The following is a 53,642-nucleotide window of genomic DNA, read 5'->3' on the forward strand; positions in this document are numbered from 1 at the left end:
CCCCCAGCTCACATGTGGCATTCCTTACGCCTTCTTAGCAGCGTCATCCTTTCCCCTCTCTCCTGCTCTCTGTCACACAGTGACCAGCCTCCTTCCCCAGCTGCAGACGTCCCCTCCTTAGTCACACAGTGCAGTTCAGAGAGCACCCTGCCCCCCACCCCAGGGGCCACTGCAGCCTCTCCTGCCGCCCACACAGCACCCTGCCCGAGAGGCAGCCTGGCCAACCATTTCTCATCTAGTTTCATACTGTGTCATTCGAGCTGCACCGTCAAACTCATTATTAGTTGCGAAGCCTTGTTTGGAAGTGTTGCAGAGTTTCCTTAACTGATCTGGATAAACATGTGTTTGTTAATACAAACCCCACCCTTGTGGACCATCCCATGAAGCTACGCGCCCCAGGGTGAAGCTAAGGAGGCTTTTGGCAGCACTGTGAGCAGCCACCAAGTGCGTCTTTCAGAAAACTCTGACCCAAGCTGGAGGAGGAAGAAAAATAAGCAGGAGCTTCGCGCCAGGAGGATTTGGGTGTTTGCATGATCAGAGCCGGTCTGCTCCCCTGAGACAGCCTTGGATTCCCTGGTGCCCAGCTCCACCCACCGCCCCAGAGCCATCTGCCTGCCTGTGCCACAGCGGCCCGGAGCCGCAGCACACTGGCTTGTGCAGCCCGGCCTGTCCTTCCCACTCTCTGCTTCTAAGTGGAGAGGCTGCATCCGCACCACCCGAAGCAATTGGCCTTTTGTGTTCTGGAGGTCTCCTCACTCTGAGGCAGAGCAATCACCAGTGGACAGTGTTGGCTGCAGGAACGAAGGGGAGTTGGGAGCCTGACCTTCCTACCCAAGTTCAGACTGAACCCAGGCCGGTGTAGACAGAGAGTCTCCGGCCCAGCCCCTGCATCCTCAGGGGAAGTGTCCCACCCAGGCTTTCTCAAGTTCATGTGGGACGCTGAACAGGTCCAAGCTTACTATCTCAGGGTGAAAGAGGTCGGCTGCAGGAGGCCCTGTGTCTAGAATGTGCAGAAATGTTATCATGGTCCTTGGTGGTTTTTCTGTCTCGATTCCTCTCCTCTTCTGGGAACAGCAACCAGATTTTCCTAAGAGAACCAGCCTCCCCTCTCTGGACCCAGGAGGTTTCCAGGGGGCTGGTCCCATTCCCTGGGTCCAGGCTTGGCTCCTTAGTTCATTGCATCACCCCAACCATGGAGATCAATTGGTTCTAGGCTGGTCCAGGGCAGGCTGTTTGGCTCACTGAGTCTCATCTCTGGAACCTTTTCTGAAACAACCAGGAAAGCTGTCCTCCTGGCTGCAGGAGCTGCTGAAAGAGTCTGTGTAAACCTAGAACTAAGGTGGACAGCTTGCCACCAACAGCACAAGAGGTAGAGAGAAACAGGGCCCTACAGGCATTGTTTGGACCTCTGGGCACGCCAGCCTCAGGGAGTGCCATTCTTCCTGCCCACAAGGTGCATGGGCCAGAGTGGGCCGGGCTTCCGGAGGGCTCGAGCCAGGGTCCCTGCACCCACCTGCACATCTACAGTCTCCTTCTGCTGCAACAGCGTCACTGTCTGTGCATGGCACCAGGGACAGCTGTCCTCGGCACCTCTGCACATCTCCGTCTTCTGTCTCTGGGGGTCCTGCTTTGGTCTGGAGGCAGCAGGATGTGATGGGCGAGCGTCCCCACTCAGCCACACAGGGTCAGGGGGCGCCAAACCAGCAGATCTGGGATGAGAGGAGGGAAGCTGGACCTAGGGACAGCCAGGGCTCAGATGCTGGGAGAGGAGACCAGAGATGGTCTGTGCAGTGAGAAGTGAGGTGGGACTGGGCTCAGGACACAGCCAGCCTCAGGGGGCAGCAGTTATGAAAGGGGAGGGAGCCAGAATCAGAAGCTGTGGGCTCACGAACAACCAGAGCGCAGGAGTGACCAAGGTGGCGAGGACTGGGAAGGAAGAATGGGGCACTGGGGAGGTCTGAGCTTCCTAGGACACACGAGCCTCCTCTTAAAGATCGTAAAAGAATTCCCTTCACTTCCATACAAGAGAAGCCAGAGACCCTGGTTCCGGTCCGAACTGCCACACATGACTTCTGGCAGGAAGATCAACCTCTGTGAGGCTGTTTTCTCGTCTTTGAAATGGGTCTTAAAATAAATGGGCCCCAAAGGATAATAAGCACATTAGATGGCGACAGTAGAAGGAGAAGTGTTTTGTAAATAGGCACTTAGCTCGTGTGGTTTAAAAAGCTCTTTCCTGTGTAACAAGGGGACAGTTAAAAGGACCCTTAGAGCCTTATCCCAAACTCACAGTGGTTATGAGGAAGGATGGAGAATTTTGAGTCCAAATAGCTTGAATTTCAGTCATGACTTTGACCTTTACTTTTAAGGAAACCTTGAACAAAACACTTTGATTTTTTTGAGTTTCTATTTCAATATTTTTCAAGTGAGAATAGAAATTCCAACTTTTCCTTAGATCTAGAGTGGATACCAAGTGGGGGCAAAAGAACACAGTAGAACACAGTGACAAAATAAGAATAATAATAGTAATATAATAATAATAGAGCTACCATTTAGTGAGCATTTACTCTGTGCCATGCATTATCTCATTTAAGTTCTAAAATGACTCTCTAAGACAGAAGTAACAGGAAGAACGATGACAATCGCTGACATTGGATGAACACTAACCATCACTGCTGGGGCTGGGCCCTGTCCCAAGGCTTCCCAGGCATCTCCTGTCTCTAGTCCTCACGAGAGCTGCAGGAGCAGCAGGTGCACCTCACAGCCCATTCTGCAGATGGGCAGGCTGAGTTCCCAGAGATCGATTACTCCAGGTTGTAGGACCTTGATGCCCATAGCTGGGGTTTATTCAGACGTAGAGTTGATTTTACAACTTATACATGTTGTGAGCATGCGCACACTACATATATCATATATCATATAATAGGTAAGCAATTCCAGTCCCATGAATGATTGGCAGGGAAAAGAATCCCACAGGACCCTATTAGTCACCTTGCCCACAGCGGTGACACAAATAGGACCCTCAGCATGGAGAGGACCCTGACTTGCCTTCCAAAATGAGGCTGTTTCTGCTCTCAGGCGTGGCTAAAGAGGTGGCCGAGGGCCAACTCACCTTGAGAAGAGGCCAAGCCAACTTTGGGAACAGAGAATGTTGGACCGGAAAGAACGACGCATTTCCCCTCAGCCCCTGCAGGGCTGGGGCCTCCCAGTAGCCTCAGCTGTTCCCCGTAGCCCACAGGCAGGCAGCCACTCTGTCCCGCCCCCAGCCTGGGCAGGCCCTGGGGGGGGAGCCTGCTGTCACCATCAGCTGGCCTGCAAACTTATCCCCTGGAGGCCCTGGGCTCACGCCTTCTTAAATGTGCACACACACACACACACACACACACAGTCTGTACTGGCACACTACATTTGCACCCAGGATTAAAAACCAGACAGCCTGGTTCTACACTTCCCTGGTTACAACAGTGGCTGGCACTTAATAAACACTAATAAATGTTTGCCATGGCCATTTTCTGTTGCAATCAATGCAAAAGGCAAAGAGGACTTGGAAGTTGTTGTGGTGCCTGACGAGGCCAGGTTAGAGGGTCCCAGAGGTCTGCAGTGACTCCAGTGGGAGGAGACAACGGCTCTGTCAGTGTGACGACTCCTGGGTGGAGTCCGCAGGGCTGTTTGGCCACAAGCCTCCCAGGTGAGACACTTGGGCTTCTAGGTATCTGGGGACCTCGGAGAGAAATGGGCAAGAATTAGAGCATCTCTCCTCCCAATCCTTTCGAGGAACCCAGGACACCATCGGGGAGGTCAGCAGTCAGACGGGAAGATTGCTGGCACTCAGAGAGGGGGTGAAGGGGAGTGGCTAGTGCCTGAGCGCCCTTCATTCACAAGATTAGAGCACTGCGCACACCATGCACTCGACGCACAGGGCGGAGCCCCCTCAGGAAGTTCCCTTGGTCTGACAGAGCCTGTCCTCCCCTCGTCACACCCCTGGTGAGGGGAGCGTCACCATCTTACAAGGTGGAAAGCGAGGCCCTCCATGAAGTGGTGACCTGTGGCCTCAGGAAAATCAAGCAGAAGCAATCAGTTGGTTAGCATGTCTGATAAATACATATGAAGAAAATGCTTTGACAGTAAAAATGCAGGACTCGGGGCTCTGGGATCCTTAGGGGTTGCAGGGATGGCCGATCGTGGGTTTCTGAGACCTCAGAGAAGCATATGGGTTCCGAAGGCAAGGAGGAAATGTCATGGCCCCCGAGTGCCTCCCCGTGGCCAGATCTCTCTGTCTCCACAGCCTCGCACTGCATTCAGCCCCAGCATGTTCCTTAAAGGATACATACTTCAGGGAGACAACAGCATATACGCGGGGCTTCCCCAGAAGCAGATCCTGAGTGAAGGATTGCAGTGGGAATAGTTAGGAGGTGATCCCAGGAAGCAATAGTAGGAGTGTGGGTAAGTGAGACTGAGCTGGAAGAAGCCAAGAGGCACAGATTACTGAGCAGGGTACTGCCCTGAGCACCGGGAGCCCAGTCCCATTGGAGAGCACTAGGGGGCAATATAGAACACACCTCAGAGTTGTCCCTTTATCCTTCGACTCCCGCCTGCCAAGAGTGGAGATCTGCTCTTAGGGGCTCATCTCCCCAGCACCCCACCGCCCAGCTCGGCGAGGCATTGTCAGCATGCCTAGGAACAAGGAGTGACGAAGGCAGAGTCTTTTATAGCTCTCATTGCTAAGTCATTATCAAGTCTACTCCCCCCACTAAACAAGACAGAGCTCTGGAGGCAGACGGCCCATGCCCAAATTCACGCTTCTTTCTAGGTGTGGGACCTTGATTTAACTTCTCTGGGCCTCAGTTCCCTTCTCCGTCCATAATATCTCCCCGGCAGGAGTCACGTCAGCTGACACACACAAAGAACTGAGCACAGCGCCTGGCGGTACTCCAGAAATGCCCACTGCGAGTCTTCGAGGCCAGTCGCTGACACGTTCACCCTTGCTTCCCCTGTGCCCAGCCTAGACAGTGCCCAGCACAGGGAAGGGGCTCAGGTCATGTCCACAATGAGTGAATGAGTGAGAGAGAGAGAGAGAGAGAGAAATTCAACAGCTAATGTGTTCACTTAGACCATTACTTCTAGTTTGGCGTCTCAAACCTGGCTTCTTCCTAAATATCACTTTTGTTTCCCGTGTTGTCCCTTTGGAAGTATAAGTTTTATCTGGAGTCTCTGAATAATAGAAGACAAACTAAATGCATCTCTGAAGAAATTTTCTGTAGGCACCCTGATTTTCCTGCAAGGGACCCCACAGCCCAGGGACTGCTGAGAATGAGACCTTCATAGAGTTCCAATTTCACCTCCAAGGAACTTACTTATTTATACAGGAGACACCGCACTGAAGTTTCATGTGCGTACACCTGCTGTCCTCTGGTGGACAGTGTCAAAACAGCAGGAAGCCTTGGAAACCAGGTTGTCTTTACCACTTGTAATAAGAAAAATATTTTGGTGGGCACTCTGTAGTGTGTGAGAGAATGAAGTTAACCACAATAAAGCTCAGGAAGATAGTGAAATGGACTAAGACCCGGGAAGGGTGCTGTGTGGGGATAGGAACAATAGGGGAAGGTCCATGAAGGGACATGTATAAAGGACACATGGACAAAGCCAAAGGGGGTGGGAAGCAGGGTGGGGAAATAGACAACTGTACTTGAACAACAATAAAAATAGTCAATAAATAGCCCTGGATGGTGTGGCTTAGTGGATTGAGTGCTGGCCTGTGAACCAAAGGGTCGCTGGCTCAATTCCCAGTCAGGGCACATGCCTGAGTTGCGGGCCAGGTCTCCAGTAGGGGGCATGTGAGAGGCAACCACACACTGATGTTGCTCTCCCCCTCTTTCTCCCTCCCTTCCCCTCTGTCTAAAAATAAATAAATAAAATCTTTAAAAATGTTTATAAAGAATCAGATTCTCTCTTTATAAATAAATAAATCCAAAAAAATAAGAAAAATAGTTAATCGATGCTTTTGTCTGCAAAGTGCTTTCACAGTCCATGTGTTACATGAGCCTTCAAACAACCCAGGCAAGGCAGGTAGGGCAGGAACTGTTCCCTAGGGCCAGGGCTGTCCTCACTGCACAGACGGAGAAACCCAGATTTAGAGAAGGTAAGCCCCCAGGGAGCCAAGAACTGAAACTTAAGGCTGAGAGTTCTGATTCCAAAGCTCAATTACTGTGACTCCAAATGTCAATTTCAGCTTCTGCTCGTGCATAAGAATGCACCCCAAATATCTAGGGTGGACCTGGAAATCTGCATTTCCAACATGCTCTGTAGGTGCCACCAGTGCAGTCAGGTCCCGATACTTGGACTGGCCTTTGGAAACCACCGCTGATGTCACACAGCCTCCGATTCTCTGCTTACACACCCTGTGTCTTAGTTTCCTGGGGCCGTGATAATACCACAGACTCAGTGGCTTATAAGCAGGAGGAATTTCTGTCTCTCAGTTCTGGAGGCTGGGAGTCCAAGATTAAGGCACCTGCAGATCTGGCGTCTGGTGCAGGCCCTCGTCCTGGTTCACAGATGGCCACCTTGTCACTGCACCCCCACACAGCAAGGGGGCTCGCCGGGACCCTCCTACAAGGGCGCCAGTCCCAGGTACAAGGGCTCTGCTCTCATGACCTAGCCCCCCACGATGGCCTCATCCCCTGATTCCAGCACAGTGGGGGTTAGGCCATCAACATAAATTTGGGGGGACACAAAGTTCCCCTCTACCCCCAATGCTGAGGGTCTAATATCTTCCACCCCACATTTGCCTCTCCCTAGGACCCCTCCCCTACCAACAGTGTAGATCCCTTGTACACTCACAAGCCGTGCACACCACACACACTACTCATTTAGACTCTTGCCATCCTAGCCGTCATTGCGCCCATCGGACAGAGGGACTCTGGGCAAGTTGCATTTGCACCAGGACGCGACCCCAGGCTGACCATGGAGGCCGTGTTGTGTGGCTTCACACCACGCTGCACTGTGTCCCTTACAGAATGTCCCTATCCTATGTCCCAGATCCCTGAAGTCCTGCCTGACTTTCCAATGTTGGGATGAAAACTAATTGTTACTAAAATGGCAGTAACTGACTTTGGCTTAAAAGTTTAGCTTAGTTCCTCATATCCACGATACATCTTTCTGAAACTTCAATTCTGTAAGCTGATGGGGAAAAAAGCAAGGAAGTGCCCCAAATTTAAAGATATAAAGACAGGTAGTAACATCCTCCTCCACCAGGGGCCAGGTCAGAGGGAGGGGACCCCAAATCTAGATGCTCCAGGGCCCTACTGCTCCAGACAAAATACAGGAAAAACACTAACTACTCAGAGCACCATACGCACATTCCCTGTGCTTGCACACACACACATACTCAGATATACACATGCACACCATGCACACATAAACACACATGTATACAGTGTGCATACATACCATGCACACACCATACACATACACACATATGCTCACGTGTGCACACATCACACACGTACACTTGTAACCATCACCACCAACTTGGGTCTCAGGCAGTCCCACCACGACAAAGCTGCCTGACTCTCAGGTGGGCTGGTGCATTTTCCCCCTCATCGATGCTCTCCCGCAGTCTCGGGGCAGAGACTCCAGCACTCGCTGGGACCCCTGCTAAGCCCAGCATGGCCCTGGCCACTGACAGAGACCCAGTGACAGCTGAGCAGTGGGGCTGGTGCTCTGCTTGCTAGGGCAATAGAGAAAAAGTGAGCCACTAGAGCCTGATGTTCTTCCAAAACAGAATCGAACTGGGACCGCAGCCACAGTCTGTGGTGGCCAGGGGTAAGGGCTGCCCCTCTGTGCTGTCTCTACCTGCTCCCCCCCCCCATGACTTCTGCTGGGTCTAGAACTGCACAGTCAGAGCCAGAACAGTCCTAGGAGAAGAGAGAGGCAGAAATAGTAGATTAGGTCATACCCTGCCTGCAGCGAAGGTTGTTACACAGATAACACTGCAGAGAAAACCACGCAACAGTTACCAACCGGCCAGAGGACCCAGGGTCCACCTGGGATTTTGCCAGGGCCCTGGGAACTAAGGGGCCTTGTTGCTAGGGGCTCACGGGGCCGCATCTGGAAGAGTGTCCCTTTGGACCCACTTTATTCCCACTTGGTTTTCTCATCGGCGCACTGGGCCTCAACCTTAGCATAGTCCCTTTTTATCCTGAAATGGCATGCATGTACTATACCAAATGACAAAGTATATCAGTTATACACCGCTTAAAAAAAAAAAAGCAACTGAATGCCCAAAGTGAAATGTAAAGGACAAACGAGAAGAAAGTAGTTTATTACCCACGTATTTCAATCTGCGGACACTGAGGCACGGCAGCACGAAGGGACCCCAGTGCAGCCCAGGCAGCTGCAGGTTTGGATGAAGGAGAAGCGAGAGGGTCAGAAGCCATTCCAAACAAGACACAGAGGGAAAGCAGGATGGAGGCTAGCCCTGAATATAAGTCAGTTCTGTAGTAACTGGAGAGGGTTTGCCCATGTCCGACAGCCATGTCGGCTTCCAGCCGCAAGTCCTGTGAGACCTGGAATGGTGCTTCATTGTGAGGACGTCCCCAGGCACTGCTGGACGTCGACTTTCCTGGACTCCACCCACCAAATGCCATAGCATCACTTCCAACCCGTCACTTCCAAACTTGTCCCCTCCGTTTGCACAAGGCCCCCGGGGGCAGAAGCATCCCCTTTGAGAACTGAGGAGGCCGGCCAAGTGGACGCCAGGGAAGGGAGGGTGGCCTCCCTTGTTGACCAGAGCAGGAACCCCCAGACTGGGGCACACAGAGTTCAGGAGGAAGAGGAAGTGGGAAGCCTTGGGCAACCCTCCCTGTGTCCTCTGCCACCACCGGTCTCTGTCCCCAGGGTCCAGAGGGCACCCCAACCCAAGGCTGTACCTTGTCCTGCCCTTGGTCTCCCCGCATGCAGAGCCTGTGGCATTGGCCGGGGGCAGCAACCACACCATTTGAGGGGCTCAGGCATCTCAGAGTCTCCAGGGACCAGTCCCTTCGCTTCTCAGTCAAGTTTCCCTGGTCTTCCTGCAGCCCCAGGGGAGCCAGACACACCCTGGGCCCTGCACCTCCTGTTAGCCAGCCCCCCACGCCCAGTGTGTAGGAACACGAACACCCTGAACAGAAGACTGATACCAGGAGTAGGAGGGGCAGGTGCTAATGCAAGTGCTCATTTGCATATCATTTGCCCACGATGCCCTGGGGAATGGCCTCCCCCAACCAGGTCTTGTCCTCCCACCCAGGAGAAACAGGGCTGGAGGCAGGACTTGGGAGTTAAGTGAGAGTACAGACCGGCCCTCTCGGGGTGCAGCAATCCCCTTGAGGGTCGCGGGGAGGCATAGTAAAATGACAGGGGCCTCTGGTTACCCACTGCCAGGTGCACAGTGACCCAGCCGGCCCCCGTACCACCCCTTCCAAAGCTGACTGGGCACCCACCCAGCCCGGCTGCACCAGGTGGGAGCTCCCGCACATGACTGGGTGCACTGGTCCTACTCGGTGGGCAGGTCCTCAGGTTGGCATGTGATGTAAGAACCTGCATATATTTAAAAATCACTCTCCCAAATCTCCCCCTGCATAGGCACCATGTTAGAGATCAGCACGCAGACCCTCATCCATCCAACACAGCAGGCTTTTCTCATCTCGGGAAACAGATCTCTGTTTCTCTGGTCACGACATGTGTGGGGGCACTCTCCCCTACAGCTGCCGTGTGCGAGGAAGCCCCGCTGCCTGGAGAGGCCACGTTAGGTGCCCCGGCCCTTGTGGAGGTCCCAGCCGACAGCCACCGTCAACCACCAGATCTCTGGGCAAACCAGCCTTCAGGTGTGATTTCAGCCCCACACACTTGAGCCCTCCCAGCCTTCGCATCCTCCAGGTGAGGCCCCGGACATCGCGGAGTGGAGACAGACCCTCCCCCTGGCCGGGTCTGAATTCCTGACCACAGAGCAGGAAGTCAGATTTCGGGACAGAAAGGTGCCTCACGCGGTATCTGGCGTGCCCTACGGGAGCCCATCCGTGCGCGTCTTTAAACATTTCAGTGATGCTCAGCTGCACAAAAGGCTCCCACTACAAGAGACCCCCGGAGCCGAGACTGACCCAGCGAAAAGCAAAATCAAACCACACGCTCAATGGAGGTATTAATCTTTGCTTTCTGCCCCTGCCATTTAAATGCTTTGTCCTAAAGGAATGTGTGAGGTTGAATTCTTGTAGGTTAAACACATGATGGATTCCTCCACAGGAGCTCCTGAAAGACTTGTGGCTTGACAGACGATAAGATGAATTCTCTGGAAGGACAGACACGCCAGGGTCGGTAAAAGACTGCCCACGCAGCCAGTGATGAGTGAGCCCAGAGACCTCGGTGGTCCTCCCTGCGGAATGTGAGTGGCGGGCTGAGGGGCTTGCCGAGCCAGGTCAGAGGACGGTGCAGCCGCAGCAACACCGCTCCGGGTAGTCCGCCACGAACACCCTGTGGTCCGTGCCGTAGATGTAGTAGACATTGGTCTTTCCTCGGTACCAGTAACGGACTTCTGTGAGGGGGACCAGCTCGATGGTCTGGCGCTGAGGAAACAATTGGCCAGGAAAAACTTCAGTGCTCTGTTCAAGCCACTCGCTTGCTCAAGAACTGTGGGCAGCTGCCCACTACCCGTGGCACGAAGTGCGTGCTCTGGAGCCGGCATTCTGGCTGCGACTGTGCCTTTTGTGTGCACCTCCCCTGCACTCCTCATACACCCCCAAGCTCCGGGGCAAAGCGAGGCACCGTCCGATCCCAGGTTTTAGGAAGGGGGGCACAGGCCTCCCCAGAGGTGTCATGGGACCTGTGGAGAGCCACCAGCCAAAGGGACACCTTCGAGAAACACTGACTTTCAGATGGGGTGGCAGGTAGAGAAAGGTAGAGGACAAAGTCATTTTTAACATTTTTATATCACAACCACCATGGAAAAATTAGAATTAGAGAGTGGATTATACAATTCGAATTACATTTTAAGGTAAAACATTGATACCAAAGAAATTCTAAAGTTTGGTAGGCTGTTTCAGGCTATTTTCTCAGACCCCTCCCTCTCCATACCCCATGGTTTTGCATCGACCCTCCTGTAAGAAGTTTTTCTCAAATATCTTCCCCTTTTGCAAATGGGGAAACTGAGGCCAGTGGGCTCGTGGAATTTCCGGTTTGGATGATCATCTACATCAGGCTCCATCTCCTCGCCTTTGCTGGACCTGTTTGAAGCTGAAACCTCCTCCCAGCACCCACCTCCCACCTCGGCCTAGGAGCCTGGGACACTCCTCCATCCTACAGAGCAGTCCCAGGGTCCCGAGTTCTCAGGCCCCTTCTCTGAGCAATGACTCAACAGCCTTCCAGAATCAAGGGGCCCAGAACGGAACCAGCGGCCCCACCTTGGCAGAGAACACTGGCCTCCTACTGACAATCCCCATCAGCTTTTGGTGCTGTTATTTTTTGTTTTATTATTAACAATGACACATTTGACAGAGGAAAGTCACCCCTAATCACCGAAGCGAAGCTTTCTCAGGTACTTCCAATGGGCCAGGCTCTATGTCAACACCCCTGAGTTCCTCTGCACTGGCTGCTCCCCTGTCTCAGGCTCAGGCTTGGGGACCCCAAACACAGAGTGGTGGCATGGCTGGCCAGGATCGGACCCTCTCAGTTGCTGAAAATTCCTCTCGATAGGAAAAGAGCCCCAGTTCTGTCACTGTAGGTGATGGTCAGGGGCCCCGGGGAAAGGACAAAACAGGCTCGGGGTCGGGGGTGGATTTTGAGAAGCAGGTCCCTACTGTACTGGGGGAAGCGGAGGGGTAGCATGACGTTGTGCCTTTTTCACAAAGCTTTCTGTGGAATCTCACACTTCCTTTATCTGGGCCTCAGTTTCCTCACCTGTGAAATGGGGATAAAACTTCTAAGTCACAGAGTTGTTGAGACAATAAAATGACATGGCGAGACTGGGTTTTCTCCATATGCCAGAAACTGGCCTTCAAGTGATAATTTTGGAAATTAAAGGCAGAAGACCTCTCCTGACATTTTAGTACAAAGGGCCCAACATGAGAATTGCTAGGCAAGAACTGAGGGGAGCCCACGTCCCTGCTCGGAGGACCTGGATGGTGGCGTCAGAACCACTCTAGTTTCCAGATGTTTCTACTCGGACCCAACAGAGCACAGTAATACCACCCACCACTGCCAGCCTCCAGTTGCTTTGGATTCAAATGGTCTCTGAGTCTGAGGCCACACAGATGCATCAGGACATCGATCGCCATCATTGATTATCTTGTAACTGGCCGTTTATCTGTTTGGACACCTGGGACGCGCCCCGGGGATGAGCTGACCCCAGGTCTGAGAGGCTGGGTCTGATGCCTGGACTGCGTTCTGCTCACTAACTTCTCAGTCCTGAACAAAATAGCAGCATGAATCTTTGTCTACAGATCCAGGACCAAAGGGCAGTTTAGGGAAAAGATTCACAGACATGGCCTCTTCTCCCATTATCTTCCCTTTTAAAGAGAAATGTAGCCCCACCTGGTTTTCCCGTCCCTGCTGGGCTGGCTCACAGTGGCCCGTGGGCCCGAGACGGGGCTGTGCTGTGGGGAGGCCCCAGGAGGCCAGGCTCCCCCTGGCCGGCCACCTGGCTCCAGATCTCAGCAGTCACTTCCCCTCTTCGGGCCTCAGTTTCCCCAGCTACCAAATGAAGGGTCCAAAAAGAATTCAAATTGTCTGTCTCAGAGGCAAAAGTGTACCGGCATAAACACTACTGTCCACAGGCTGCTGAATCCTGTCCTTACACTCTCCCCGGTTCCAGAGAAGATACCTCAGCTGGGGGCCCTTCACTGTGACCCACCCCACAGGAGACTAGTGCTGAAGAGTGAGCTTCCTGAGACACCATTCTGGGGCCTTTCGTGGACACTGTTCTCATCCCATGTGGGTTCCTCAATTCTACACCCGCAAACCCTCCCCAGCCTGCCTCTTCATGCTCTCCTGCTCATAGCTCCACCTTCCTCTTCTGCGTCCTCTCCTTGAGATAAAGGACCCACCTTCCTCCCAGGGCAGAAAGTGCCTGGGAGGCTGCACCAGTGAGTGGATGGTGCTGGAGAGTGAAGGCCCAGCCCCTTGTCTCCAGGACACCCTGAGGTGTGGTTATGCTCAGAGCTCCCTGGAGATGGGAGATCCAGCAGGGGCTGGGCCACTGCCAGTACCACGCTCTCGTGTAGCCTCTCCCTCCTTCCTCTGCAGCTCCACGGGTTGTCCTGGGAACCCTTCCTTCATGAATGACAGGCCCACAAACCCTCATCTGGGACCTGCTTCTCCAGAGCCCATCCTAAGGCAAGGTCTAACCCTGCTCATTTCATAGACGGGGATGCTGAGGCCTACGGGGCGGAAGAAAGGGGCTCGCAGCCACGAGTGTGGGCCTGGGCTGGCGAGCAGGCCCTGACCTGGTAGGCAAATTGTCCCTGCAGGGTCTGACCCAGTGAAAACAGCCCCAAAGCTCCCTGCTGGCTGATACCCCTTCGAGCCTACACTGACTTCCAAAGTGTCATTCGTGTCTCTTGAATACAGTGAATAGCATTTGGCTTGATGTTAGAAAACTCAGGTTCTACTCTGGGGCTCGTCCACTAAGAAGCTGCGTGACCTTGAGTAGATTACTTTGCTCCCTGGGCTTCCTCGGAAAGGTCATAGGTTTGGACCAGACCAGGGACAGCCTGTGATGGCCCACAGGCACAGCAGGCCCGTTGACACATGCGGGGTCCTTTACATTTAAAAAAATTTTGTTGTCAGTATTGAAAAGTTAGAAGGTTTCATATAGAAATCTGTACTTTAGAAGGTCTGCAGTCTTTGCCTCTGTGCATGCACAAAGCTGTGGTAGCTGCCCTTTTGGACAGGGGGCTCTCCCGTCCACATCACCACCTGGCTCTGGTAGGCCTTTGAACTTGCAGCAACCCAATGCTGTGATTTCTGAGGTCCATTCCGGCTCAAGGTGGTCATTTATCCATTCAAATTAGGTGCATCCTTCTCTCTTCTGCACATAGGGGAGATGTGCAGAAAGAGAAGGGGAAATACTCATTGCAAAGGGACACTTTGATCACCAGGTTTCACGTGCTTAAAGAAAACTGTCTCCAATCACCACAGCATGGTACTGGCAGAAAAACAGACACACAGACCAGTGGAACAGAACTGAAACAAAGGAGCCAAAAGCATACAATGGAGAAAAGAAAACCACTTCAATAAATTGTACTGGGAAAACTGGAGAGCCATATGCAAAAGAATGAAATTAGACTGAACTTGACCCCAAAAGCAACGGTAGTAAAAGTCAAAATAAATGAGTGAGACCATATCAAACTGGAAAGCACATGCACAGGAAAAGAACCATCAACACAACATAAAGGCAACCAACCACATGGGAGAAGATGTTTGCAAACAACACCCAAAATACAGAAGGAATTTATACAACTCAATAACAGAAAAAAACATCCAGTTAAAAAATGGTCAAGGACCTGACCAGCCACTTGTCCCAATCGGGCGGGCAAATGGCCAACAGACACATGAAACACGCTGCACTTCACCAGCTACCAGGGAAACGCACAGCAAAACCAGAGGAGACACCAGCTCACACCTGTTACAATGGCTATTCTAACAGTAAGACACAGAAACAACCAGTGTTTTTTGAGAGATGGTTGGATAAAGACATGGCACTTATACACAGTGAAATCCTACTCACCCATAAGAAAAGATGGAATATTGCCATCCGCAAAAACATGGATGAATCTTGAGAGTATCATGCCAAGAGAAATAGATGGAAAAAGTCAGGAACCACATGATTTCACTCATATGTAGTCTGTAAGACCGGAAGCAACAAATGAGCAAACAAAAACTCACAAACAACAGCAATGGTGCTTTTCAGAGGGGAAGCGGGTAGGTGGAGGCTGAAGGTGGTAAAGGGGAGATAAATGGTGATGGAAGGACTAGCCTTTGGGTGGTAAGCACGAAATGCAGTATACAGATGATGTATTATAGAATTGGACACGTGAAGCCTATATAATCTTAACCTGTGTCATTCCAGTAAATTTAATAAAAATTTAAAAATCAAAAAGAACATTTTCTCATCCTTACAAAGCCCCCTAAGGCCAGTTTAGCATTTCTTTTTCCACAGGTGAGAAGCTGCACTTCAAAGAGGAGAAGGCAGGTGGACATGACCAGGTTAGGATGCAGGAGAACCAGGATCTGAGCCCAACTCTGCAAGACTCGGGCGCCAGGTGAGGCCCCCCCGCACGGAGCTGGCGCTGGGCCTTCCCTGTCCAGACTCCTCCTTCCAGCAGCTTGCAGCCGGCTGCTGCGAATGCCCCTCCCGAGACGCGGACGGGCACCACTGCCACCTAGTGGCCACCGGGATACAGCACCAAAGCAACCCTGGTCCTGGCTGCCACCCCTGCTCACGGGAGGCTTGGGGAAGACATGCCTGAGGCTTGGGAAGTGCCCGAAGGGGCAGGACGATGGGTTCACACCCTGCTTATGACCCAGGATCTCTAGATTTCCCCTCTCCTCTCTGAATACCAGAGAGGGCGAGGGATGAGGGGGTGCAGTTTCTGATCCAAATCACTCTGAGACAGATCCCTGCTTGAAACCCAGCAATAGCGTCTCCTTGTTCTCAGGATAAAAGTCAAAACCTGGCATCATGGACCCTGTGGCCCGCCCTGCCCGCTGCCTCAGGCCGCCACAGTGGCTGCCACATTGGCCTCAGGTCAGCCCCCAGGACTCCCTGTGTTCCTCAGGCTGGGGCTCCTCCCGGCCACCCTCCCTCTGGCTGACTCTTCCTCACCCTTCCTTCCCTTCTCAGGAAGGGCCCCCAAGAGAGGGAACAGCCCATTTCCTCCCTTATGTGACAGGAGGGACATTGCCCTCAGCCTTTGGAGCTCTCACCTCCCAACAACCCCAGGCCCTGGGTGGCTCACCTGCTGAAGGACACGGGCTCTGGAGGCCAGGGTAGCGCTGTGCTGGGCAATGCCCCGCTCCGACGCCAGGGAGATCTCCCGCAGGGGGAAGTCGATGAGGGGATACACCTGGGGAGAGAGACGCACCCTCCTCGCTGCCAAGTGCCGGCACCTGGAGCGTTGGCAATCTACTTCAGGCAGATGGGAGAGCGAGCCCAGGCTGGGAAGGGCCCGAGACCACGCAGCGAGCACGTGGGGAGTGCTTGGGTGCCACAGACCCTTGATCACCCACATTTTGTTGGGAATTCCACCAAAAGGGGGCTGCAGACCCAGCGGCCCTCCACCCGCAGCCCTCAAGTCCCCCAGCAAGACTCTGAGGCCGCCCGACTGGGGTGCGGTGCAGGGCTTCCTAGAGGGTGACCTCTGCCCTCAGCCTTCAGGAAGCCGCACTGACTGGGGCAAAGGAAAGAGGCTGAGGAACATCGCTCAGCCCCCAAAAAAGAAGGAAGACCTGACACTTCAGCCTTGAGGATATTGTGCTAGGTAAACTAAGTCAGACAGAGAAAGACAAATACCCTATGTTCTCACTTGTATGTGGAATCTAAAAAAACAAAGCAACCAAGCTCCTGAATACAGAGAACAGATTGAGGGTTGCCAGAGGCGGGGGTGAGGGGTGAATGAAATGCAGGGGGGCGAGTGTCAAAAGGTCCAAACTTCCAGTGATAAAGTAAGTCCTAGAGATATGATTCACAACACGGTGACTGCAATAGAGAACAGTGTGCGGAAAGTTGCTACGAGAACAGTTCTTAAAAGTTCTCATGACCAGGAAAAAGTATTATATAACCATGTGTGGTGACTAAGTGTGGTGATGGTGTTAAGTAGACTTCTTGCAGTGATCACCTCACAGTGTATACATGTGTCAAATTATTGTGTCGTACACATACACAAAACTAACATTGGTATATGTCAATCATATCTCAATTTTTTAAAACACATATTACAAAGTGAAAGAAGCTGATCTGAGGTCACATACTGTAAGGAAAAAAGAAGGAAGGGAGGGAGAAAGGAGGGAAGGAAGGAGGGGGGAAAAAAGGAGACTGAGCACTTGACCCTCTCGGAGAAAACAGCATGAAGACCCTTAACGGCCAAGTTCCCTGCCAAGGCCGACAGCCGGATTGGCAAATCTTTTCCGTAAAGGGCCACACAGTGAACATTTCAGGCTTTGTGGGCCATAGGGTCTCTGTGTCAACTACTCAATTCTGTCCTTGCAGCACAAAGCCAGCCACAGACAATACATAAACAAACAGGCATGGCTATGTCCCAATAAAACTTTATTTACAAAAGCATGCCGAGGGCAGAAGTTTGCCAACCCCTGGCAAACAGGCCCCTCCCAATTGGCACGTCTCGCATCTCAGCTCCTCGCTCAGCCAGGCCGCTGCCTTCCGGCCCCACCGCTCTCCACTCTTCCTCAAGCCTCTGCCCTGTGCTCCCTCTGCGGGCGCCCTTGCTCCAGAGACCACGCGACCACCATGCACTGCCCTCTGCCCTGCGTTCAGGTCTTTGCCCACCATCCCCTCCCTGAGCCCCAGCTGAAACAACACCCCGGGCCCTTCCTGTCTCCTTGCCCTGGTTGGACCCTTGCTGCCATCAGACATTGTGGTGAAATGTTGTCTTCTCCTTCGCCAGACTGAGATCTATGAGGCGGGGATCTCGCTGGGCAGAGCCCAAAGCCCAGAATGGTGCCTGATACAGGAGGAGGGGTCTCCACATTTGTAGAAGGGAGGGAGGATGGGGGGGAGAAAGGAGGAGAAAAGGAGGAAGGGTCCAGTATGTGAAATTCAAAGGAGACTGGCCCCATGGAGTCCCAGCTGCCTCTGTGCTGTCTGGCAGCTCCGCTCCCTCCCAGCCTGTCTGTCTAAACGAGTGCAGCCCCACCGAAAGCCAGAAGAGCCAGAAGAGGAACCTCGCTTCCACGGGGTGCCCTGCAGAGCCCTCCTTACCATCGTATTCTCATCCTTAAAGAGGTTTTCTCCTTTGGCTTTAGCTAGGAGCTCCATGGGACAGTTCAGCCGGTGCTCGGACACAAACTCAAACAGGCTGTTCTTCCTGGAGGTGAAGGGATGAGGGATGCTTAGGAACGTGGGTTTGGAATCAGACAGACCCGGGCTGCAGGGCTTGCGTTACTACTGGCAGAGCCTGGGGAAAGTTCTTTAGCCTCTCTGGGCCTCAGCACATTCAGCTGTAAACTGGGAAACCAGTCAAGCACTGACAGCTCTGTCCCATTACCGCAGTCCATCCTTCCCTGTGAAGTGCCAGCAAAGCACTCAATAGGAGGAACCCTTAAGGCCTGGGACCGTCACTGATATGGGAATTTAGGACACAGAAAGGAATGCCCAGGAGTTGAGTGGTTGCTGCACTAGAAAGTAGCGATGTCAGAATGTGAACTCAGGTCTGTTCTGAGGCCCACCAGCATCCTGTCACCCCACACTCCTCTTCCCAGGGGTCCCCCCCTTTCCAAGTGATTCTAATCCCTTTTCTCCCAGCAGGTCCCGGTACTGAGAGAGCCCCAACCAAGTGGAGTTTCTCTGCAGAAACCGGTCCAGGCCACGTCCCCCAGCTCCCACTGCTGGGCCACCGCGTGGAGGGACTACCACCTACCACATGATGACCAGCTGGACAAAGTGCACCAGTTTCTTTTCCCCCTTGCAGGTGGCACAGGTCTTGTTCCCCCTCCCTGAGCACGTGCTGCACCTGAGGGGGATACACCGTCAGTGGAGGGCCCCATCCCCAAATCCTTCCTCCGAGAGGGGAACTGTGGTGGGCATGGATTGCTTCTACCCTCCCACCACCTAGACCTTTTGCTTCTGGTGGCAGTGCCCCAATTTCCCTTTGGACCACCCTTCTCCCACCCAGTCTATGGGCTTACAGCCCACCCCCTCTGTGGCCAGCTGGGGACCTTCACCTGGTCAATCAGTGTATTCTATCTCTCTGGCCACAGTGGCCGATACAAAGATGGGCTCATGACCCAGGTAAGTGCAATGAGATCCACCCTAGAACTTTTGTTGAAACTTTCAAAAACAGGACATCCTTTTCTACTGAGGTTACTAAGCTTGGAGCTGCTGATGGTCTCCTCTGCCTCAAGAGACAGTGTGCCTGAGAATAAAACCGACGCAAAGGAGAGCATAGTGAGGACCAGAGACAGATTCTTGATGGCATTGTTTAAGCACCTGGACCCAGCTGTACCTGAAACCACCCCAGAAATTATACTCCTGGGCTTTTCTGTTACACAAGACTGTACATTTTTTTTTCTGAAGCCAGTTTGAATTGGATTTCTTTCACTTGTAAATAAATCTGAGTTTCTTTCCACATCAAAGACCTTCTTTATCAATCACATGTCCACCAAAGCTCTGTCGTCTGGCTTGTTAGAAGGATGCCCTTCAACCAACACCGCTTTGAATAGCTGCGTGCCTCACGGTTTCCCTTTAAAGATTTATAAGTACATTAAAGGACTGATCTACAAAATGCAATGCCCGACTGTTGGCAAAGCCCTGGAGCAGAGATGAAACCGCTGATTGTTTTGTCAATCAACCAGCCTTCCCTGACTCTTCCATTTACACCTTGCAATGCATTAAAAATTGGGGTTCCCAGGCCCAGACCCTCAGTGTTGGGTGGTTTCTGTATCCCCTTCCTGCCCCGCATGAGCAGGAGCAGGTCTCCTCTCCTTAAACTGCCCCTTCCTTCCTTCCTGCAGTGCCCTGCTCCGTACGCCTGACCCATAGATTGCTCGATGCGTTCCAGTCCTTTCCAGAAACATCAGGCCTCAAGAAAAAGTCCACCCACTCCACAAATAGTTACCAAGCACCTACTATACACAGAGCTCTGGGGACGCAGGATTGAAAAGACAGGGTGCCTGGTTGTCTTCCAAAAGAGCAGACAGTGGAAAGCAAGAAGGCCAGGGAGACCCGCCCGTACCTGTGCCTGCCAGACCCTGAGCACATCTGACACCTGCGGGGCTGCTTGGCTCTGCGCTTGGCTCCACTGCAGGAAGGGCACCTCACCTGCGGACACAGCAGGGCCTCAGTGCTCCCGGCCTCCCGGGGAAGCACCCTAAGACCTGGTTCAAATGCCAGTCTGGCGACTTTAGGCAAGCCTCTTCCTCTCCCTGGGCCTCCAGCCCTTTATCTGTAAAATGGGAGGGTTAGATGTAGTGTTTCTTAGGGCCCCCCAGTTATACCTTTCAAAGATTCTACACCCTAACACCCCTGTTTCTCCTGGGACATCAGCCTCTCCAGCTTCTCGCTGACTCCCAAGAACCCTGGGACCACCCCCTAACCAAACAGCTGTGGCCAGAGGGAGCAGTAAGAAGGGCAAGCTGGCCAAGGGACCTGGTGTTGCAGATGGAAATCTCACCTTGGAAGGGCCCCCAGGGGTGACTCAGGCAATGCTCCCACAGTTGGCTCGGGGTGGGCTCCAGAGATGTTCCAGGGAAAGCTTGAAGGAGGATACAGGGGAGGAAGAGGAGCAGGCATGGAGGAAGGCATAGAAATCACCTCAGGGAGGTATTCTGGGAAAACCACGAGGAGGTAAATGGCAGGAGTGAGGGCATAGGATCGCCCAGGCACAGGCCACAGCTGGCCTCCAGACAGTGCTCAGGGGGGCAGAAGAGTGAGCACACCACAGGCAGAAGGAGGGCGCCGACAGGGGGGAATGGCAGGCGGGCAGATGGAAGGACAGAGGAAGACACAGCTCAGAGTGACAAGTGGTCAGTACGTGTCCAAAGGAGTGGGTGTAAGTGGGGAGAGCTAAGAACACATGGGAACTTGGTACTGCTCCTGGGATAACTGGTAGCCCTGAAAGTTTTTCAAAAGAAGGCTGATGCCATGAGAGCCTAACTGTGCACTTAGGGGCTTGTCTGGGTCAAACAGTGACCCTCCTCCTCCCCGCACTGAATATTGCATTCAACAAAACTTTAGAATGTGACCTCATTTGGCAATAGTCTATGCAGATGCCATTAGTAAAGATGAGGTCATCCTGGACTAGGGTGGGCCCTAAATCCAATGACCTGCATCCTTATAACTAGGGCACGAGGACACACAGAGATGCACACACATGGAGACAGCCATGTGCAGCCGGAGGCAGAGACGGGGGTGACACAGCCGCAGCCAAGGACTGCCGGCAGCTGCCAGAGGTCAGACAAGGGCCCCCGCCTCGGGGTCTCCGGGGGAACCAACCTGCCGACAGCCTGATTTTGAACCTCCAGCCTCCGGGACTGTGAGAGAATAAATTCCCGTTGTTTTAAGCCCCGAGTTTGTGGTAATTTGTTGCAGTAGCCCTCAGAAACCAATCCAGCCCCATCTATTTTGTCTCTGGAAGTCCTATGAACTTCAGCTTCTTGACATCACCCTGTACTACAAGTGCTAGTCACTGCCGGCCTCCCTGCAGGCGGGGGTCCCTGGTGGGAAGCGCCCCAGGTCTAAGTCCTCTTGCTGGGCCTAGTGCCAAGCAGGTACTCACGGAATGTTCATAAATGGATGAGAAAAAAAGAGAATAATTAAAATTATAAATCGTAAAAGTGAAAAAGGCCAGTAGCGATCACCCAATCCAACTTTCCCATTTCACGGGTGGGAAAACGGAGGCCCAGCAAGGGGGAATGACTTGCCTGAGGTCACACTGTTGGCTTGGGGAGTCCCCAGCCCCCTCCTCCGCCCGTGCTACACTTGCCAACAGCCACGCACAACTCACCATGCCGGCGCCGTGGCAGCCGCTGCACTTGTAGCGCCCGTGCCCGCGGCATTTGTGGCACTCCTGGTGGAGAAATGGGAGAAATGCTTTCTGTGGATCTGGTTCCTCAGACACCTGCGGCTGCACCACCTGCACCCCCACCCGCACTCCTGTGTCACCATCCCAAACACCAGTGCAGCCGCTCAGAGCCAGAGTGGGAGGGGCTCCTTCCTACTTGACTGTGATTCCAAAGGGCCTTGAATGCCAAGCCCGGGAGACCAAGTCCTCATTTCCTCAGAGGCCCAGCCCTGTCTGTCCTGGATGCGAAGGAGGGGCCGCTTGCCCTCCAAGTCCCACATCCTAACTCATGCTCCCAGGCTGAACCACAAAGGCTGGTGTCCTTCACCCATTTAGTAGATAAAATGGTCTTTGGAAGTGGAAGCCATAAAAATGGACAGTGTTTGTGTGAAAGGCAATGATTTTGGAATTTAATCACTACTCTTGAGAAAAGGATGGAACTCTCTGCTGAGCTCCCACAGTCCTCCCCATCTCATGATGCTATGAAAACACGTGGGGTAAAATTACCTGCTCAAATCAAGTTCTAAAGTGAAAACAAGACAGGTAATTAGAGAGAACATAACCCAACACGTCTCGGCTGTGCTTTTGTCATACATGAGGTCACCCTCACTTCATGTCACGATCATTTCCGTAAAACAGGAGAGACGTTCCATTCTGCTCCCCTGCTGACTTCCAGGGAAAATCCCAACAATGTTCTCACTGCGTTTTATGCTTCATTCGGCACTTCAGTGGTTTACTCTCAGGCCAAAAGCGGGGCTGGCAGGATAAACACTCAGAGGGTTTAGGAGTGTGAATGCTCCCTATTTAAAGCTGGTGACAATTTTTCTAAATGGGGTCATTCTTTTGCTATATGAATAGATGAAAAAGAGATAAGCCAAGAGCCTGGATTTGGAGTCTCCTTTCTAAAGGACAGTGTTTTGGGAAACCTCCAGTCCCCGGGACAGCAGCTCAGACCGAAGGGAGTGTTACAATAGCCATGTTACCTTGACCACTGACGAGTGAGGAACCTGGAACTTCCTGGTGTCTTCCTGAAACATCGGGGGGACCTGGACCTTGAAGTCCCAAAGCCTGGGGGAGGTCCCTCTTCGTGGCCCATCTACTAAGTGGTCTGACACAGAAGCAGATCCTTGTAAGAACAGCAAACAGCTGCAGAGCAAGCTTACATTTATTCACCAAATAGCACAGAGCCTTCACTCAGTGCCAGGCGTTAGGCTGGACCCTGGGCTACAAGGAGGGGCAGGTAAGTGTCCCCTTGGGGTTTATAGTTAAGGACCCAAGCTTTGGGATTGAAGAGACTTGGGTTTGACTCCTGGCTCTTCCACTTCCTGGCTATGTAACTCCAAACAAGTTATTTCACCTCTCTGGCCTTCAGTTTTCTATCTCTAAAATGGGGATAATGATGGTACATACCATAGAGGAAAGAGGCATGTAAGTGCTTAGCACAGGGCTAGCACCTGCTGAAAGCTCAATAAACAAGAACTTTGGAGAACTATCACCTCCATTCCCACCATCTTCTTCCTCCTCCATTCAAGGAGACAGACATAGCTACAAACACAACAGTAAGTACTTTGGACAAGAGTTCTGTTGGGGTGGGGTTGGCAGGGGCAGCGGCAGGAGAAGAAATTCTGAAAGGCTTCATAAAAGAAGTCACTTGTGAGCTGAGTCTCGATAGAGGAAGCAAAGTGGTCAGCAGAGCAAGCAGGTAGGGTGCAGGGCTTCCAGACAGAACCTGGAGCCTTAGTGTGGTTCGGCAAGGGGTGGGAGGGCACGTTGCACAGTGGCCCAGGGGTCACCTGGGGGCAGGCAGCCGCCCAAGCACACACGCTACCTGTGCTACCTAGGCCCGTGTCAGCACCAGCCTGCGGCCAAATGCAAATGCAAGACTTCCTCAGGACCTTCTGCAAACCATTTTCTGGACAGGAAGCAGTTGCTAAGTCAGCACTGGGAAGTGTCTGAGATGAAAGCTCACCTCTCATTCGACAGGGGTAGGGACACCAAGGCTCTGAGTGGAAGGGCGTCTCATTAGTGGAATGAGACTGGCCCCTGCCATGTTCGCTCCCATTAAACTGATCTCAGACAACTCACTTACTAGTAAAGGGCTGAAATGTCCATTCACTTATCCTGGATTCGCTGAACGTCTCCAGTCGATACTATAAAGAAAAACATAGTCGGTTCACACTCATGCCCTTGAGCAAGACAGAGCATTATGCAAAATGAGGAAGCTCTCACGGGCTGGGGCTCAGTGCCCAGTCCCAAGGGTCCCGCACAGGGCACAGAGGGCTCCTTATAACAGACTGGCGACAGCAATTTCTGTTCGAGGTGCACCGGCACGTCTGCAGGCCAGTCGGTCGGCCCCAGGAAACCTCCCCTGACAGGCTCACACCGGAACAATTTCAGTTCCCTGTTTCTTTGTACATAGAAACATTCTAAGAGGTGAGGTTTGGAACAGCAGTCGCCTTCTGACAGATGGAGGCCCCTGGAATCCACTGCTCCAAGGGTCCCCCTGTGGAGGAATTGACCTGCCTGATGGCAAAATCCTCCTTCTTGATCCTCATCCACAGAATCACAAACCAAAAAGGTATCTTGGACATCACCTGCTCCTCCTTTTTCATGTGAGGAAATGGAGACTCAGAGAGGTCAGTTGACTTGCCCAAGGCTGCACAGCTACACGGGGACCTCTTCCCCCAGATCCCTGCCCTATCAGCCCTGCCAGGCTCGTCTGATCTCTGTGTGAGTGTGTGCTCACCAGAGGAAGGCTGTGTCAGTGCCACTAGAAAACATGAACCCAGATACTGTCCTGTAGTCCTGTCAATACAGAAGGTGACCTAGGTGCCTACAGTGATCCCGGCTGCAATCTCAGCATAGGATTTCCCTGGAGCATCAGGCCCCAGTGACAAATAAATGATTCCTTGGTACAGAAGTGACTTGGTGGAGGCAGAAGCAGCTGGGATGAAGGGGAGTCGGTGGACCCCTTTCAGCCCACTCCTCCTAGAAGCGAATCTGCCTTGTGTCTGAGGACATGGGCTTTGGTGCCAGCTAACCTGAGGCTGAATCCCAGCTCGGTCACTTCTAGCTGCGTAGTGTTGGGCAAGTACATTCGCCTCTCTAGACATCCAATTCCTCCTCTGCAAACCGATGATGGTAACACCTACCCTGCCAGTAGCTGTGAGGATATGATAAGATATGTGTAGCATGCTTTACGTGAAACCTAGCACATTCGAGCTTTGCAATGATTGATAATAATTCCTCCTTGTATTATCCCTCAGAATGCAGACCAGAGAGGTCACAGAAGGGACTTGCACATCACTGCCATTTACACGAACTGCCACACATCACTGCCGTTCACACACACTGCCCTCCAGATACCCATCTCCCGCTTCGCGTCACATGAGCCCCCACCAGGCCAGCTCCCTTACCCTGCACAGGGTCTGCTGCTTCAGCTCCTGGATGATGAAGTTGCTGGCAGCCGAGCTGCCGTAGCAGCATTTGGAATTCACGAAGCTGAGGAGGGCTTCCCGCGCCACCTCCTCCGTCACCACAGGGATTCTGGGGGGACAGAGCAGAGAGGCGAGAGGGTCTAGGGAGGGCCCACGGGCTCGTGCAGGCAGGGATCCCCCTCACTGTGCAGATGGAAACTGGCCCACGGTGATGAGAAAGCACTCAGGTGTCCAACAAGGGAGGGCATCTCGGCAAAGGGGACTGTGTGAACAGGTGCCCGCAGTGAGAGAGCGGCAGGTCTTTCTAGAGGACAGCAAAATCATGTTAGCTGAAGTATGGATCTGAGGAGCGCTGATAGAACCTTAGATCTCAAAAAAATCCTTAAAGATGAGTTATGCCATTTTACAAATGAGGACAGCCAGAGAAGATATCACACAGCTAGACGAGGTTCCTGGCCTCAGGGCACACGACTTCAACCAGAGGAGCGGTGAGTAACTTGGCACGTAGACAGCAGCCTAGAACCATCTAACAGCTGCACCCATGGCTTGTGACTCACCGTGAGCCTGCTGGACCAGAGCCATGGCCACTAGGAAAGCAGACCACCAGCCCCCTCTTCTGCCTTTTCTCTGGACACCTCCCACTCATGCTGGAAAACTCCTCAGACAGGCCCCGCTGCCAGGTCCCCTCCTTAGTGAAGCCCTCCTGCCCCAGCGCCTCCAGTACTCAAGGGCCCTCCCTTTCCTCCTCCCCCTCACATCTTCATATATTTCTCCACAGCAGCTCAGCTCCGAACGAGGGGTGTGGGGAGGTACTGCAGGCTTCCTTCTCTCTGCACAAAGCTGGTGGTAACGTTGGAGCTCTCCCCCAACACAAAACAAGGGGGGTGTGGGCCTCTCCAGGGAGCAGCCAGCTTTTTCTGTAAGGGGCCAGACAGTAAGTACTTTAGGCTTCGTGGGCACGCTGGTCTGTGTCTCAACCACTCTTCTCTGCTGTTGTAGCAGGAAAGCAGCCACAGACAGTGAGTAAACAGATGAGAGGGGCTGTGTTCTAATAAAACTCAATTTACAAAAACGGGCAGCAGGCTGGATTTGGCCCAGGGACCAGAGTTTGCAACCCCCTGATCTTGACTCTGGTTTTCAACTCTGGCTTGGTTGCCAAACAGCATACAGAGCATGGCAAAATACAGATTCCCGGCCTCCATCCCTGGAAAATCGGATCCAGGAGGCCTGGATCCTGATGCGCTGTCAGGGGTGAGATATGTCACCCTTGAGATCCCCAAGGAGGGTTCTCAGGGACAACAGTGACCGGGAGCATCTCAAGGCATGATCCGGTGTGATGGCTCTGGGAGGGTCAGCAGAGCACACCTGCAGCTCACCTGTGTTCCAGGAACGCAGACCAGCACCTTTGCTCCTGGGGTCTCTGTGGAGCCTCCAAAGGTGGGAAGAATATCTGTTGTCCTGAAAAAGAAAGGAGGAATTAAATTTAAAGGGCTAGCTCAAAGGAACAAACACCTGTAGGTAAAAGAAGAAAAGACTGGCTGAATGTGAGAAAGAGCAGATAAAAAAAAAAAAAGAATGATGGTTCTCAGACCAGCATCACTCCGGTCTTAAATGGACAAGGTCATGGAATGTTCATGGACACAAGGCTTATGCCCCATGTCCTCCTATTCCCTCCCAGCGGTGATGAGGGATGTCCCAGGACTTCCAGAGTAAAAGTGAGCTATCCCAGTGCTGACCTGTTCTGGAGATGACCGCCCAACCAGCAGAAGCCCCAGGAAGAGGCCATAAGAACCAAGACCCCGCAGACTTACCACCTCCTTGGAAAAGGCAGTCATAGCTAGGAAGCCTCTCCAGGAGTTCAGCTGGAGGCGCCAGGGGACTCTCGGCCTCAAAGCTGAGGTCCGTGACACCTGCAGAAAGACGGGCAGTCCTGAGCCTCAGGGAGGGGGAACGGGTGAGCCTGTGGCAACTTCACAGGAAGCTGACAAGTGAAGGCAGGTGCCTTATAAGAAGCTTCAGTTTAACTAATCCCGTCTCAATCTGGCACGCTCAGGAGACAGAACACATCTGCAGGGTGAGAAGGGATGAGGTGGCGGTGTGATCGTTGCAGCAGTAATAATAAGAATGGAAAAAACATAGAGAATAGCAACTCCTGTTTGATGGCTACCTACTCTGTGCCAGTCACTGCGACAGGTGCTTTACAAATATCACCATGTTCCATGACCCTGGAGAAAGATACTGAAGTACAGACGGTCACATTTCTTTAAGGCTCCTCTCTCTCATTGAAAGGTGGATCTATGTCTCCTCCCCTTGAACTGGGGCAGGTTTAAGGCTGCTTCAACCAAAGACACACAATGGAAGCAATAAAGAGACTGCAATGTCTACTTCTGGCCTCTAGGAGCATTCCAACTTGAGCCCTGAGCTGCCATGTAAAAAGTCAAAGCATCGCACTAGACAGACCATGTGGAGATGCCTCAAGACTAAATGAAGAGGGCCAGGCTGAGCCCAGCCTTTCAGCCACCTCCACCACACCACCAGACACACAAGCAGAGCCATCTTGGACCCTCCAGGCCAGACCAAGCTGCCCGCTAAACACCATGGAGTGACCTGTTGTGGGCTGCAGGGTTGTGTCACTCCCCCAACCTCCTGCCAATCATATGCTGAAACCCTAACCCCCAGTGGAATTGTATTAGGTGGTGGGCCTATGGGAGGAGATTACATGTAGATGAGGTCACAAGGGCAGAGCCCCCACGATGGGGTTAGTTTCCTTACAAAAAGCAAAAGAGACCAGGGTGTTCTCTCTCTGGCATGAGAGCACACCATGAGAAGACAGCTGTCTACAAGCCAGAAATGGGTCCTCAGCAGACACCAAGTTTGCCAGTTCCTACATCTTGAACTTCACAGCTTCCAGAACTATGAGAATAAACGTCTGTTGTTTAAGCCCCCCAGCCTATGATATTTTTGTTACAGCAGCCCAAACTAAGACAGACCCTAATCCATTACACACAGAGCAGAAGAATCACCCACTGAGCCCCACCAAACTTTTGTCCAGCAAAATTATGAACTGTAGTAAAGTGGCTGCCATTTGAAGGCAGAGAGCTATGAAGCAGTTTGTCACACAGCTCCCTACAATGGGCGCTCTTTGCTCTGGGAATCCCATAGACCTGGGCAGGACTCTCAGAGCTGCACCATGGCCTAAGGTTCTATCTGCTCACACTCCATCCTGCCTGATCTCCTCATACATGTCTGACCTGCACTGAGGTCTGAAGGCTGTGCCTGCATCTGTCTGCTGCTTCTCCCTTTTTCCCTTCATAGGTGTCCCCAAAGGACCTCTGACACATCTAATGCCGTCTTGGTGTCTGCTTGTTGGATGACCAACACTGACAGATCAATCCCACCCCATTCTACCAATGAGAAGACTGAGGCCCAGAAAGGTGATGACTCGCCCAGGATCACACACCCAGTAGTGATGGAGCTGGGTTCAAACCATGGTTCACTGGTCTCCAAAGCCCATGTTTTTTTCAAGCACTTTTTTGAGGCAAACCCTATAGAAGAATCACTCACTTTAAATCTGCTGATTTCACTTATATGTGGGATCTAAAGAACATAATAAATGAACAAACAAAATTGAAACAGACTCATAGACTCAGAGAACAGACTGATGGTTGCCAGAGGGCAGAAGGACTTGGGGATCTGGGTGGAAAAGGTAAGGGGAGTAAGAAGTACACATCTGTAGTTACAAAATAGTCACAGGATTCAAAGTGCAACATATGAAATATAGTCAGTAATATTGTAATAACTGTGTGGTTCCAGGTGGGTACTAGAAATATTAGGGGGAACACTTTGTAAAGTACATGATTGTCTAACAAGTATGCTGTACACCTGAAACTAATACAAAATAATATTAAATTTTAAAAAACATTTAAAATCTCATCTTGGTATGTCTGGCTATGACATAGATACACATGGTCTGAGACTCTGAACAGGAAGGCATTACATAAGAACTAGCCCTGGAAACTCGGGACAACTCATGTAGTACCTCCCCACACACTGGTTGCCTCAACCCCTCACTCCCACCTGGAGGCATGGAAGGCAGGACCTCTAACTCCACTTGACACGAGCAGTCGGAGGCTCAGAGAGGTTACTCAGAATTCCCAGGGTGCACCGTGGTGGAGTTAGAGAAGGACAGAAGCTTGTTGTTCCATGTTATGATAACACGGAATTATGGTAACACGGGAAATATTTGAAGGTTTGGGACGATGTCACTTTGTGCCACACCTATGTCTATCCTGGCTCTCTCGCCTGTTTCTTGGCAGAATCGTACCTTGGTTCCCAATGTTGTTTTGTTTCTAATGAATTTATTAGCATTCTAAGCTATTTTAGCCACCAGGGGTCCAGGGTCCAGCAACAATCTTCTGTAAATAGTCAGGTGGTAAATATTGTAGACTCTGTGGGCCATGTGGTCTGTCTCAATTACTCAGCTCAGTTATTGTGGCCTCACAGCAGCCACAGACTATATGTAATTGAATAACAATGGCTTTGTCCCAATAAAACTTTGCAAAAACAGTCTGTGGGTCAGATTTGGCCCTTGCCCTGTATTTTGCCCACCCTGTGTGGAAGGGCTTGAGAGGGTCAAGAAGGTGAAGAAGATGGAACTTGAACTTTCTGGGACAAAGACCCATGTACATCCATTGCAGTTCCCATGAGCCCAGTTATCAGAATTAAAGATGAAGGTCAGGGCTGGACTGTCGCCAGGGTGACTGGACTCAGAATCCCTGAGGCTCTGTGATTAGGAACCTGGGCTCTGATACCCTGAAGATAGCCATGTCATACACAACTCTGAGCAAGCCATGCATCCTCGCAGAACTCAACTACCCCAGTTATGAAATAGCAAAAAATAGTGCCCCTCTATGAATACAACGTGTACACAGCTCTGAGCCCTGAGCCTGGCGTTTAATAAATGCTCAGTCAATGCCATGAATCTAAAGAGGCAAGGTCTTCCTCTTTCTTTGTATTCCTTTAAGCCAGGGAACAATAGAAATGTCAAGCATAGAAAAAAAGGCAAGACCACCACAGCCCTTTCTTTCCCTTGGGATGGCCCCCGCCCACCCAGAAGTCTTGGGTCAGCTAGGACATCAATACTATCCACCAGGAGAAGACAGGGAAATGCCACATGGCTGCTGCATCTCACTGGAGACCAACAAAAGGGCAGGAAGAGGGGAAGAATGGGAGGCGGCAACTCAGAGCTCCATCCATCATCCAGGAGCCACCCTGACCTCCTGGGGCAATCATAATTCGTCAGAGCTAATTTAATCTCACCATTATGTTATGTACAGAAATAAAGAACTCCAGGCTGCGCTGCAGGGGGATGCGTCATTTCCTGTGCAGATCCCATCGGGCACAACAGGAACGCAGACGTCACGGGGCATTGTGAGACACCCAGTGTAGAGCACTCCAAAGGGGCCACCGGGCACTTCACTGTCTCCATGGTGTTGGGGCTGAGTGCCAGGGCAGTTGTCCAGCTGGGCCACCCCACCCCAACACACGCACATGGTCCTGCAGCTCACAGAAGGATGGTGCAGGCGTGATCTCTTCTGCACTTCACAACAACCACTGTTTTCCCCGTTGTGTAACACAACAAGATGAGGCTCAGAGATGTGATTTGGGGCAACAAGTTCAGACACTCATAGCAGAGACAGAAATAGTACTCAGGACTCAGGTCCTGACTCCAAGCCCAGTCACTGTACACTTAAAAATGGCTAAGATGGCCAGTGTTATGCTGTATGTATTTTTTCACAATTTAAAATAGTAGAAAAGAGAAAGATAAGGAGGTTCAGGTCATCAGAAGATAAAGAAAAGAAAGAAATCCTGTTTTGCCAAAAAGAACAAACAATTGGCTACACTGATTAAAGGGCTTCCTCACAAGACCAGAAAGCCTGACCAGGTCGTCCCCTCTCTCAAATACTGCAGTGGCTCACTACTACCCACAACTACTGTCCAAGCTCCTAAACTTGTCAGATAAGGCCCTATATTACCTGTGGGACAGGAAGAAAATGTTCTCATCTACTCACAGGAGGGGGAAAACTCTTCCTGTTTCATCCAGAGCAAGGTGAGAGGAAGGAAGACAGCTAACTGGGGAGGGTAAGGGCACCAAAAACAGAGTAAAAAGGGGAAAAGAGAGAGAGATGGAGAAGGCTGCCTGAGGCTTAAGTGAGTAGTGTGGGAGTTTTAGGGTGAGAGCCACTGAGAAAATATTTGGGGAAGCAAATGCAATGTGAGTGAGACCAACGGGAAGAGAAACGGGGAAAGAAGACCTGGAAGGAGTTTTCCCTGGAATTGCTGGCCCCTCTGGCGGGCCAGAGTGCAGCAAATGATACAACACACCTTCAGTAAGTGAGACTCACGCTTTACGGAAAGTGCTGCAATGCCCAGAGAGGCCCACGCAGGGGCTAGGCTTTCTAAGCGCTGCCTCTCCTTTCTAGAGGTGACTTGTCCCTTCATGACACTGAGGTCTGCATTTATGCTCATACATAAAGCATGCCATTTCTCCCAGCCCTGGCTCTGGCTCTTCCTGCCCACAACACCCCCTCACCTGGTTCCCCCTGACTCAGCCCTGGTCTCTCCTCCTGCAAAGCCAGCCTGGGAGTGGTTCTCCTTCTCTGTGACCTCAGAACTCCACTGCTTTTGAGAGAGAACTGCACTCTCTACCACTGCCTTTGCCAAACAGCTTTATAAGAACTAGCATTTGTAAAATACCTGTGTGGTCTGCCTCCCCTACTAGACTTTGAACACCTTGAAGGTAGGTCGATGTTTTACTCATCTTTGTTCTCCCGGCCATGAGAACAGCACAAAATAGCTAGCCTGCTGCGTAGTCATAAAGGAAAACTCACTTAATTTTGGGGGGGCCTTGATATCCTTTCCCTAAAACAGGGGTCAAGGAATACAGTCACCGAGAGGAGCAAATAGTGCTGTGGACAAGAGAGGGCTCTGCAAACAAATGTAGGAGCGTTCTGGAGATCTCTAAGCTATTATATGACATCATTAAAGCTTTTATTTCTTACTCCCCAAAGGAGACAGTATCCTTCCATTGGGAGTTTCTAGATCCACAGTCCCCTTCCAGGAATGTGGCAGCCTGCAGGGCTGGATCGATCCCGTGAGGCCAGAGCCAAACTGGCAGGGAAGACCTGCATTCCTGGTGGACGTACCGCATCCTAAGGGATGTGTGAAAAATGGAGGCCCCAAGGTCAGGGCTCTCGGCAGCTGGGCCCCTGCCCGGAAGTCCAGTGATAGCTTCAAGTGACCGTGATGACTTCAGATCCAGTCTGGGATTTCCAGCTCAGCAGGGGTGAGGGGTACTGTAATAAGTAAGACTTTGGGGAGCTGAGCTGGTCCAGATGCCAAGAGGAGAGTCCCATCTCTTCAGCGCTGATATATTGATGGTGACAATTTTATGACTCAGATCACTGCCCCCCACTCCCTAGAGACTGGTGCCCAGGAGTAAAGAGGTGTCACGAGGTCTTATGGTCCTGGACGAGAGCAGCCCCCCCCGGAAATTACCAGGGGCTCGAGTTACAGCCCATTTTACCTGAAGAGATTCTTGCTTACCACTTCTGGGAGGGTTTGAGTCTCCCTCCAAGAGAAGGGTGATTAAAAACACATTATATCTGGGACCACTGAAGAAGAAGGACCTGGTCAAGCTAAAGAAAAAAAATACCCTGAACAGTTCTTGTTTTAAACGGAGGACAGACACGTTCTGCCCAGGTGGGGCAGGGCTGGGGGTTGGGGGAGGTAGAATAAATGCCAGAGAGTAGAAGCTCTAGGGAAAGAGATAAAACTCAAAGTAAAACAACTTGTGGCAGTGTCAGCTGTAGAGGGGACCAGAGAGGGGACCAGCCCACCCCTGAAGGTGTTCCGGTCAGCAGTGGCAGGTGCTACCTCCAGGTGGCAACACTGTCAGAGCAACTGGCATGACGGTGGCAGCTAACTAGCCTTCCACGTGACTTCCTTGGGGGACCCACACCCCAGAGTGTCCCCATCCATGCCACCCTTAGTCCCAAAGTATGTGTCATTGGAGGAAGATATTCTCTCCCTGAAGCTGCGCACATTATAGACTCAATAACCAAGGGACAGCACTTAGTAACTGGGAGGGAAAACTCAACTGGACAAAGAGGACAGCGGTCTCTTACCTAAGATGGAACAAGTAAATTATGGAAGTCCTATAGCAGTTCGTAAGTCTGAAACCCGGAGAAAAAATTTACAACGTTCCGGAGTTCAGCAACTTAGTTTCTAAAAATTCTGGATAACTCCATCCCTTTTGGTAGACCCTGAGTGTTGACCTGGGGTTTGATTATATTGGAAATCAGCACAGAGGTGAGCCGATGACAGAATCAAGGTCTATCATAAATTTTAGAATTGTAAGGGAAGTAAAGTGTTCACCAGTCTCACGTTGCTTACTAAAAGGATGACGCCAACATCCTTTTAGAACATCACATGTGATAATACCATCCATTAATAAGTTTAATTTAAAGGGGTACAAAATCTGATAATTTTCCAGACTCAATATTTATTTTATTCCTACTCTGGACTGAGTAATGTTTTAGGCATTTTATTGGGTTGGCCAAAAAGTTCATATGTTTTTCCCACACAATAGCTCTAACAATGCTTAGTTGTCTTTAATTTCATTCAAAACAACTTTGTTAGATTGTATTGTGACAGCTGTTATATCAGTGTGCATTAAAAAAAACATCAAAATTGGTGTTTTTGTGCAGCCATTTTAATATTGAAGATGGAAGAAAATATGTGACATTTTTGACACTTTATACTTTATTATTTCAAGAAACACACCCAAAAAAAGACTTATGCAGTAGTTTGCAAAGTTTCTTGGTACTATTGACATTCTGACCAAACAATTCTTTGCTGTGGGGCTGCCTTATGCAGTAGAAGATGTTCAGCAGCACCTTGGCCTCTACCCACTAGAAGCCAAATAGCAGGAGACAGCCAACACACTCAAAATATCCAAATCAGTGAAGGTATTGGTGAAAATGAAAAATGTGTCTTTCATTTTATGAAGAAAACATAACAGATTTTTGGCCAGCCCAATATATCCAATTAATCCTTTACTAAACCTGTAAGATGACACCATCTCTATTTTACTTGGGGAAAATAAAGCTCAGAATGGTTAAGTCACTTAAATAAAGTCACCCAGCAGTTAGGAGTCACAGCTTGGATTTGAATTGAGATCTGACTTAGCCCATTTCTACTAAGAGAAACTCTTAGTACAAATTGAAAGACTGCTAATGAGCAGTGTTTTGAAGGGGAAAGATTGTGTTTGAACATTAGTAGAAGCTTATTAAAATAAGACTATGAATATCTAATTTCCAATATATCAGATTAGGTCCTCCTCAAACACGTGCTAAAATATCTTTATACAGCTTCCACTTCAATGTAAAAAAAGGATTCAAAAAAACTTTAAACAGCTCTAAGATTAGTATGAGTTCATTTTATATGCCACTTCGGTGCTGAAGCTTAAAGCTGTAAGATAACATCATTAAAGACAATAGAGAGTGTTGAACCTGTGAGGGACACTCAAGGTCACCAAGGTCAGAAACTATGAAAATACGCTAGTGTCACAAGCCTCTCTGGGCTTCACATGAAATCCGTGCACCCCCATCTCCAGAAAAATGTTTAAAGACTTTTGAAAAAACCACACATTCATTCACACAGCATTTTGCCCACACCTTCATGGTCTACAAATTAAGAACTCCTCACCCAATCTCCCTTTACAGCTGAGAACACTGGGGCTCAGAGAGGTTAAATAACCGGCTCACGATTACACAGCCAGTTCACAGCAGAGTCCAGAGTCAGGATTTGAACCACAGCCTCCCAGTTCCCAGTGGGGACCACATTCACCGTTCCAAATTCAGAATAAAAAATTTCCATTTTTAAATGCAGCACGTTTTTTCCTAAAAATACCATTTCTTTCTTCATCTCTTTACATAGTCCTTAGATTTCATTGTATTTCTGTCGCAGTGATGACAGAATGGGGTCACCCAGGCTGTTTCAGGAGCAGTAATGACACGGGGGCTCTTAGCTAGAGGGAGACCATGAGCAAAGACATTTCATGACATTTCTTTAAAATTAACCTCATCTAAGAACTGAACCCAGCTGGGATTGAAATAAGAACCCTGATGGTCCCATTCACGTTTGGCTCTGGAGGAGGTGGGGACTGTCGACTAGGGAAAGGAGGGATAGATTATGAGACGTGGACAGTGTACTGACATGGCTGGGGAGAAAAATTCTTAATTTGAGTTTTTACCACCCTTTTCCACTGCTCCAAGACCCTTGTAGAAGAACAGCCTGCAGGCTGTCAACGGGCTTTGCACACATAGGGAAGGAAGGAAGGAAGGGATGCTCTCGGCAGGGCAGACACAGACCCTGAAATAGCACCAAGGGGAGAGCAAGGTTTCGACTCAGTGCCTGTGACAGAGGTGGGCACCCCACACCCGCCCGGCTGTACTTACTGTCCTCATCATTCTGATCCCTGTCCATGGTCCAGACGTCCAGCTGAAGAGGTTTCTGCCCTTGCAGTGGGCTCAGGCCTCCGGGATCTGAGGGACAACCCTTGGCCCCTCCCAGAACGACAGCCCATTGTTACCCGATTTGAATACAACAGAGGGAAATATCAGAAGGGAAGTACCTTGCCCATCAGAACAGCTGCTCTGGACTCCAGGAGTTCCTGGAGCTCCTACTCACCAGAATTTCTACTTGCCAGCCTCTCTACTTGCCAGCTTCTTGCTAGGTGCCCCTAGTCACCTGTGCCCCCATGGCCCTACAAGGTGGTCACTTTTATGATGCCCATTTTTCTCTGACTGCAGAGTTGGGGCTCTTGACAACCATGCTGTATTGCTCGCTGGTCAGAGGCAGACTTCTGAGTGTTGTGGGTGGGGTGGGGATACAGAAAAATGTACAAACCACCAGGATGTCCCTCCCCAAGGGAGAGAGAAGATCTGGGTGGGACCTCTCAAGTCTTGAGCATCAGCCTCGTCTTACCGGGAAAGAAACAAGGTCACACAGCACATTGTGGGCGCAACCAGCCCCAACTCCAGGCTACATGGGCCCCTGCTGTGACCACACCAACCTAGCCCCCTATGAAACACCTGTGATTTTTTCAAGATCTCTTTCCAAGCCTTTTGCACTGGGTCTCAGCACCCCTTCCACCCCTTAGAAGATTACCCTTCTCCACTGGATGCAGAGTCAAAACAATGAACACCTGGACCTGGGTCACCTGGGGGTGGAAGGAGGAACCTTGTGGGCTGGCTGCCCCTGAACTACATCCTTGGCAATGGCCCCTTACAGCTGGGCCTGGAGCTCCCTGGCCAAGGAAGCCTTCCTCCACAGAGCAAAGCAAGTAGCCTGGGCCCTGGTCTGCCGAGCCCAGCAAGGCCTGGGGGGCATGTGCGTGACAGTCCTCCATGAACACTGGTGACTGCACCACAAGGGATGCTCTGTGACTGATCTGTCACAGGAATACCACACAGACACAGCTCCAAGGTGTGCCACAAAGTGCTTCGAGTCTCTCTCTGCTGCCTTCGCCCTCATCATTCACTGCCCGCCTCACACAGAACACTCTGGAAAGTCTGTAAGCAGCAGCAATATTTGACAAATGCTTCTGAAATCCCCTCAGATGACTCAATGCCCACAAATAGGTTTTTATCATTGGTAAAAACACTGAATTTCTTAAACTTGAAAGTTATATATTTTTCATTGCTGTATATACATGAGAAAGAGCAGGATCCTGAAGAATAAATTAGTCTTTTGATACCTTTATACATTAAGCAATAATTTTAAGACCTTGTAGAATTGTCTCCATGGAAACAGGATATTTGCAGCTGGCTGTGTGTATATTTTACTCTAAACATAATGTGTGTGTGTGTGTGTGTGTGTGTGTGTGTGTGTGTGTGTGTAAGGTCTGTCTAGAAAGTGTCCAGCCATGTACTATGAAGATTAGAAACATTTACTGAAGAAGATACAAGAGATAAGAGACATTGTACACAGGACAATGACGCCTTAGTCCCCTTCTAGTAGGCACCTTGGGACATCACACAGTTCCTCCAACCGCCGTCAGCTGCCTCCATGTATTTTCCGGAATTTCATCGAGAGTCTAAAATCTTTTCCCTTTCAAAGGTGATTTTAGCTTTGAGAAAAGCCAGAACTCACAGAGTACCAAATCTGGGCTGTAGAGGGGGCTGAGTCACCTGGGTGATTTGATGTTTCACCAAAAAACTGCACGAGACATGATGTCTGAGCAGGTGCATTGTCCTGATGAAGCTGCCATTCACCAGTTGCCCATAGCTCTAGCCTTCTGATTCATCCCAACAGCTTTTATGGACAAATGTTCAAGTTTAACACAAAATGTGACGCAAATTCACTGCTCTACTAGTTCAGTCATTTTGAATGTGACAGCCACACAGTACACACTCTCACTCAATGGTGTCTATGTCCCTTGCTGACCAGCACAGTGAAGTCATCCTTGTTCACACATGTGCATTCCAATCCACTCTCCTTGGCTGCCAAGTTACATCAATGTCATGCAAACCATTCTTATTATATTAACAATGGCTGGACTTTTTCTGGACGGACCTGATGTGTCTGTGTACATATGTGTACGTGTGTGTATTTGAGCTGAGACTAGATAGATAGATGATCGATACATGGAGCGACTACCTGTGACTTACCTAAAACAACATACCCCAACTACATCTTGAGTACTTTATAAGTAGCTATAAGTAGCAATATAAACTTTCCTAAAACCCTCCTGGGCGTTTGAAAGAAACAATCATAGGAAATCATTTAGATGGAAAGCAGAAGGAACGGAATGTTAAATAGAGCTGAATGTGAAAGGGACCAAAAATCGTGAGGCTGCAAAAATGCAGACAATCAGGAGCTGTAGCTCGGGAACCTGGGAGTGGACATCAACAGGAGTGACAGTCCCTTGCTGCACACTAGTTAGGTGATGTAGTAATGTGTTAATAAATCTCTCTTAAAATGCATGGAAGATGAACAAACCAATTGCTAGACCTTTCCGATCTTGCTTAGGCATCAGGACAAGCCTGCTGCCTGTGACGGCTTGAGTGACTCAGAGAGAATAATGCACCCATCACCACACGGTATTCATGGGGTCAGGAACAAGCACCACTAACTCTAGGACCCCGGCCAGCATGAGACTAATAGGGTTCCCACCTCCCACTAGCATCAAAGGAGCATGGGGTGTGGGAAGAGAGGCCCCAACTGTGTGCCAGGCAATTTACCTTCATTTGTATCACTGCTGTCAATGTCAAAAAGTGGGCTTCTTACAGCTGCTCCCCCTGAACCAGTCCTCAGGTGTCCATGGACATGACCCATCGTTGCACTCTTCAAGCCCTGCACACTGTAAGTGCTCATGAAACATTTGTTGAATGAAGACAGCCATCCAAGAGCTAACTCTAGACATTTATTGTCTGAGAACCTTGTTTGTTCTTGGAAATAAAGTCTGCATAATCCCAGAGTGTGGTCTCTGAGCCTTGAGGCTCTGTCATGGATACAGGAAACATGTCGGGGTCGTGCACGGCTTTACAAGGGAAGTCTAGAAATCATGTGGCGTGACTGCCATCGAATGTGAAGGTGGGAGAATGCCGAGAGGGAAAGCTCAACAAGGGCCTTCAAGTATTTAAATGGCTGTCACAGAGAGGGAGAGGCAGAATGGAATCCCAGGACACCTATCCCATGAGCACAAATACTGAGAGCTGGTCGAGAGTGGGGGACCACCTCCAACTTACCGAAGAAAAAGAACTGGCGCTACAGTCCCTTTTGGAATGTTCCTGAAGGTCAAGTGTAGGGAGATGCTTCCAGTCAGCAGAAATTTCAACAGTCCACCTGATTGCGCATTTTGCTTGGAAGAAGTGGCCACAGGTAAGAGTCTAAACTACAGGTGAGAAACACAAGGCCCGAGGGCCGAATCAGGCCCTCCACCTTATTTTATCCGGCCAGGCAGCTTGTTTCTACCTGGCGGCAGCACTGAGCTTCTTGTCCCTAGTTAAGGAGTAGTTACATTTATACATTTCTAAAATTACATTCGGCCATTTAATGGCAACTGTAAGGCTGATGTGGCCCCCGGTGAAAATGTGTTTTACACCCCCGGTCTAAACCAATTCATGAACTGTGGAAAAATGGTTCGGTTGGATGGTCAAGAACATCACTGGAAAACTGCTGACAACAAGGTCTGCGGAAGAGATAGATTGTAGATTTCTCTAAATGAGCATTGAATGTGAAGACGTTTACACCCCATGTTAATGCTCACCAAAAGATGACTTGAGCAGAGGAGAATTTTCGTAAGCGAGTGGATGGCATGACCCATTCTGTGGACACTGGTGAGGCTCTTCCCTCAGCCACTTCTGCCATTGCCCAGTTGGTCAGAGGGGCAGGGACGGAGGTCACGCACAGGCTTGGCAACATGGGTTTCCACTCACCCAGGCTGACCTGGCCTCTGCTGAGTGTCCAGTCTGACGGAAACTGAGTCCCAGTAGGGCACTGTTCTGTGAGGTGATCAGCAGAGTGGCAGGTTGAATACATGGAACCACTTCCATCATGGAAGGAGTGGCACTTTGTTTTTCTAAAAGAGGTGCTCTGGGTAGAAATTTGCCTTCCCTGCACACGGTACTTCTCCCAACACTACCATCTCTGGACTTGACCGAGGTTTCTGGCAAACAGATCTGATGTCTAAGTGACCAGAAAGTTCACAAGATCCTCATTCAACAGTTCAGGAAGTGCCTACTGTGCACCCATCCTAAAAGGCAAACCAGTAATTCCTGGTTAAGAACTCCCAGTTTGAGGTGGGAGACAAATTCCTGACCAAGTACACAAAATGCAGAGGATTAAAGGCCGCAATAGTGGGGCAGACAAGACGTTCTGGAACATGGAGGGTTGAGTATTATGTGGGACCCATATATTGCAGTGGTCATGGCAGAAAAGGCACTGTTAACTGGGCACTAGTTAACACTAAACTATTGGATGAGTATCGAGTGAACTTTCCAGTTAAACATCCGACCTGCTTGCCAGGAACCTCTGCCTTTCAGCCAGTCTGGTCTGATGATTTCTTTTTCTAAAAGGCAGCTGCTCAGCTCTTGCTGGAGCCCCTGACAAGCCAGCCCTGCCTGCTGCCTCCCCATGACCCCATTTCTGTCCCCTGGCACTGGCTTCCCTCCCACCGAAAGGGTGGCCACCCAGATGGCCACTGTGTCTGTCCCAGGCTTCCTAATGAATTCACATGGGCTGGCCCTGGCCTCCTGCTTTTCAATCGGTCAATAGGAATCACCAAGGGCTCTGTCAATAATACAACCTCCCCGGCTCCACGCCCTGATTCAGGACGTCTCAGGTGGATTGTGCATCCTTTTTACAACACTCGGGGAAATCCAACACAGGTGGCCTGCATTTTAAGAAACACTGAGTGAAGGACCCAGTTGGTACAATTCAACATCCTAACCCTTTTTTCTTACAAAGGTCATTTCAAGATACTACCAATAAAAGTTTAATGAGATTTCCCACCATCTGTCGATTTTTTTTTCTTTTTATAGAGGAACTTTCTTCAGCTCAAGATAAAGATTTATTATATCACTGGGTTAAGTGCTTTAGTGAGGTCATTTTGTCACCCCACAGGAAAGAACCTCATTCTCCTCCCTTAAGGGCACAAATTGCATGGGGGTAACAGTTATAACCACAGTGAGCACCGGGAAGCATTTTTAGGGGCACAGACGTGATCTCGGTTGGTGGCAGCTCCACCTTGAGCAACTTCAGGACACTCAAATACAGATACCACCTCTCCTTCTGACCCCAAAGTGCCACTATAACTGTCTAATAAGTCAATGACATTAAGAATTCACCCAGAATTTTAAATTATTCAGAACTCAGCCACTTCACAATGTAGGCAAGCAGAAAGGCTCAATTCCAGTTTAGGTAAATTGTGTTTTCACACAGGAGGTGGTGATTACATAGCACTTCTTAAAATTTTTTGCACTGTGATAAAATGCACATAACATATAATTTACCATTGGAAGCATTTTTAAGTGCACAGTTCAATGGCATTAAGTGCATTCGCACTGAACCACTACTACCATCTACCTGAAGAACTTCTTCATCCCCAACTGAAACCCTGTCCCCATTGAACACTAAGCCCCCAGCAATCACCATTCTGCTTTCCGTGTCTATGCACCCAACTACTCCAGGGCCCCCATGTAGGTGGAATCATGCAGCATTTGTTTTTGTCACTGGCTTATTTCACTTAGCACCCTGTCTTTGAGGCATCCATGTGGTAGCATGCGATTGAATTTCCTTCCTTTTTAAGGCTGAATAATATTCCTTTGTATGTTTGGACCACATGGTCGTTATCCATTTATCCATCGGTGGACACTTGGGTTGCGCTTTACAGTTCACAACTGTCATCAGTATCTCCATTTGACAGACGGTTTTAAAAGACTCCAGGAGGTGAAGTGACCTGCCTGGGATCACACAGTAACACGTGAGCACTCATTCCCACTCCAGATGAAGGTCTTGCCTACTGTCTATAGAGCCCTTGGTCAATAACAGTGCCCATCCAGTGAACACTCTCTGAGTGTCTACTAGCAGCCAGGCCCTGCCCTGGCCCTTCCAGCAGCCCATCTAAACCTCAGAACTCCTGCAGAAGCCAAGACTGCCCAACAAAGGAATTCTTCCCCAAAGGGCCTGGCAGCTGCGATAACATTGTCACTGGCTTATCTGCAGGCTAGGTGGTTGGGGAACAGTGGTGCCCATGGCAGGAATAAGAAGCTTGCCCAAGTGGGAGGTTCCCGGAAAACTGTACCCAAGTACTATCGTCTCCCTGGGAACCAGGGTGATTGGCACATCCCCTCAGGCTCAGGTCGTGGGCTCCTAACTACAGACAGAGCAAAGGTGCTTTCTTGCCTATGCCCTTGCAATAAGGTAGATATTATTCTCCCTAGATGAGAAAGCAGGGGCTCAGAGGGTAAATGATTTACCCAAGGTCACACAGATCATGTGTGGCCAAGCCAGGATTCAAGCAAGATCTGTTGGCACGAAGGCCCTTGTGTTGACTACTACAAATAATGTGCATGATCATGTACCATTATAAGAAACTGGGGAAAAAGAGAGTGGCATGGTTTTCACTTACCCGGCTAGAAAATGGCTCAGTCCCTGTAAGCCTGGCTGTCCAGCCCACTGAACAGGTAAACAGCAGAGGAAACTTGTGAAATTCATGACCGCAATTCCTCGGCCTTTGGGAAGCCTGCCCTTCTCTTTTCTAGCTGAGTGATCGTAGTCTGAACCACTGTCTCCTCGACAACAGAAAAGCCACACTTTAACACAGTAACACAGACCTCATCACTCTTTCTGGGAGTTTCTGAGGAACACTCATCTTTGCATTCATCCACACTGGGCGCGCTGCCCCTTGTCGCCCCGGCCGGATGCTCTCAGCGCCTGCAGGCCTCTGCTCCTCCTCCCTCACCACCTGGACATGAGTGAGCTCTGTCCTGTGAGTCTCTGGAACCAGGCTTTCTCACTTTACAGAGTTCAGATGCGGAAATTTTGGAATGCAAAAGAAAGCCTAACCTGGATTGTGGACACATCGCGGCTCCTGGATTCCACCAGTCCTGACTCTCCGGAAAACCCCAAACTCACCAATTCTCTTAATAGTCTTATAAGGGCCTGGCCACTCCCCCCAGGGTCATGCTTCTGGTCCCCATCAGGACTGAGGACTCACTCTCCAACTCATGGCAGCATCAGATGCTCAAGGCTCCCAAACCCTGTCCTTCCTCAGTGCCTGAGCCTAAGGGAGCTGCCATGCCTAAGGATCAATGCAGGGCCTTGGTGCCTGAATTCAGGGCTGCTCTTAAGGGCAAACCAAGCTCCCCATGGAATCAGCTGAGGCTTCACAGCAGGACTCTCCCTCCGCATGGACCTGCTGCCTTTGCTCCCTGACAGGACTGGCTTGCAAGAGCACCCCCAGCTGACTTCCCACATGCACATCTCCTCCTGGGACCTCCTCCCTGGGAAGGAGGCCAATGGTGGGGTCTTCAACCACGTCCACCTTGACAGGGCCCCACAGCCCCTGCAGCTCACAAAGATGTCAGGAATCATGGTTCTTTCTCTCGCCACAGTTCCTGGGGGTGGTGAGCTGGGGGTGGTACTTCCTCAACTCCCATCTCTAAATACCAGGGTGCATAGACTCATCTTGTCTTCATCAGCACTCATTCCTGGGTGACTCATTCAGCTTCATGGCCATCCTTACATGGACGACTTCCAAATTTGCTCCTCTCCTCTGATCACAGACCCTCTTTCGGGTGTCTAGCAGACACCTCAGCTCTGTGCATCTAGCCCCAAACTCCCCTCTTGTCCTCATGTCCCCAGTGCAATGTGAGCATATCACATCTGCAGTCTGGGTCATGTTGCAGTGCGACTACTTGCTCCCACTGGTTGGAGTCCCTGCCCCTCCCACCACATCACTGCAGGAGCTTCCTCCCTGGGCTTCCTGTGTCTCCCTTTGTCCCCACACCCAGAACCTCTGCTAACAGAGCCCTGAGCCTGGTTCTTCTATAACTGCAAGCCACACGACAGTCCTCCTCTGAGCAACAAGCCCCCTCACTGCCATCTCACTGGGTCTGAAAGCCCAGCCCACCCCATGGGCTGCAAATGGCCACCTGTACTTCCTCCCCCCATATCACCTCTGCCCTGGGACCCCACTGCCCTCTACCCCAGCCTCCCCGTTGTTCTAAGCCACACCAGGTACACTCTCAGCTCGGGGCCTTTATACTAGCTGTGCCCTCTGCCTGGAATTCCCTTCCAGATCTCCACACGACTCATTCCCTTGCATCTTTTAGACCTTTACTCAAATGTCACCTTCCCAATGAGGTCTTCCCTGGCCCTCTATTTAAAATTGGACAACCCCAACAAATCTCCAGCTCCTCAGTCCTGGTACCAGCTCTATATTTTTCTTCATAGCACTTGTTCTTATCCAACACATTAACTATCTTACTATTAATTTTCTTTAGTATCTGTCTCACCACCCTATAGTCAGGATGTAGGCTCATGAGGACAGGTTTTCGTCTTTTTGTTTCCTGCCACATGCTTAACTCCTAGAACAGGACTCGGAAAATAAATATGTGATGAGTGAATGAATACACAGCCCACATTACTATGCAAGGACTTTATCATTCTGGGCTTCTGAGCAGTTTTCTCCAAGGACAATTTTCCTCCATCTGTGGAGAAATAGGAAAAAAAAAACTGTAACTTTTAGATTTCAGACTTTCACACTTTCAAAAAGAGAGGGACTCAGTTGCAGGGTGCCTCATTGCAAGGACAGCAAGAAAGAGTTCCCTGAGACCCTGAGGCTCACACGCTGAAATAAGGATGCTCCCCCAGAAGCTGGGGATAAGAGAAATTCTGCCCAAAGGAAACTGACCCATGATCTAGTGGCCATGACTTTGAAAGGCATTTCTCAAGGAGCTCTTTAGCAGGTCCACACGGATGCCCAGCCTGGGCACTTCAGACTTAACCAACTAGAACCATGTTCTGGCTGCCCTCCTCTCTGGGCAAAACATGGGGAGGTTGTCATTCTTGGCTCCTGCCAATAAGGAGGACAGAGTGGTTTGTTTGCAGCAAAAGTCAGAGATGCTAATCTCATAATGGGCAAGGCTGGCTGCCAGCAAGTCCATGCACTGTGAGCTGGTCCTCCCCATCTCCCTCCCTTCCTACTGATCCAATCCATTTGTTCCCAAAACCAATTTGGAATTTTAAAAGGCCAGTCTATTTGGTCACTTGAATTTTCAAACACAAATTCAATTTTCTCTGTGAGGCACCATCAGCCTTCTGAGGCCCGGGGCCAGCACTAACCACTGGCCCCTGTGACTGCAGAGACTTGCATCCATCATCAGCACCGGCAGCTGGCCTGTGCTGACCCCTCCGCCACCCCAGCAAGGTGGGAAACATGGAGGAGGGTCATGTTGCCGGTGGTTAACATGTGTTGGCACCTCAGAAGTCCTCTTGTCCTATTTCTTCATGGTACACATGGTGAAACCAAGGCCAAGAGAAGGGAAGGGACTCACTTGCCCAGGATCACATGGCAGTGAGTAGCAAGCCATAGTCCAAGATTTCTTCCGTGAGAAATAGCCTCACATGTTTGCACCGAGGGCCACACAGGGAGCTGGGAGCACTGTTGGGAGTAAAAATCGGGTTTTCTTTTTCACTCATCATAATTAACAAGGTTTGTCTCCTTGCAGACAGGTACTGGAGCCGTAAGTAGTGTCAGATATATTAAGATGCTTCTCATGAAGCCAAAAATGTCACAGGGATTATTTCTTCTCCACCATCTGATGTTGGACCTCCCACCTTAGGTTAACTGGGGACACGGCCCTGAGCGATGATGCTGCTGCTCTGACTCCAATCTAATTATCTTCCTCCCCAGACTAGCCCCTCCTTCCTCAGTCTCTTCTTGCCCAATGGCTTCACCATCCACCTCCTCTGCCCCATAGCCATACACACTGCAAACCTCTAGTTATCCTCAAATTTGGCTTCTCCTCAATCCCATTGCCTCCCACCAATCTCTTCTCCCCCCATTTCCACAGTTACCACCAGTTCTGGCCCTCACCACCCCTCTATCCTGCTGTCAGGCCCCTGCTCGCCTGCTCTGCAGTGCTCCTCAGCAGGAGCTGGTCTACAGCATGTGCATGCACTCCATGGTGACCCCACGAGTGGAGGCAACAGGTGCATCGCAGGATCTCCAGAAGGGAAACTGAATGATCAGACTGAGTCCAGAGAATGCTGCAGAACATTTTGACCTTTTCTTGGGGAGTCACCTTTTGGGCCACACAGAGTCCCCTAGGTCCTTCTCTCAGGTCTCCCCTAATAGTACCACCCCCTTGTACTCACACCCCAGGGTCTCAGGTGCTCAGTGGCATCCGAAACTTTGTGGACATGGAATGTGCCTGGCTACACCAGCTCCAGATTCCTCCAAATAAAACATCCACAAGCCAAGACTTTTGGTCACTAGGAGCAACCACTTTCCACAGCATAAACTCCATGTTCATAATGTCTACCAGGATTCTGTCTTTTATTCATATTGGTCCAAGACTCCGACCCTAGAAGGGAGGTTGAAAGAGACTAAAGACAGGAAAAGGATCAAAAGCTCTGCCCTGCCACACTGCAATCTAATTGTCTCCTGCTTCAATCTTCTGTGGCTCCCTATTGTTGTCTCGATGACGTCCAAATCCTCAACCTGTCTCCACACAGTTTTTCCAGCTTTACCCCTCATGCCTTTCCCAGATCCACCCATGCCCCCAGTTCTTGGCTACTCTACAAACCTGCATTTCCTTGACATCCAAGCCCAGTTACAACTTCAAGGCTTTGTGTGTGCAGTTCCTTCCATTTAGAACATTTTCCTCCTCCACTCTCGGCCTGTCAAACTCCCCCAGACACCCCCCCTTTCCCAAAATCGCTCCCTATTCCTTGGGAGGGGGCCAATTGTTCTGTCTCCACAACACTCAGTACAGGGCAACTATTTATGGATCTCCGACTGCCTCCCCCAATGCCCAGGGCATTTCCCCAAAGGATGGGGGAGATGCCAAGCTGGGGGCCACTCTTTGAATGGCCATCATCAAACTTGACTTGAAGAAGGAATCCATGATGAAAACCCAAAACAACAGCCACAGGAATGAACAAGGTTGAATAGCTTTGTGGATCCAAATTAAGAACAACAAGTAAAGATTCAGTGCCATACCATCCAAACTGGCCACCACCGTTGCTGGATGTGGAGGAGTTCCTTAATCATAGACCCCAGAGCCAGAGTGGGCGGGGGGGACCTCAGACGTCGTTCGCTCCAACCTCTCATGTCTTTTCCCTTTTGTTTATCTTAACTACTCTTTTTTATATTTATAAAAGAAATACCCTACTGCTGTAAAAGTGATCAAGCCTACAAAAGGTCAAAAGTTAAAAATTAATGACCCCCACTTCCAAAGTCCGTATGTGAATTTATAGGTAGATCTGCATATAAATATATATACACTTAGAATTTTTCAAAGTGTAAATGGGAGTCAGCATCTTTTATTACAAACAAAACATGCCATGAATGTTTTCCTGGGTCAGCATACATGGTTTCAGCCCACTCATTTTTTTAATGGCTGTAGCAGGTTGTACATTTGTACATGGTGTGCACTTACTGGGTTGAAGCCCAGGCGCTTGGTACCAATAACAGAGAAATGACTGGAATGTTCTCACAAGCCTTTTGTTTTTATTGGTAATTATTATTCTTATTTAGATAAGGTTTTATCCTTTTGTGCCTTTATTGAAAAATAACATTACAAAAATGCACAAATCTTAAGCACACAGTTCAGTGAACTTTCACAAAGTAAAGACACCACATTTGACCCACAGTCAGACCAAGGACAGGACGCACCAGATCTCCAAGCCCCTCATGCTCCTTCCCCATACCCACTCCCTGCCCCCTCCCCAAAGATAATCTCTGCCTTGTAACACCATTGCTCAGCTGAAATTTATATACCTGTGTCTGTGCAGGAGGCACTTATATCAGTCAGCTTGGGTTGCCATAGCAACAGATACTTCTTTCTTACAGTTCCAGAGGATAGCAGTCCAAGTTCAGGGTATCACCATGGTAGGCTCTGGTGAGGGCTCTCTCCCTGTCTTACAGACCTCCTAGTGGTGCCCCCACATGATGGAGAGAGAGTAAACTAGCTGTCTGGTCTCACCTTATTTTATTTTAAGATTTTCTTTATCTGCTTTTAGAGAAAGGGGAAGGAAGGGAGAAAGAGAGGGAGAGAAACATCAATGTGTGCTGGCCTCTGGTGCACCCCCTAACAGGGACACAGCCCATAAACTAGGCATGTGCCCTGAGAATCAAACCAGTAACCCTTTGATTTGCAATCTGGCACTCAATCCACTGAGCCACACCAGCCAGGGCTGGTCTCACCTTTTAAGGGCACTAGTCCCATCAGGGGGAGCCCATCCTCAAGACCTCATCTAATGCTAATCACTTCCCCAAGGTTCCACCACCAAACACCATCACATTGGCAGTACAGGCTTCAATGTATGGATTTGGGGGATACATTGCAATGGAAAACAGGCCTCTCTAACATCTGGCTTTTTTCACTCAACATCATGTTTATGAGAATTATACCCAGCATCTTAGCCCCATCCATTTTTTTCTGTATTCTGTGGTATCATATTTTTTCAGTTGTTTTTATTGTGTCTTTCCATTTTCATTTGTTCCCCTTATATCTTCTTACACCTCCCTCACCCCCCTTTCCCTCACAATCACCACACAGTAGTCCCATCCATTTTTAACATTTTATGGCATCCTGCTGTAGGAATGTATTGTGAGGTAGTCAACCATTGCCTTCTTTTTTTTCCTGAAAAAATTTCAATACATTTTATTGATTATGCTGTTACAGTTGTTCCATTTTCCCCCTTCACTCCCCTCCACCCAGCATAATGCCTCCCACCCAAGTTCCCCCTCTTTAGTTCATGTCCATGTGTCATACATATAAGTTCTTTGGCTTCTACTTTTCCCATACTATTCTTACCCTCCCCCTGTCTATTTTCTACCTACCATCTATGCTACTTATTCTCTGTACCTTTTCCCCCTCTCTCCCTCCCCTGCTCCCCTGTTGATAACCCTCCATGCGATCTCCATTTCTGTGGTTCTGTTCCTGTTCTAGTTGGTTGCTTAGTTTGTTTTTGTTTTAGGTGTGGTTGTTAATAATTGTGAGTTTGCTGTCATTTTGCTGTATATATTTTTTATTCTTTTTCTTTGATAAATCCCTTTTATGTAAGAAAGATAAAAAACATTTCATATAATAAAGGCTTGGTGATGATGAACTCCTTTAACTTGACCTTATCTGAGAAGCACTTTATCTGTCCTTCCATTTAAATGAAAGCTTTGCTGGATAGATCAGTCTTGGATGTAGGTCTTTGGATTTCATGACTTGAAATACTTCTTTCCAGCTCCTCTTGCCTGTAAGGTCTCTTTTGAGAAATCCGCTGACAGTCTGATGGGAGCTCCTTTGTAGGTGGCTGCCTCCTTATCTTTTGCTGCTTCTAGGATTCTCTCCATTTTAATCTTGGGTAGTGTAATTATGATGTGCCTTGGTGTGTTCCTCCTTGGGTCCAAATTCTTTGGGACTTTCTGAGCTTCCTGGATTTCCTGGAAGTCTATTTCCTTTGCCAGATTGGGGAAGTTCTCCTTCATTATTTGTTCAAATAACTTTTCCACTTGTTGTTCTTCCTCTTCTCCTTCTAGTACTCCTATAATTCAGATGTTGGAACATTTAAAGATGTTCTGGAGGTTCCTAAGTCTCTCCTCACTTTTTTGAATTCTTGTTTCTTCATTCTTTTCTGATTGGATGTTTCTTTCTTCCTTCTAGGTCATACCATTGATCTGAGTCCCAGTTTCCTTGCCATCACTATTGATTCTCTGTACATTTTCCTTTATTTCATTTAGCATAGCCTTCATTTTTTCATCTAATTGGTGACCAAATTCAACCAATTCTGTGAGCATCCTGATTACCAGTGTTTTGAACTGTTTATCTGATAAGTTGGCTACCTCTTCCACACTTAGTTGTATTTTTTTCTGGAGCTTTGATCTGTTCTTTCATTTGGGCCATTTTTTTTGTCTTCACTCATCTGTTAAGTAGTGAGGGGCAGAGCCTTAGGTGTTCACCAGGGCGGGGTTACCCTCATGGCCGGGTATTGATGCTGTATGTGGGGGAGGGATCCAAGAGCGATCAATGGCATTTGCTCCATTCTCTTCCAAATTTCAGTCACTTCCCCCACTTCCCACAAGCCAACTGGGCCTTTCTGGTGCTAGTTCCCATGTGGGTGGGTTTGTGTACATTCTCAGACCCTGTGGGTCTCTAACAAACTTTCCTGTGAGGCTGGGAGTTCCCACAGCCCCGTTCTTTCACCTGGTTTATCTGCACTTGAATGTGGGACCGAACCCCTGGTCCGCCACTGCCTTGCTGGCCAGCTGCAGCCTGGCACGCCCTGTGTCACACTCCACTGCCTCACTGGGCCCAGCAGCCTCTGCCTTGTGCGCCCCAGTCTACTAGCCGCAGCCTTGCTGGGAGTGCTCTCTGTTCAGGCTGACCAACTCCACCCCTCCTACTGTTCTGGATGAATGTGTCTTCTTTAACAACTTGGTTGTCAGACTTTCATACAGTTCAATTTTCTGTCAGTTCTGGTTGTTTTTAGTTTTTAAATTGTTGTTGTCCTTTTGGTTGTGTGAGGAGGCACAGTGTGTCTACCTACGCCTCCATCTTGGCTAAAAGTAATCATTGTCTTTGTGATGGACTCAGAAACTGCTTTTTGCAACTACAGATGGCATTGTGATTTAAAAAATAAAATCCTTGCACATATGCCCATACATGTGTGCATGTTTCCACAGAGAAGATTAGTAGAAATAGAACTGAAACTGGAAAAACTGGTGTTCGAGCTGCCTATCACTACCACAGCCAGTAAGTAGAGAAGGGATTGAATCTTTATGGGCACTTTATTCAGATGCAGGTGATCAGAGAAGATGGTGGGTTATGTACCCTCAAAAACCACCCTAACATCTCATCTCAAGATGACCTTCCTATACAGAGAGTAAAGGTAAGAAGGGTTTGGCAAGAAGGTTAATTGGATAAGAGTTGCAGTCTGGAGGTAATTTTCCTAGTATTCCTTCATCTGCAGGTCAACAATTCTTTATCTGCATCAGGAGGAGTACCTCCCTGGAACTCAACGGCTCAGATACTATCTCCGCTATAGCTCGCAGCCTCCCTGGAGCACAAAGACTGAATTGCTTGTTGACCTACTGGAGCCATGCATTCCAGTTCCTGGAATAACTTCTTTCCACGTGCATTAATCACTTATACCTATCAACTATGACTGAAGTGCAAATATTTGCCTCTTGAATTCCCTTATCAGAACTGCGATAACTACTTCATCTTACAGCAGATGTTGGGGCTCAAGGGCAAAAGGTCAACACCTCAGTGTTTCAGTGGGTAACCTCTCCAAGGTCACACTGAATGGGTGGAAAAGGCAGCATGCTTCCCTGAGTTTCCATGCCTGCCCCATCAGTCCACATTGGCTCTACCTACTCCATTTCATTGAAAACATTCTCTATGCATGTAAACTACTTGGAACTCCAAACATGTGTCCGGCCAGCTTTCGGATTGACATCTGGAGCTGACTACGCAAAGAGAAAATGCTGATGTGCCTTTGTTCAGAACACATCAGGCAGCACTGACACAGCCTCGCAACCACTCAGTGTTTGCCCAACAGGTTCTAAAGCAGAAGACATAGCTCACTGGTCAGTGTGGGGTGGGAAGGCAAAGTGACCCAGACTGCAATTTCACAAGCTGCTCTGCTCTTTTTCAAGTTCAGGACATTGGGTAATTTTTCCAATTTCTCCACTGTTTTTCTTCCCCTTGGACCACTGTGGGGCAGAAAAAAATTGAATTTCAAAAGGATATTGTTCTAACTGAATATAAGTCTGTACTGATAGGAAAACAAAGGTTTGGGTTTTTTTGTTTTGTTTCTTTTTTTTTAATAACAATCTGTGTCCCACTCCAACAATGGACAAGGAAATATTTTGAGAGAGAGAGAGGCCAGGTTGGTACAAATCTGAAATGGAACACACAACTCAAAAGGCTTCATGTGCAGGCTCAGGACTGAGAAAGGCAGATCTCTGACCACACACATCCCCTGCCCTTTTCGTCTCCTACAAAACAACTCATTTCCCATCAATGAGTCTAGTAGGAGAGGGAACAAAAAGTCCATTCCAGATCAAACTTGGTATTGGCTCTAACAACCCCCCAGAAAATGAGACCTCTTAGAATGGCTACTGCCTTCACCCACCACCCTACCCTGTCTTTAAGCCCCGGGGCCCTCTGCTCCAGCTGTACTCCAGAGCCCAGGAGAGAGGTGTTTATCGCCTGTCCATTTACTGGGAAGGTGCAACCCCAGAGCTTCCAAGAAAAACCACATGGTTCTGGGTGCTGTGTAATCATATATACAGGTCAAGATTCGGTGTGGGTGTCCTTTGGAAAATGGGGTGGGGGTTAGAACAGGGATGCAAACAGCCAGGCCCCCTGGCAATCAGGCCATCCTTGACCTTGGAGGGTAAAAGCAACTGGAAGAACCAAAGTTTGGACCCAAAGTTTAGACAGGACCCTAGCAGCTTCTGCTCTCCTTCTCTGGGCTTCAGTTTCTCTGCTGATGAGACGAGGCTTGGGGCAAGTCCAGGGAAAGGGGCCTCTAGGAAGTATAATTGCACCGACAGAGGCTGGAGAGAAATAAAGAAGGCTGAGCGGCATTTTGATTCAAAGAAGATTTGGGGCCAAACCAGCAAAACTCTCAGGCTCTCAGCTCCCCCTGACCAGCTGCGCGTGGTCACTGCCTTGGGCTCAGGGACAAAGGGACAGCCCTTCCACCCACAGCTGTCGTGCCGCCACCACATGTCTGCCCGTGTGGAGCTAACAGGACGGAAAGGAGGAAGGGCCAGGTGCTGCTCCACCTCATTTAGTCCTCCCTACAAACCTAGGAGGTGGGAATTAACACTATCCCCATTTTAGAGAGTAGGAAACTGAGGCACAGGAAGGAGGGTGAGTTGACCAAGCTCCTACAGCTGGATATGGCAGAGTCATGGCTTGAATATGGTTTCTCTAACCCACTCAACCTCTTTGACCCTTTACCTCCTTTTTCATAGGATTTACCATTGTTTTTTGTAATTGCTTCCTTCCTCATTGAGGCTTCTTGATATACCAAAGCTCTCTGCACCCTAACATTGCACTCAGTACCTGGTGAGTAGGTGCGAGAATGGGTGGGTGGGTAGGTGGGAGGACAGGGGAACACACCATCCTGTGTGCAGTAAGCAGTCACTGAGGGTTTGGGGGCAGGAGTGACAGGAAGGAATGTAAAGAAGCACCAGCCGCTGGCCCTACCCCCAGGCAGCTTTCAATCCAGTAGGGAAGAACTGTCTCTAACGCTGACAGGCCACTTCCGCTGAGGTGCGCCATATTTGCCCCATATTTACAGTCCGCAGTTGCGACAAGAAGTCAAGTGGGAGGGACTCACTCTGCACTGGGCAGGGGCTAAGTCAGGGAAGCAGGTGGGGTGGGAAGCACGTGGAGCAGGTGGGGCCGGGGCTGGACCCTGAAGGTCGGGTAGAGTCAGATGATGAAGAGGAGGAGAGAACAAAGGCTGACTCTGATGGCCATGCTTCTTCAGAGCATCCTTTTTCGTACATCCTACCAAAAGGTGAGTACAAAAGACTGGAGTGAGGGGGAGAAAAAGAAAGGGGAAGAGAGAGGGAGAGGGGAAGGTTATGAGGAAGAAAACAAGAAAGAAGAAAAGCCTTCTCTAAGGTAACTTAGGG

General features: G+C 50.0%; 1 protein-coding gene across 3 annotated transcripts; it reads right to left on the minus strand.

The window, feature by feature from the left end:
- Positions 1–8,289: 8,289 nt before the first annotated feature.
- SSUH2 (ssu-2 homolog) lies at positions 8,290–35,786 on the minus strand. 3 transcript variants are annotated; one of them, XM_037134783.2, is made up of 12 exons: positions 35,716–35,786; positions 27,007–27,105; positions 26,572–26,653; positions 25,175–25,304; positions 23,848–23,908; positions 22,742–22,866; positions 21,702–21,764; positions 19,932–20,017; positions 18,618–18,710; positions 17,960–18,065; positions 15,981–16,088; positions 8,290–10,592 (listed from the first exon to the last, which is right to left on the minus strand). In XM_037134783.2, the coding sequence occupies exons 1-12, from the start codon at positions 35,741–35,743 to the stop codon at positions 10,446–10,448; spliced, it is 1,128 nt and encodes a 375-aa protein (XP_036990678.2). In that variant the 5' UTR covers positions 35,744–35,786; the 3' UTR covers positions 8,290–10,445. The 3 variants fall into 3 exon arrangements, with proteins under 3 accessions (XP_036990678.2, XP_036990679.2, XP_036990681.2); XM_037134784.2 differs by lacking the exon at positions 8,290–10,592 and adding an exon at positions 11,000–11,922; XM_037134786.2 differs by lacking the exons at positions 8,290–10,592; positions 15,981–16,088; positions 17,960–18,065; ... (1 more) ...; positions 19,932–20,017; positions 21,702–21,764 and having other exon boundaries at positions 22,799–23,760.
- Between the last annotated feature and the right edge of the window lie 17,856 nt (positions 35,787–53,642).

Source organism: Artibeus jamaicensis, unplaced genomic scaffold (genome assembly GCF_021234435.1).
Source record: "Artibeus jamaicensis isolate MK-2021 breed Jamaican fruit bat unplaced genomic scaffold, CSHL_Jam_final contig_519, whole genome shotgun sequence".
Classification (NCBI taxonomy): domain Eukaryota; kingdom Metazoa; phylum Chordata; class Mammalia; order Chiroptera; family Phyllostomidae; genus Artibeus; species Artibeus jamaicensis.

What these genes read in the sequence shown, in the direction of transcription:
- SSUH2 (XM_037134783.2), bottom strand. Translation starts at nt 35,743, where the DNA reads ATGGACAGGGATCAGAATGATGAGGACA. An exon ending in AGCAGCAGACCCTGTGCAGG is followed by an intron (nt 23,909 to 25,174) that starts GTAAGGGAGCTG and finishes TTTTCTTTATAG; the next exon opens with TATCGACTGGAGACGTTCAG. An exon ending in GACATTTCAGCCCTTTACTA is followed by an intron (nt 22,867 to 23,847) that starts GTAAGTGAGTTG and finishes CTTCTGTGTCAG; the next exon opens with ACCACTTAGTAGATGGGCCA.